Consider the following 72089-nt stretch of genomic DNA (forward strand, 5'->3'; position numbering starts at 1 on the left):
ACTAAAATGATAAGTACAACACTTGTGAAAAATGTTTTAAAAACAAACTATAACAAAAATTTGTTACTAGCTAAATCATTTACTATAAACATATAACTTAGTTCATCAGTACCATTTTTTTTTACTTGACTAGTTTTCAAACTCTATTTAAACCTTTATCTGTTCAGTACCAAAGCTAGAAACTTTTAGTTAAAAAATTATAATAATACTTCACTTACAATATGCTCCTACACCAAACCAAGCAAGAACAAATAACAAGAACAAAACACAACAAAATTTATCAGTAGAATCTCTCATTCTAACTGGTCCTCTAAATCGAGCATCATACGGCCTTTCTCCACCTAATAATTGTAAAATAATTGTTTTTTAAAAATTTTCCATTTTGAAGTCTTTAATAGTATGTAGTTAAACTTCAGACTCATTTAGAATTTATTAATTAAAAGTAAGATTTTAAGTATTTAACAAAATGAAAGTAGTTTGTTACAAAAAGTAAAACTTAAATTCAAAAATGAACGAGTCAGTAGTAATTTTCATTAAAACTTTAAAGCTTAACTTCAACTAGATTTAAACTATCTGAACACAATATCTTTTATTATAGAAAATTAATATATTAAAATTTTCAAAACTTAGTCAAATATTTTTTTAGCTATAAGTTAAACATACAGTATAATAAGCTAAAAAAATAGAATCTGATTTCAAATATATTTCTACTAAAAACTTAACAGCATTACTGTATTTTTTACTGAGACAAAACAATTAATAACTTAAAAATTAATGAGTTTCTTATAAAACTTACCATAGTTATTGTTTTGCAACTTTTTTAACTTGCTTATGTCTTTATTTTTTGGTTTTATTTTAAGAATTGCCATTGTAATCTACAAAAAATGTTTTATGTTAAATTCATAACTATTAGTTACATTTTTAACACTAAAATAATTTAAAAAAAAATTTTTTTAATTTGCAAAATTTATTCTTCTACAAACTACTAATTTGAAATAGCAAAGAACCTAACAAAAAATTACTCAAAAAACTTTATACAGAGTGTAAATAATATTTAAAAAACCTTAACAATGCCAATAAAATGAAGTTTAAAACTTTATTTATTAAAAACAAATGAGCTGCAGTTTTACACAACTTTTACAATACAAATTATCAGATAAATACAATCAACATAGTCCTTTAGTAGCTTTGTGATACTTTTAAGTACAGGGTTGTTAGAACTTTCTAAAATAGAATTTAGTCTTTTTTTATGTATTAGTTTGTGCTTTTCATAAGAAACATATTGAATAAACTAACTTTGAGCAATAATTTTTTCTTTTACTTTTTGCTTTTATTAATTTTTTTAACTTTAAAAAGTCTAATAGCTAAGATAGAACTCTTGAAAATAAGTTTAACCTTTAAAAAACAAGGTGAACCCCATAATGACCTGTTTAATTATGTTTAAATAACTTGTGCTAACTTGATTATTATTTTGTAGAAACTTTAGGGTAAGAAGAGAAAAAAAGTCATTTTTAAATAGAATGTTTTTAATATACAGCCTTCTAGTTATACACTAAAGACTGAGAAATTTGATCCACCAATTAAAAAGCTGCCTGCCCACCTTTGCTCTAAAGCAAAACATTCATAAAGCATTACATTTTTAAGAGTTACAAAACAACTGTAGTTTGATTGATTAAAGAAAAATTGAGAATTTCCGTTATAACTCAGGTTTGCTACCCTTGGGTCAAAATAACTAACCTCAGTTTATTAAAAAACTCAAAAACTTTTTGCATCTTGGACATTAATCAACTTTAAACCAGTATGCATTACACACAGCAATGGGCACAGAAAATATTAGAAGTTAAAAGTTTATTTAGTTCAAGGTTTTCCAAAGGCACATTTCCCCTTTAGATGTGATTTTGGCTAAAAGGGAACACAGTTAGCGGGAAAAAACAAATACTTAATTAATTAGTGTAGGAGCAATATATAAAAAAGTGTGCAATTATTTCATAAATTTCTCCAAGGTAAAGATTATAAAATCTTTTTTAGTAAACATAATTTAAATGTATGCATTGTATTTTTTTATGTATTTATAGTACTCATTTCAACAATATTAAACATATTGTGCAATTATAAAGTCAATTGAACTTTGAAAATAAAATATAAGTTATCAGTTCAAATTCATTGATGTATCCTGCACAACAAATTAATTTGTTTCATTTTTTTTTCAATACACCTCTAAAAAAATTATTAGCCTGAATTATTTTAAAAACTTCAAACCTGAGTGTGTAATTGATCATAGTTGTTAGTTTTAAAATTTATATTTGCTTGATCAGGATAACATTTTCAAATCAATTTATAAATGCAGAAAATAAAAAATGTTTGCTAGAAAGCTATTTTTGTATATGTGTCAACCACTGGGTTTCAAAATTGCAAAATTAACCTAGAAGTTTTAAAAGGATACCCATATGCCATCAAGCCACACAACTTGTGTAAAACAAGCAAATCTAAGCATATTTACAATAAATAGGCTTAAAAATACTCTTGATTTCTTTGTGATTGAAAGTAGGGTTACCACTTTGAGTTATGTGACTTGAAGCAAGCTACATCAAATGTTATAACTGCTTTAAACCTTTACCCTAACATTTCAAGTTGAGTCATTGTGATTAAAATCAGCTCTAAATCGAAAATTAAAATTCAAATAGATTTACCACAATAACATACAGAATTGTTTGTAAATTTTGAGTATTTGTTGAAGATCAAATAATGTTTGTATAATGAGTAAAAATGTGGGAAAACATAAGGGACATTCCCTAAAATGGTACATTAAATTTAGAATCACATATAAATTAGTGGTGTTTAGTTAGTATTAAATAAAAATTGCTTAGTAATGAGTATATCAATTAATTTATTAAACACGATTAAAAAATCAACGCTCGAAAAAATTTAACTAAATGATCTGGTTTAAGTGTAAGGGTAATTATTTTAAATTATTTGTGGGGTACTAACTTTAGTCAGCAGGCGTAGTGATTTATCATAAGTAAATATAAAAAAATAAAATCACAAGACTTAAAATAAATTCACTTTTAATTTTAAATAATTGTGAATTCAGTTTTGAGCAGTTGGAATTTTGTAAGTGTTAATTTAGACTAAAAAGCCAAATATAACAAAATACACCTTATAAATTGTAAACAGTTAAAACTTTTTTTTTGTATGAAATGTTTTTTGAGAATAAAAAACTATTAAAATTTCCATTTATACAAGTCTTAATTACAGCAGCCGTTGCGGTATGCAAACTAGAAAATAAAAACCTTTTACTATATAAATCTGATATTTAATAAACTAATTAAGAAAAAAAAGTTAAAACGTCTTTTTTAATAATTAAAATTTAACTTGAATAAAGGGTTTATTTTTTAGACACGTTGTTTAAATTTAAAAGACTTTAAAAGATATAAGTATCAAAGTAACTTTATTTATAATAAAGTTATTAATATTGTTTGACAAGAGTATACTCTTTCAAAATATAAGGAACATTTTAAAAAGCTTAAAAATTACTTTTAATTTTGATTTAAAGCTTGAGCTGCTTAAAGATGTTATCAGCTAAGCCTTTTTTTAAGTTTACTGCTTTTGTTTGTTCGTAGAACACTTGCTATTTTAATTTAAATGCGAAAACACAGATTGAAAAATACAAGTTTTAGAAAGCAAGGCTACTCAGAAAAACAAATTTAACTTTGACACGTTTTATTAGTAAATTAAAATTTTTTATGAATACCAAAAAAATGCAACAAAAACCTCTCATAAAGCAATTTTGTTATGTAAAGTGTTCGTTACAAATGTTATATTAATTTTCTTGTACTTGTTTTACGCATTTATTTATTTTTCACCTTTACCTTGTTTAAGAAACTTAACAAAGTTATAATAGTAAGAAACATGTTTTAAATATTGTTTTTTTGACTATAATGTAGCTGAAATTTCCCATTTCTTTAAAAGAAAATTAACGGTGAGTTTGTTTATATAAAAATATATACTTATAAAATCTATTTTTGAAAATAGTATTGCTTTTATTTTATGAGTTAATGCAAAGCTTTAGATATTGATTAAATTAATTTCAATAAACATGTTTGAACATGTTTGTTTAAGCTTGTGTTTTAACATTACTGCAAAATATTTCCTGAAAAAATTTAAAGGTGTTGTGGTAATATATAGAATAATATAATTACCTAAATAGTTGGTTTAGTAAATATAATTTATTAGTTATTGGGACACAAATAACTTAACCAGAACGAACTTTATACAAACTATGCTAACTATTTTTAACACTAGTTTTTTTAACCATAGTTTGATAAGACTGGACACTTGACTAAGATTAAGATTCATTTTACGTTTAAATATTTACACTTTTACTCAATTTATGATAAATTAGTAAACAATTTAGGATTTCGTAATAGTATTACTTCTATTAGGAAACTTTAGCTCAAGGCAAGTACAAACATACGCCTTTTTAAAATTAAAAGTTCTAGAAACTTCCCTATTAAACTTAATGAGCCAAAGTCGTTCTAATTCAAAAAATAGATACTAGTAAAAATTTTTTTTCATACTTTAAAATAATTATAACCATAATTAAATTTTGAATTTATTGCTTATAAAATAAACAATTGTGCACAACATATAAAAGTTTGTTACTAAACTTTACAAACTATACAAAGGTAAAATCATGGTAAACAAATTTATAAAAAGCATTAACAAGTAAAAATTCATTTGTTAGCATCAGCAGATTCCTTACGACTCACAATCTCCGTGAGGAAGCACACAAGCTTTTCGTTCTGATACCTGCCGACGAAGTCATTGAAATTCTCTTCCAGCATGTCATCGGTAATTCTACTCATTCCGTTCGAAGACAACAGGAAGTAGTTGCACCTGTGCTCGCTGAAACAAACTTTTTCGTGCCAGAAGTTGTCCTTGCTCTCATTCAAAATCCCCAACACCGAATCTCTTTTGTGCACTTTGAACGCGCTTTCGCTCCACTGAGATATCTTTCTGCCGTCACTGTCGTAGAGCTTGTGGAAAATACTCCAGTTAGAATATTTCATACTGAAGACCTAAATGATGTATATAGCTAAAAATAAAAAAAAATTGTTATAAATTTTGTTTGTATTTGTTTAGCAGTAGAATGTGCAAACAAATTTCAATTTAAATAAAATTTTTATTATTTATATTCTAATCAGAAATCTAATAATAATTAAAAACCTTTATCCTAAAATATAAAGTTACTAAAACATGTACATTCTTAATAGATAACATATAACACTATATATACTTTGTACATACTTTTAATTACTGTTTCAATACTTAATTGATTTTAGTTAATGCATTATATCAGCGTTTTTTTAATAAACAGATCAGTAATTATAATTCAAAAGCCACTTTTGGAAAGATATTTTTATAATATTTATTCACGTACGGCAGTTTTTATACTAAATTAAGTTTATCTGATAACTAAACTCTTTAAAATACTTTCAATAGATTCTTTTTTGAAAATTTTAACTTAAACAATTACCATTTACTTACAATTTGTTTGACTATATTTATGAACTTTAACACTTTTAAGCTTAATATATTAAGAATAAAACTAATTTCACAAAACATAAATTTTAAATACAAAGTGATAAAATCAACAAAAGTGTGTCTTTACAAGAATACAGTTGTTTGTGAGCTCTACAAAAAACTGATATTATAAAAAAGAAAAACTTATTGACTGTTACATTTAACTAAATGTGGCTGGCATAAAAAAGTAAGTTCCGTTCTTAATTGTTTAAATAAAATGTACAAATAAAAAATGTACTTTTACCAAATTTCAACAGAGACTTTCTAAGATTTGAGATGTTATACAACAAAAAAAAAAATTATTCACTGAAACTAAGAAAAACAAGTTTATGTTTATAATTGCCGTTTACAACATTAAATGTTTGTTTTTTTATTTAAAATGTGTTTTATGTAAATCGTAAATGGAATTCTCGGAAAAAACAAGTTAAACTTTTAACTTAAGTTTTTGACAACATTCTACCAGTTAAACTTCTAGAAAAAAGGTTATTAACTCAACAAACAACAACAAACTATTCTAGACTTAACAAAAATGAAGTTTTCCAAATATTTATATACTACTTAAAACTTACTCACAAATAATAATCATTAATAAACATGTTACAAAGAGTTTTATCTAAATTCAGTTTTAAAAATAATTTAGAATTTAAGTCAGGGATCGGCAAACTTTGGCCTGCGGGCAAAATGCGGCTCTCAAAAAAAAAACATACGGTTCGTGATATACACATGAGTTTAAAACATACTTTTTTACAATTAGTGTCTTCATTTTATAGTTGTTTGTGCTTTGTTATTGCTAATTTAGTCTTATATTTATCTCAAAGTAGGGTTTTTATATAAACAAGTAAAATTATTTAGAATAACTGTAGCCCAAAAAAAAAACTGTTTATATAAATTGCGGCCTGCGAGCAACTTTTGCATGAAAAATGGCCCGCGACTTATAAAAGGCTGCAGCAGACCCATGACTTAAGTTTTTAAAAATTTGTACAGTAAAGTACAATAAAATATTGTATTCTTGTTACGTCACATTAAGATATAAAAAGATTAAAAATAGCGTTCTTACAACTAAACTTTATACTTAATATAATTAAAATAAAGCTGCTTTCCATTTCACAAAATTTTAGTACTTAATTTCGGCTTTACGCTGAACTAGAACTAAACTTAAGATGTTAAGTTCACTTAAAGTTGCTCTTAAAAATCAAGTTCTGGCAAGGTTTGTACATAGTTCAAATACTCTTAGATTTGTCAAGATATTTAGTACAGATCTTTTTAAATTCTCAAAGAGTACAAAATTGATACCTATAGAGTTGCATAAATTTGTTTTAATTTTAAAGAAATAGTTTTAAAAAGTTTTTAATTTATAACACGTTTTTACGCCTCGGTAGCTCTTATACCTTAATTATAAATATAAGGTTTTTCGTATACAAAGAATACAAATTCTATTTCAAAAATTTTAATTTTTGAACATTTCATTAAGATAGTTAGTAAAGCTAGTTTATTCTAAACATTTTAGTAAAAAAAAGTACAAATTGTCTTGATAAATTAAAATAGTATTAAAGTTAATCAAAGAAACAGTATAATAAATAAATTAAAATTTGTTTGTTATTATTTATTTAGTTCTAACGTTTAGTATCTATTAAACTGAAATCTAGGTCTATCAAAATTAGTTGTAAATACTGTTGCCATTCTACTTTATAAACTTAATATAACTGTTAAATAATCCTCTTACTAATTTTCTCATGTATATTATTAGTGTTTAGTTTGCTACTTTACTTAAGAAAATACAATGACAATTTAATAAAGCTTTTTTGAGTATTTTTTAACAACTAAAGATCTATTCTAATTTACTGTAAGAATAAAACATTGTTTTGTTTTCAATAATCTTCAAAACTTAAGTTTAAAGATAACTTAATGGCTAAAATTTTAGTAATAGTTTTAAATATAACAAATTTTGCATGTTTAAAAAATAGCAGTAATATTTGTTTTTGAAGTATTATAAACTGCTTATTCTTAATCTAAATTGTTTTTTAACTAAAACAATAACTACTTCACAAAATATCTTTCTACAACACAAAACACAAAAATCTTTAGACCTTAGTTATAAATTCAAAATGATTACACTTTCCGTATCTGTCACAACGAAACGTGAAAAAGGAAAGTGGTTTCAATGCTTCGACGTTATGGAAGGAGAATTACTTAGTGGATGCGGCTTGGTTCATAAAAACGGGGATCACATAACAAACCAGCTTGTCGAAGAATTTGAACTTATGTATCCCGAGTACACTTGTTACAGTCCACAAATCAAAAAAGTCCTTGACGAATCCCGCGAATATTTTTTTGGAGAGGACAGCCACAAATGCAGCACGGTCCACAACACGATTGTTGAAATAGTTGTCAGTGAGGACTCCCTTCGGAAACACAAATCTTGCTGGAACCTTCCAGGCGAAGTTGTGACCAGGAGAAGCGTAAAATGTTTGGGAATTCCCCAAAGTGACGTTCCACACCGTTTAAGAATGCTCGACTCAAAAACAAGCGACTTTTTCACGAAGAACACATGCTCGGTGTGTTTGTCGAACTACAAAGAAATACTTGAAAGCGACCGGCACATTGTCGTACCTCAATGTGGCCATCCTATTTGCTGTTGTTGCTGCGACAAAATGTTGAGACTTGGCCCGAAGTGTCCCCTGTGCAGGGAATATTTGGACATTAATGAAATTGAACCAATGCGGTTTGAGTTGAATCTTAAACTTCACTCGGAAAATTCGAAAATGTTTTTATAAATTGTTATGTTGTTTATTTTAATTAGTTGATGCGTTTTTAGTTTTGTTTATTGTATAATTTAATAAAACTTTGGCACTATTGTTTATTTTTTGTTTTCTCAACTAAGTTAGTAACTTTATAATTTGGTAGCTGCTTAAGTAGTAGCCCCCAAGTTTTAAATTTTGTGTAGTATATATTCAAATTTAGACTAGTTATTACTAATTTAACAACTTTAAAGTTATGGCGACTTATAAATATTTACAGCTAGTAATATTTAAGAACTTCAGGTTAAATTGAAAAAAAATCTAACTGAACTTAATAATTAATTACAATGAGAAATTGGTAAACATTTAGTCGGAAACTAATTTCACCGTTATTTGTTGCTTAAAAACTTATTTAATACTTAGACAAATTATAGATTTAATTAAAAAAATTTTAAATTTAATTTTGAAATATATTTTGAGTTCTTGAGATTAAAATTTAGTATTGAAAGTTTAGAAATTCAAACAAAATGTTTTGAAACGTTTTTCCGTAGATTTTAATCTAGCTAAAAACAAAAATTGTTACACCTATTTAAAATTTCAAACTCGTTGTTATATATTTATAATGTTCAATAATGTACTGGTCAGTTATTATTTTTAATTAAATTAAATCATTTATTAGTTTAGAATATCACATAAAAAAAAAAAATACTAGTAGTTTTAATTTGGTCATTTCCGATTCTAACCTTTGTTACAGAAAACGAATCAATTATCTTTCAATAACATTGTTATAAAATAAGTAGTAAAATCAAAATAAATGAACGTATTTTTTTAATAACATAGTTCTGCTACTAAAAGTATTTATTAGTATTCATATTGTTATAAGAAACTGTATAAATAGTTTCGCAAGTTACTCCTCATTTATAACATAAATTGTAAATTACTGTATTCCGTCAAGAATATTTGACTTTATTTGGAAAATAAAACTTACATCACACAGCCGGTTCATTGACTTTATTAAATAAAATATATGTTTTCAAACATATGCCATATTCCATAAACCTGATAGGAAATAAAAACCTTAATTAAAATATTTTTTTTTTACTTAACTTTGCATATTTTTGAGATAGTTTTAAGCATTTTTAATTATATCGTAAGTTTATATAAACTAGTGTATACTTCCATATTTGAAATAAAAGCATATATGATTTTACGTTTACACGGTAATAGTCGTATCTAAACATAGGTCTCATGGTTTAATGTTTAATTTTTCATGTCACCATAGCTCATGAAAAATAGCTGAAGTATTTGTGATATTAGCAAAGTACTTCTATATTTAAGGAAACTTATGAATATAAACAGGCTAAAAAAACTTAATGTCATGATGTAGGTCAAAAAATATAAAGCGCTTTTATAGAAACAAAAATTAGCTTACTAAAATTTATAATTTATTTGTTTAATTTTGAGTCTATTTAGTATTAAATGACGAGTATGTTTGAAAAACCATAAGCAAGTTTAATTTTAAAAAATTTCAATATTATCAAATATAAATTAACTTTTATGCTTCTTTTTCCCCTCATTTAATAAATATGTATCTTATTTTTTTTATTGGTAATTTTATTTAAGTAAATACTATTTAAGCTACATTTAAGCATACATTTGTTCAGACCCGCCAGAAAATTGAACTGATAGAATGCTTGTACAACATGAAACTACAAATATTTTTCACATTAGGATTATAATATAAAATTACATGTAGTGAACTTTATTCTAGAAAAAAAATATAACAATGCTCACATTAGTAAAAGTGTTAGAACTTCGCTCTAAATTGTTTATTAATAAAAAGAACGATGAGATTCATTTAAATCAAGATAATACATTAATACTTTAAATGTTTTAAGTAAAAACTTTAATCAAACTTTTAAAAAAAGATATACCAAAGAGCATAAATAATTGTTATCTGAATAATGCTATACAATTTAAAAAAAAAATAAACAAAAATTTAGTTTGAGATGTTATACAACTTTATGTTTATGTTAGTTTACTCATACTTTAGAAGAAACAACTTTTTTATTTGTAAACTTTAAATAAAACTGAAACTTAACAAATGTGGAAATCAATGTAATTTAAAGACAGCTGTGGATAGCTGCGGGCTCTTACTTGAGAATAAATTGCTCTTAAACTTCAAGTATCCATGTACAAACAACTTTATTAAAATCAAATAGTTATGTAGGTATATAAGAAATAACAACATAGTAAAAGCTATTTAAATTTATTTTCAATCTAAGCGGTAATAAACGAAAAATAGTGTTTTTTAATAAAGCTATGGTTTTTTTTAACATATACTTGATGTAAAACTTACATTATTTCAACTCATCACATTGACATATTGAAATGAGCTTTCTTCAAATTTCTTTACACCTGGTATACATCCTTCGCGGCAAAACACCGAGAGAAAGACGAATGAGAAACGGTGTGTTGAGAAATTATGATGTCATAACGAGAGACTTAAAGAAGTGCAGAAGAAAAAATTGAACAATTTCATAACTTCTCTCAGCTGTTCAGTTTGTTTACAACCATAAGTGTTTTGTTGTCTTGTTTTATGAGTAAAACAAAGGATTGTATTTTTAATATTTAAAAATTAAGTAAGTTTTGTACACATTTAAATCTTTTAACTGATTGTTACACAGTAATGCGTTGCTTTGTTATGTAAAGAAACTTTTTTCAACAACTAAGATAAAAACGAACAACAATGAGTTTTCATAATAAGCGTTTAATTTCCATGATTAAGATTAGTATATACGTTTTTTTAAGTTGTGACAAACTTACAATCTTATAGCGTTTAATTTTAGTAAATTTTACTTGAAAAATGATGTTAATTCTTATAGCTATAGTCAACTAATTTTTAAGAGTGACTTTTTTTAGTATAGACTTCTGTTTTAAGGAAAAAACTAACTGAATTAAAGCATTATGGTATTGCCATTTTAAATGTAACTTAAATACTTAAACAGCTTAAAGTTCAGTATCTTGTTAAAGAGTTCAAAAATGTGTACAGTTGGTTTACTTTCAATTAAAGTTGGCAAGAAGCAGTTTTTTTATTGAAACAAATCGTTTCCCTTGAGATAATTATTTAATTAGCTGAGACAAAAAGCAAATTCTTCTTTATATCTTGCATTGCAGTAAAACTGGTGTCTAGAAAACTCATTTTTAAAGCAAAAACTTTTGATCTTTTTTTTTATATTTGATATAGTGAAATGTTATCTAAGTATATTGTCTGAAAATACAGTTTAAGTCTAAAAGATACAAAACAAAATGAAATCTGTTTACTTTTTATTGTAATTGAAATTTAATCTTGTTAGTGACCGTGTAACTTGTAGATATTGTATGTGATTTTCTCCGCCTTTCTGTAAATACATCTAATTTTCTCCGCTTGTAATACAACCACAAGATTTTGCGGCTGATTATTTTTCACAAAAACAAAACATCAAAACCAGCGAAACATTTTATATTGATCTCGTATTTATCAGTTACTTCTATCAAAATTCTGTGTTTTTACACAAAGTCTTTGAAATAAATTTTGACAATTGCATTTTAACTTTATATACCACAATAAGTTTAAAACCGCAGTATTTAGTTTACATTGATAGTGCTTTACTCAATCTTTGAAAATGAACATTTATTATACACCAAACAATCGAACCTACATAAAGAAAATGTTGGTTGAAAGTTCTAGTACTTATAAAAATATATCATAATACCATATTTGAATTCGTTGTAGTTATTTTTTTACTGTGTTCTTTTAAAACAAATATTATTTTTTCTTTAAACTTTAGAGATTTAAGTTTTTATTATGAAGCGTTCATTTATTTTTAAAATACTATAAGACTTAGAAACGACCGCAAACAGGTTAAAAACTAAAATAACTCACTTTAACGAAAATTGATAATAGTTTTATTTTAATCACAGTTTATTAAATGAACTAAATGTCATGAAGCCGAATCGGATGCTAGTTTTTCTGGCAGCTACGTTTGTTGCACTTGCACAATCGCAACTGGTGTTGAGAAATAACATGTTGGAAGTGGCCAATGGGAGGCAGGTATTCGTGTCACGTGACAGTCTGTTGATTGATCACAGAAGGGGATTTGTTTGCAGGGTTCAGGTCGTTCGAAACGAGCCCATGCACCAGAAAGTTGGCACGTTTCACCCCGAAGTTAGTTTGATCGTTTAATCGGTTAACAGGTGGATATCAAAACAAACCAGTAAACTTATTCGTTGATTTTGCTGTTTTTCTATGCATGATTTAGAGTCACAACACTTTGAAAATTTAAAAGTGCAAAAAACATATTCAAATTGTACAGAAGTATTAGAATTTTTATTCTAAATTTAAAGTGTAAAATGTTTATATTAAACGTTACTAAAGTGTTTTAAATACAGACAATATTTTATTTGTCAATTTAATAATTAAATAAACTCGTTAAAAAAAATATTTACCATTAGCAAAATACGTTGTTTTAATCAACAAGGTTGTACAGGAATACTTGTCAGTTAAATTCTTAGCCGATTACACACTAAAATATGACAAAAAAAAATAATGTCTTATATTTTATTACAAAAATTGGAAATCAATATTTTTTTTTACAAGTTAGTTTGTCTAAATAAATTTTATTTATTTGAGTTGTATTTTGCTGAATTAGTTTTATACAACTAAAAAAATTTTTTTTTGATATAATTTTTATTTCTTTGAGCTGAACTCAACACGTAAAAACAAAATAGTTTAAATATTGGTAATATTTTAATCTAATTTAAGTTTTATCTATTCTTATTGCAACTAAAACTTTATGCAAAGATACTAAAAGATTTAAATACTTCATTCAAAGTTTTGGCAAATGTTCCTAAAATTAGTGCAAAAATATAAGGCTCACCAGAAAATTTCGTGAGAATCTCGTTTAGCTGATTAGATAAGTAGTGTTTACAGTATAATTATCTAAAAAAGAATACTTAAAGGTTTTTGATTGCAACTACTTTGAGAGGCAAGTGCGGTACGTGCATAACGGATCGCCCCTTCTCAGCGAGGACTCCGTTAAGCTGAGAATATTCCTGCTGACGAACAATAGAACTATTGAGGTACGTTTTATACTTGGTTAATTTTGTAAACTATATCTTTGGTGTAAATTTTGTTATCGTGTTGATTTATACTAAAGGAACTGATTATACATTACTTAAAAAGTTTAATTTAAAAAAGATGCAATAAAAACTGAAAAAAACAATAGCAACGATAAGTTCTGCTTTCAAGTATCAAAAATATTACAACAGGAAGATTTAGTAGTAAAAGTTCAAATAGTCGACTCTCGCTGTGACGTCATAAGAACTACTGGAACAGAAGTTGTTGTTCCAGAATTTGAAACTGTAAGTAAATTTAAAAGAGCATTTTTTGCAATAAACTTATAAAGTTACTTTAAAAATTTTGTTTCCTTAAATTAAAACCTTAAAACAATGATAAAAAAACAATATTAGGAAAAGTTTTACTTCTTTATTTTTTTTTTATTTGTATAAAAATTATTTTGATAAGATTAGTAAAGGAAAAAGTATATTCAGCTTGCTTAAAGTTTATACTATAAGTCTTTTCATAATTTTTGTATTTAATTTTATTTAAGTACAGTTAGAAACTAACTGACTTTTATTAAGTTTCGAAGTTATAAGAGTCCTTTCAAGTAAGGCAATTATTTTTACAGCTATCAAACGAAATAAACGCAAACATAGTGCATTTTTATTACGATAGAGTGAAGTTTAAATTAGGTTGCAGAGTAAAAATTTATAGAGATTTTGAACGAATGTTTCCTATATACGGACAAATTGTTAGGTTCAATTACGGAAGATTGTAAGTTTTTTTAAATAACTTATTTAGTTTAATAAACCAATTATCTATTTAAACAATATCAGTATTATATCTATTAAAGCTATTTTACTATCTACTCTCTTTCAAATCACATTCACTTTAGTTAAGTTAATTTAAACACTGTCATTTCAACATAAAAATACGTTTTTTCTTTAAGCCGTAGAGTAAAGAAATAAACACCCAACAGCATATTTTAAATACAAACTAGTATAAGCTTGTGAAATCATTAGCAATTACAAAAGGGAGAAACTAGACATCGACATTGACCCTGTTGAGTTTAGCTGCGATGAATTTTTGCTGGAAGATTTTAGATACGAGCTTCTTGCAAGTTATATTTGCCACGACATGCCTATGGACTACATTCCCGTCGTCGTTACTGTTTTTGAACGGTTCGTTTAAAGCTTTATATTTTTAAGCAAATAAAACAACAAGAAAACAAAGTTAACTATGTAACAAAGGTCACCAAATAAATGTAAATAATTTGTGTAACTTTTCACAACAAAACAGTTTCACTGACCTTTTGAGCAGTTTAACATTAAATTTCTGTATCAACTAAATGTTTTGTAAGCGAACAATTTTAAACACAATTATGACGTCATAACAACAGTCATTCGGGTTACCTGGTAACTGAGGAGCGACACTGGTTTCCTGTCAATATCGTCGGCAGATCTGGAGAAACATTCATAAAAGCCAGCAATCAGTTTCAATCGGCAACTTTCGAAGTAATTTGAATCAAAATTATTATTGCTTTTATTTTAAGTCTGTTTTACATCTTTGAGTTAATAATACTAGTAGCATAAGTCTATCTTATTGTGTTTACAAACTACTACTTTTAAATTTGGTTAAACAATAGTAACATAAATGACGTTTTCCTACTGTAAACGAAATTTTTAACCTCAATAAGCTTAACTAGTGCAGATCAAGTATACTTATTTATGATTAAACGTTTTTTTAATAAAGATTAACCACAAAACTCAAATAAAAAGAAAGTCCTGTAAAGTTCGTGTGAAAATCAACAAACATCGTTAATAATATAAATTTACCAATAAGGTAGTTCAACTACGTTTCTCTGTATAAGTTTGTTTTTATTTTCAAGCTTGTGTAAGATGAAATAAATAGTTGTTTTTGTTAATTAGCCAATATAATATTTTTATTGACATATTGGGTAGGAAAAAAAAGTCAAAATAAGTATATACAAGTAATAAAACAACAACTAAAATCTTTTCTCAAGACAAAGCTACAAAAATAAATGCTTTTTGTTACAACCCAAAAAAACATAAATTTTCAACAGAAATTTCCAAGTTGACATTTATTTAAAATTTTACCTCATTGCGGTTTTACAGCCAGCGAAGCGTGTGATTTGTCTTACACCAATTAGCATTGTTTTCATATTCGTAAAAGGCTTTTCAGTCGCATCGAACAAATTTAGTGTGACGTAATAATGGAATGTAGCGCTTCCAAAAACCGGGCTGATAATGGGGTTTCGCTGTCGTAAAAGTGGTCATGCGTAAAGTCCAAGTTTAAGGTGAAACTAATAAACATTTGATAGAAATACAAAGCTTAGTTTAACTGCCTTTTTAAAGCATAAACACTTAAAAGGTTAATTAGTTTTCACTCTAAACAAGATACAAAAGTTAGATAAGTAGATTTTAATTAACTTATTCACGTTCTAGAATGTTTTATCAACTTTATTTGTCTATTTAGTATCACGCGTAAGTATATTAATCTCAACATTGTTCTAAATAAAGCTTTGCGTTGATTATTATAATAAGTTTTATTAAATTATCCTTAAGATAAATTCATCAATGCACCTTAGAAAAATATTTAGGCGATCATGAAACTATTAAACAGCGAAAAAAAAAATCAAATAATAGGTTGACGAGTTCATGATAACGAATATTTTTCCTTCCACCTTCAAAATGGTCGGCGACCAGCCGCAAATGGACAGCAAAGAATACGAAAAAGACTATTTTGAAAGCAAACCGTCGAAGCCGGATAAAAACATGATTTACAACATAACGAAACATCCACTTGGTGGGTATATAACCAACTTTGACGATGAAAACTTGAAGAAAATTGACAGCTTCACGCAGAAGGTTTAATTGTATACTACAAATTTTGATTTTAAGTAAAAAGTGTACACAAAATTTGTACTTATTACATTATAAATCCATTTTGGTAAACACATAATAAAACTTAAAGTGGCAAATTGCTGTAATCAATACTTAATTTAAAAATTTACGTACTTCTAAATTGCTTTTTTAAATATCAATTAATTAATACTTACACATTTCAATATAAATAATTTATACTTTATAATAAGAATAAACAACTAACCTTGTGTTATCAAAAGGATATTGATACGATGAAAATAGTGTACAAGCCGCCTCCAGAACATTATGAAGAAGCTACAAGCTACGAATGGGAGTTAGCAGCACTTGATGAATTCTTTCAACCTAAAGCTGAGTTCAAGGTTTTATTTTTTTTACCGATTATTTTCCTGCTGCTTAAAAAATTCTAAAAAACAGCTATGAATTTGTATATTTTATAGTTTAAATAGGCTTAATCTTTATAAAAAGAAACTTAACTATTTGAGTTACAATAAAAACAAAACCAAAAAAATGTAAAAAACTTACAAAAATTTTTATAACGCAGAAAAAAAAAGTTTTATAAAGATATTACTTTTGAAATTTTTATAAGTCTGAAAACAAAACTTTTTCAACAAAACTTTTTAAGGTATCGATAAAAGTTCGGAGTCAGGACACAGATGTTCCAAGAGTCAAATTAAATTTTGGACTAACTCTTCTCGAGGGACAATGCAGGAAAATTGACCAAGAAGTACTGGATGTCGTCGCTGGTGACAACATTATATATGTAAGGCCTTTACTTATTTGTAAACAAAATTTGCCTTAATAAGTGGTGTGATGCTAGCTAGCTTGAGTAAAAAAAGGGTCGAAATTTATATTTTTAATTAAAGTGTGTAAAATTATTATTGTTAAGAGTTTTTTAAGAAGATTTAAACTTGTTTTTTCTTCTTTCACACTACTCGTAAAACTTTTTATGAAACTTTGATGTTAGATTTCACTTTTTTTTAATATTAAGGATCATGAAAATACCAGCTTTTAATAACTATGTTTCATGTCAGGCTACTTTAAATTCGTTAAAGTCAATCAAGATTTAGTATAGATATACTAATATCTAATTTTAACAGTTTACTTATACTGTTTCATTTTAAAAAATAGGCAGAACACTTTCAAGGTAGCTGGTTTATAAAAAGACCAAAGATGATAAACTTCAAAAAAATGTTATTAAAAAACAAAAAGTATATACACACTGTATTTAAACTGTTTATAAACTTACATAAGCTGGTTTCATAAACTTCCGAAACTAGTTCATAAGTATTTCTTAACATCTTAATTAACAAAACACTAACAGGTAAGAGCCACTTTGGTAGGAGGAACGAATCATGGACAACTTCTAGTAAATTTGATTCCATCATATTCTTTTACGTATCAAGAGCTCATTGGGGGAAATGTTCAATATTGTCATGACGACAGCGACACTACTAATGACCACATTTTATTTCGATTAAGTGAATTTCACCATAGGTTTAACTTTTGTTATCATTGATAAAGAATATTCAACAAAGTTTTACACTCGTTCATTATAAAATAATACAATGTAGTTTTTAAAGTGTATTTATCTTAAAGATAACTAGCTTACTTGTTAAGATTTACAAGTATTAGTTTTTCCAATAAGTATCATATTAACGCAAAAAACTAATATATATAATAAGAATTGATAGTTAGCTTCCTTTTATTTTTGGCAGCACGACATTCAAACTACCGATTGAAATAATTGCTAAAGATGACGCTCCTCCATATTTAGTCAGCAACTTAGTTGTCGACACCACTGAAGGAGAGGTACTAAATGTTGTTTGATTTTCGAAAATATAATACTAACTTAAATAGTTTTTCTTGATTTTTAAACATGTGCTACCTTTTAAAGAAATTAACGGTTAAACTTAAAATACTCTATGTTTGTTTATTTTAAACAAGTACATATCTAACAAAAATATGTTTTTTACAGGAAACTATGATTACTTTCGATTTGTTAGAGGCATCAGATTTGGATTGTGATCCGTCTTTTATCAAGTTTAGCATAACAAAACAGCCTGTAGCAGGACGGTTGATGATGAAAAGTTCTTGGGACGATGAAGGGTTTTCTCATCAAGTTGCGCTTTTTAAACAAGCTGACATTAACCAAGTAATACAACTATTTTGTCTTCTTTTGTTACTTAGTAAACTATGATTATATAACTTTTTTTAAAGTATTTAAAATCACTAAGTTGATGTTTGCAAACATATTAAAAGTTTCTCAATCAATTAAAAAAAATTACTGTTTTAATGTGATTAATTTTATAATTTCTTAAACACTTACATTTAATACTTGAGGTTTAAGAATATAAAGCTTACATTAAACAACTTTATATTTTTCTAAACTATTTTAAAGTTTTACAAAATTGTAATGAATGACTCGAAACTAGATAAAATGTGAAGTTTACAAACAGATAGCTAGTTTAGTTTTTTTTTGTTCTTATCAAAATAGCATTACTGTAAGTCACTTTGAATTTAAATGTGAAATAAAACAGGGATTGCTGTGGTACAAGCACGATGGGGATGAAATTTTTGAAGATTTTTTTGAGTTTCAACTGATTGATACAAACGATCCTCCAAACATATCATCGGTTAAGAGAGTAGTCTTGAAAATTCTTCCTCAAGATGATCTTCCTCCAATGCAGGGACAAAACAATAAATTGTTAGTTGTAGATTTTACAACAACAAATAACATTTAAAAATAAACTTAATCTATTTTATATAAGCTTATTTTTTATAAAATAATACTACAATTTTGATAGTGACGGTATTTATGTGCTTAACAGTGACTGTTTTTTATTTTTTTTTTACTCTTTTTACCTATTCATTAAAAAATAAAACTTTAAAAAGTTAAAATAATTTGTTAGTGTACTCAACAGTTTTAAAATTAAGCTCGTTTTGTAGAAGCTTGCAAGTGAACGAAACAAGTCTTTTTGTTTTTACTGCTAATGAACTGAGCTATTATGACGTAGAACATCCAAAATACAACGTTTTTTATGACGTCATAGGTGACGTGTTTTGTGAGAACGAAAATAAAGAACAAGATTGCGGAAGGATTATTTCCTTGGAAAATGTTTCTATGCCAATGAAAGACATATCACTACCAACCATCAAGTAAAATTCAGAATAAAAAAAAATCAACTGATATTGTTTTTATAAAAAATTATGTTATTTTAGTCTTACTCTAAAAAGTGTTTTTAATTTTTTTTCAAAATGTTTTAATTTTGTAGAAATCGAAAACTAATACTCTATAACATTGTAAATTACTTTAAACAAATATTTTAAAAATAATCTCAGCAAGTTTTCGCAAAGATTGGTAAACCACAGTAGAGTAGCTTACATGCCACCAATGAGAGAAATTGGTGCTGATAGTGAAAGCATGAGGTTCTTTTTCATTGTGAAAACTGTTTCCGGTGTTGAGCTGGAACCTGTATCCTTTAGCATAAAAGTTCTTCCGGTCAACAACAAGGTGATATTTTTATATACTTGATTTATAAATAACATTCTGAACTCTTTTATAATTAGTTGCTCTAAATTTGTTAAAGTTTGAATACCTAGGCTTAAAATATTAAACTACTTTTTAGTAAACTAGTATACTTAAAGTAACGTATGCTTCTTCATAATACCTAAGTAGGTATTGTATACTTTTATAGCTGTGCTTTACATATAACTTGCGTACTTTTTATTAATATAGTGAATTTTTTTTAATCTGTCTGAATCAGATGTTTAAAGTGACTAGAAATTTATTTCTTTTTTGAATTATTTTGCAACAGCCACCCTCGATAGAAACAGTACCCGTGACAGTTAGGGAAGGTGATGAAGTTGTGATCAGTGAGAAAGAGATCATAGTAACAGATGAAGACACTCTTATAAGTGATCTTGTCATTTTTGTGAAAGAACATCCCTCGCACGGAAAACTGTTATTAGGTGGTGAAAAAGTAGAAAAATTCCGCATAAAAGATATTCATAATAAAAGGTAAGAAATTAATGTCTAACTTGTGAGATGCAGATGATATTTCCCGTTTAAATTTGCTTTTTTTCAATAACAAAAAATTTAAAAAATTAAATATGATTATTTTCATAAGTTTTCTGTTGATATGTTTAGCATATTAGCTAATATAATATTTTCTGTGCTACTAGCTTCAGGTTTATATAAAAATTCTAATTTAAGTTAGAACTTACAAGTTTACTGATAATGAAAACAAGATTACTGTTTTACATTTCAAACTGATTTATGCACACTATTAAAAACTGTTTGCTTTTACTGTTTGGATTAAACCTTGTATAGATGATAAATTAAAATAAATGTTTTTACAAATACTTAATAACGCTTAAATTTTTTTTCGTAAATAAAAATTTTTAATTTTATTTATGTTTCATAACATATTTTAAACAAAAATACTTCGTGTTTACTAACTTATAATTTAATGGCTACTTGCAGTAAAATAAAAACAGCTGTTTAACTATATTTAATAAGTTTTGCTTATCATAAATCTACTGTCGCTAAAAAAAGTCATGATTTCGGTTTAAAAAAAATCTTTTGCATAAGACTTTAATTTATACTTTATACTTTTTCACAAACCTAACAAACTCAACAACAGATTGAGGTACGTGCACGATGGGAGCGAAACACAAAACGACCAGATTGTGTACCGTGTCAGCGACGGTGTGCACAAAATAACCGCGCACACGAACATATTCATCGAAAGCGTCGATGATCAGATGCCAGTTATTAATGGTTAATCTATTGTTAATTATAAAAAATAATCTTTAAGACAGTTTTGAGATGTTTAAATTTTATCTTAATGCAGACTTTTCTGTCTTTTAGTAGTGTAATTACTTAAGGCTTAAAAAAGAGTTTATACACAGTTTTTAATAGGTTAAATTAGGTATGAGCTTGACAGAGTCTAACTGTATCAAATTGTGTATTTAGTAATTATCCGGTATTTTTTTAATGGAAATATCGGAGTCAGTCAATGTTACGAACATAAGTTGTTTATATCGTATAACTTTGATTTTAAAGTTAAAGCACTTTTCATTATAGATTGTTGTGGACCTAGTGGTGCTTTACTAAAGCTATAATAAGTATTGTTTTTTGTTTATCTTTAATTTTAGATAGCAAGCTTTAAAGTAAAAAGGTTTTGTGTAGAATAACATTTAGCTCTAAAATATCAATAAATCTAGGTTTTAAACCAATTAATCCTTATTTTATTTTTAGCATTTTTCTTACTTAACAGTAAAAGTTTCAAAAGTTTTACAGTTTAAAGTTTTTTGTTTTATAAGTATTGTAGCTTAGTTACAGTTTTCTTTATTTGTTAAAACTTTAAAATCGAAAAACACTTTTTATAATGCTGGATGCAAAAAACAAATGTTTTAAAAATTAACAAAGAAACTAGTATACCAAATTGGTAAAAAACCTTATGCGATCAAAGATCGTTTTATTTACTTCTTTTGTTATGATGTATAAGCGTAAATTTTTATATAAATTTATCGAGTAAAAAGATCAAAACGTTTACAAAGATACGCATCACGTTATTGTATATAAAACACAAAAGATGACAAAACAGGCTGGTTGTAGTTGAAACATTGTTTTAGCTAGGGTTTTGTTTTTTCTAAACAGATTAAATCACTGTTTTATATTCTAAAAACATAACAAGCTATTTTTACATTTACATTTATTTAGGCTGTTTAATTTACAAAATTTATCGATAGAAATTTGAGTGTGTCCGATACAATGTAGTTTTGATCTCTATACCTAACTATAAAATTAATTTCTTGATCAGTTTCAGAAAATAAAAGCTGTCAAGATAATAATTTATTTAAATAAAGTAAGTACAAATGTCAGAAACGTTATTATTTAAAAAAAGTATCAAAAACCTTCGACTGTATAAAATATAAATAACATGTTACAAAGGCTAAAAATATGTAAAGCTGTAATTTTTATAATTACTTTGCGAAAATTCGAACTTGTATTAAGTAGAGGTATTAGCATCAAAATATACGTATAAAAAATATATCAATTTTTAATACAGCTGTCTTTATATACTTTAATTAAATTTAAAGCAATCTAGTCCGATTTACCTGCTATAAAAACCTTTGCTCAACCAAAATCTTTTTACAAAACAATGACAACCTTTATAATAAATAGAAGGGCCATCTGAAATAGAAGTGAAAGAGAAAGATGTAGTTGTGATAACTAGCGATGTTTTGTCTGCAACAGATGCCGACACTTCAGACAGTTTCCTTGTATTCGACATAGTTGAATATCCTAAACAAGGAAATATATATGTAGAAGGAGATGTAAGTTTCTTATGTGTATTTGTCTTTTTGTACTTGAACTTTGTAAGCGACGAAAATAAAAACATAAGTAGATGATAAACTAAGTTCGATGTTCTGTACATTTGTGCTGTAGTGGAACAATCAAATCGTCATGATGGCAAAATTTTAACATGTATGGAATAACAATAATTTAAAAAATAAGGTTATTTCAAAATCACTAAGAAAGTGATGTAACTTTTTTGAAAATATTAAGACCATGTTGTGATTTTATTAGATTCTAATCAAGTTTAAAACAGAAAGTATTTGTTGATATTGTAACCTTAACCAAAAAAAGAAGGAAATGCTTAAAACTTAAACTTATTTTAGAACAAAAAACTTACTCAAATTTATAAAACTAATTTAGATAATTTAAACATTTGTAAACTAAGGTTATATGTTTTGTACAAATCCTATATTATACAACGAATAGTATTAGTTTAAACAATTTTATTAACAGAAAAATACTCATAAAAATGTTTTAGTTAAGTATATTAACGATTTGTAAAACATTTTTTACACGATTTCAAATTGTATTGAAGCATAAAGTATAAAATGATCTTGGTTACTTTATTAGTTTTTAGTTTTGCATATTGTATAAAACCTTAAAAATACTTTTTTTTTCATTGACAAATGATTTCATCAACTTTACTTTATAGCAACCGACACTGCGCTTTACCCAGAAAGATATTTTGTCCAATCAGGTGACGTATAAGCACAACGAAGAACTTTTAACCCAATCAGAAAGTAGAGATTCTTTTACAGTGCTTGTCAGTGACCGACGTTACCCAGATTTTTCCGGTTAGTTTTCTAGCAGCTAAGTTTATAATAAAAAAATTTAAAAAAATTAAAATTAAGATGAATGTTATGTATGTAGTTTGGTTTCTTCAAAAGAGTTAATGACAGCTTAGGATAATTTGAAAAATAAAAACTGGTTTAAAACTATAGAACAAGATTATTAACATTCTTAAAACAAATTTAAATTGTTACAAATATTCCTTGTTTTAAACAACAATATGTTATACATATAAGTATTTATGAATAGAATTCAAAATGTTATAAAAAGTTTAATACTTCTTTCTAAGTGGTTTAGTTTTAGCAATTAAGAATTTTTTTCTATGATTTCTTAGCCAAACTTTGTTTTTTAACATATTTAAAAGGTATAACTTTGGTAATATAGTATTATCTATCTATTTAAAAACTTAGAACTTTTTTTATGAAATTTTAAAATAGTTCGATTAAAAGTTGATATTAGTTTTTGTTCATTAATTTTTTTATTTTAAATAACGTTTATGTCAACTGTTTAATTTTATTAAAGTTTTTCTTGAAAAAATGAGTTTATTTGGACAACACTATTTTGCAATGAATTACAACAAACTTACTGTTTTATAGTTTAGGCGAAAGTTTACTTTTTTTTAACAACTGAAGCGTTTTGTTTTCTCAACAACTCAAAGGATTATTAAAAATCATAACTAAAAGAAAACAAACCAATGAGCTGTAAATTCTTTAAGTAAAACTTTTACCTGACTCGGTAAATTCTAGTTGACTCGTCAATAATGGAGGCAGCGATGAAGACAATAAAAATCCGGGTTCTTCCTGTTGATGATCAGCCACCCACCCTTATTGTCGGTCACATAAGCATCAGTTGCGATGAAGGGGGATTTACCCAAATCACAACTAAACATATCAGTGCAGAAGACGTTGACACAAAACTTGAAAAACTAAGTTGGTTTAAAAAATATTAAAACATATACTATCACAGAATTCGATTTAAACTCTAGTCTGCCATTCTTTTACTTTACAATGCAATAAAGTTTTTGCTTTAGATTATCAAGATCTTAAAGAATTCAAAATAATACCAAAAAGGTAGTCTGCTTGCAAATATATGATAGAATCATCATAATAAAAAGGTTTCTTATTATGTTTTCAAGTGAACTTGAGTTTTTTTTAAGAAGGTGGTCAACAGTTTATATAAGTAGCTATTAAAAAAGATATATCTGGCTCTATTTGATAAACGAACAAAACATACAAACATTACAGTCTTTTTCGTATCTGAGCAACCAAAGTTCGGCTACATCGAAGATTCGTCACCACTGGAAGGCCATGAAGCCGAGTATAGAAGGAAAGCGTCGAATTTCACATACGAGAAAATTGTGCAGCGTTACATCTCGTACCAGCAGTCAGTCCACCAAGGTATTGAGCCCACCAGCGACATGATGCAGTTGTTTGTCAGCGATGGAATTCACAACAGTCAACAGGTTTTCGATTTATCTTTAGAAGTTTTAAAAAGATTTTCAGTAGTGTTAAGTCTTAATATTCAACAAAAATTGTTAATCTTTGTTTATTAACTTATGAAATTTAAAAATGTCTTTTAAGAATATTTTCTTATCTTATATGAGTTTTAATAACATGTTCTTCGATGTAAAAATATTGCATTAGTTGCTTCTACTAATTAAAATTCTCGGTAATAAAAATGCTAATTAAGCTTGGAATAGTTTTTGTTGGTTTTCTTAAACTTTGAGCTTCTTAATACTTAAAAACTTAAGCAGAAAATTGTTAACTTTTTCATACTTTTAATCGAAAATTTTCATGACTTATACAAATTTTTATTTAACTTTATTTTTGTTAGGCTCTTTTACTTGTAACAATAGAGCCGACAAACGACGAACCGCCAATATTAATTTGTTCTAATGTGACGTCGTGCATGGAAGGTTCAATGACGTCACTTGCAATTGAAGTAGCAGATCTTGATGTACCACATGATGACGTCAGTTTATTTACGTTTATTTATTTAATTTTCAAATAGTTATTTAATATCTTGAAGTGTTCGATAATTGTAATGTTAACATAATTACTATTTATTTTCTTATTGAATGCCATGACCATTATAATTTATAAGGTGTACTTTGTCTGAATTTTTCTACTTTAAAAAGTAAAGTATATTTTTGTAAACTTAATCTTAAAAAAAAACTTTAGCCTGGTGTAAAATAAATAATAAGAAGAAATAAATTCTAATATTTTAACACTAGGTTATGGTAGTTGTCTCAAAGAAACCTAAACATGGAATGCTTATGAATGAAATGGATCATATAAAAAGAAAGAGAAGTTCAAGACATAATAACAACAGGTTATTCAAAATCTTACAACTAAACTTTTATTTTGAAAAAAAATATGCTTAGTAAATTTAATAAGATTTGAATCTAGGATTCAGTAAAGGTTGAACACTTCTCATATAGGTTTACCACAAAATTGTACAAAGAAATTATTTTGTAGCTAATAGGATACTAATAAAAAATAATCAAAACTTTTAACAACAGGCATCAACACCACAATGATGTAACAATGGGAGAGTTCAGCATGCGTGAAATCATCAACAACGACGTCATACCAGCATACATGCACGACGGAAGTGAAAATTTCATAGACGAAATAGAACTGAAAATTTCCGACGGAAAGTTCGAACAAAGAGAAAAAATGGCAAGTATTGTTTTTTTTATTTTATTGTAGTTGGTTTAATTTACAACCTCGCACTCATAAAATAAATAATTTTTTGTTAATAATTTTTTTTTGAGAACACTTAAAAACCAACATTTAAATTATGCTAAGCTCTGAAATAAAATAACCAATATTCCATAATTCTATTTGAATCATCATCAATAGAAAATAGTTTGCATGATACTACTTTAAAACGGAGTATTTTTAGATACCGCCCAATTTTGAGCAGAACTGATGCGTGATCAATTATTCGTACGTACCAGTTTATCCTGAGTTTAGCGGTATTATACAAAAATATGCCCTTGATTTAGGAATTAATGCCTTAAAATAATGATCTTTTGTCAAAAAACAAAAATTTAACAGATGATAAAAGTTGTTAAAGTAAACGATGAAAAGCCGGAGTTGATCACAAACGAAGCTCTAACAGTTGAGTTTGGAGAAGACAAAGTTATAAGTAATTTAAACTTACACGCAATCGACAGAGATTCGGAATTAGACAACCTTAAATACGTCTTAACTGTTGCTCCTAGAAGGGGCTCTGTATTGGTATTAAGGTAGGTTATAATTATTAAAAATTTTAAGTCGATATAAAATATTACGGTTGAATAAATAGAGTTATAAATTGTTTAATAGTTCTTAAAGTAAAGTATTTTACAATGAAATAATTTATTTTAAAAAGTATTTGAAAAATATATACAAACATTATGTTTTAAACAACTTAACAAGTGAATGTATTTACGTTATAAAAGATGCTTATTAAGAATAAATTTATAAAGAAAGAGATGACCAATGGAACAAATTGCAAGTTTCACATTATTTCACTGAAGAAGACCTAATTCTCAACAAAGTCAAATACTTTCATGAGGGTGTGCTTGGATCAAAAGATAAGGTTAGTAGATTTTACTTAAAAAAAAAAGCTTACAGTGTTTTGGTGTTTAAAAAAACTACTTGATAAGTGTTTATATTTTGTGCCTTACAAACAAAGAGTACTAAATTCTATGGTTTTGTTTTATCTGTTTAAAAACTACTTATATTACCAGGACTCTTTTTCATTTCGCATAAGTGATGGTAGTACGAATTCGAACAAGCAAATATTCTCAATTAATATTCAAAACGTGAAGAGAGGACAAGTCAGAGTGGAAAACAATGGTTTACGGATTCAACAAGGTGAAAAGGTTGTAAAAATCATATCAATAACTTTTGCAATTTGTTAGCATTTTTTGAATATTATATTGATGTATTAAAAAGAGTTTACTTTATTAGAGTAGTGTAAGAAATTATAAATGTAACATCAAAATTTATGTAAAAAGAGATTTTTTATTTATTTTACTTCAAATTACGTAATTTCTTTACTTTTTAAAATGAAATAAATAGTTGAATTTAAAAACACGATCAAGTATGGTGTTATTATTTTAAAAAGTTCAAGAAATTAAAAAAAGTTTAAATTTTTATATATTATGGTGCAAAATCTTCATAACAAAAATTATACTTTCACACAATTTTTTTTTAATAAAAAGTAAGTCAGCAAACAAGTATATACTTTTTAAATAGTTTTAGCAAATTTAAAAAAGTTCTTCTTTTTGTTAATATATTAAACTTTCTTAAGATTTTTATCTGTCAGGTATACATTTTTTCAAATCTAATTAGTCGTTTTAAATCAACACAATTTATTTTTGTGAATTTTTTGATCCTAAGTTAAAAATTAAAGAGTCTTTACATTTTTTTAAACATTTAAAATGTAAAATGTAGTACTAAAAAATGATTTTTTATTTTTTTATTTTAAGTTTTTGTATTGATCAAAATGTTTATCTTTTCTAAACTATTTATTAATAGCTGGGACATATTTAAAACTATTAATTTTCAAGAGGATTGCGTATTGTTGTGGTAAAAGTATTTTTGGTATAATTATTACAGTTTAAATTTTCGGTATACATAAAAACTACCGTTCAACAGAAATTAATAACAACAAACAATCTATCATCTTGGGACGGAACCAATCAGATTAATATCATGTACCACGTTACTACAATGCCCTTATATGGTCATGTCGAGTTAGTAAATAATCCTGATGTCACTGTCAGTAAATTTAGTCAAATTGATCTCCTTGCTGGAAAAGTAAATTTTTTTGTTCATTTAGTTATTGAACTAAAAAAGTATAAAATATAGTACAACTTCATATAAAAGCATAATGTCAGTAACTAAAAATAAAACTAAGAAATTCAAACCACTAGGTTGTGTACGTGAGTCACAATTCACCAAACTACGAACCGTATGATGACTTGATGGGATTACAAGTAACCAACAACCTGTACTCAGCCGACGTAGATTTCAATGTAAATGTTACTCCAGTTGACACTCACTTACCAACACTCTATTCAGACAACTACCGAGAAATTTCAGTTTTAAGCGGTGCTTCTGTTACGCTCGATAAAGAAAAAATTAACATTTCAGACGATGACACTCCCGATGGTAAAACTTTATTTTTTAATAATTTGTTTATAGTTTTTTTTTAAACATTTTGTTTCATAGTTATTAATCAATATGTTTTCTCTATCAACAAACATTACTAAATTTATTTATTCATACTAAGTTGAATTATATTGTTCGAAAATGTTTAGATGAGGAAAAATATAATCATACTAAAATTTGTTAATCAAAATAGCGTTGTTTTTTTTTTTTAATCAGTTTACATTAAAAATATAAAGTTGTATTCCTAATGTCTAACATATATCAAATTATGTTTAAATTACTTTATTTAAAAATACGTCTGCCAAAAAAAAAAGCTAAATTGAAACATTAAACGAGTTTTAAAAATTGATTAGCTGTGTAAACATTTAAACAAAAAAAAAAACAGAAAAGCTTCACATCGTCATCACTAAAGTACCTACACACGGAAAAATTATGCTTAAAAACAAGGAAGTTTATGTGGACGACAAAGTGAACATGGATGAAATAAGAAGTAAGCAGTTTGTGTACAAACACATGGGTGGTGGTGGGCTCATCGACACTTTCTCATTCACTGTTCACGATTCAACTAATCAGGGTTTCTTCCTTCAAGGTTGTTAGAATTACATTAGTCTAACGTAATAATCTCATCATAAAAATGTTTGCATTGTTTCAACTCACTTTAAATAATTTACCAAGTATGATAATATTTTTTAGTTAAAGTATCTCAATGTCTCGGCCAATCTATTAACAGTAATAAAACATAGAAATAAGAACTTGGTTTTTTTAAACGCTACTGACCTTTGTTGAAAACTAATTTTGATTTGAAATACTAAATAAATTGATTTAAAAGATTTTTTTCTAGTAATAAAAAACTTGTTTTATTTAGAGTCGGGAGACAAACCTACATTAGACCCGATTACTTACTACTTTAGTGTAAAAGAACTAGACGAAACACCTCCTTACAAAATAAACAACAAAATTGCGTACAATATTAAAGTATTAAGTAAGCTTTTTAATGGTCTAGTTTAACGAACAAGAAGTTTTTTGATGTTAAGTTCTTTATTTCTCAAAACTTTATGCACTTTAGCTTTAACAAACTTTGACACAAAAAAATTTATTTCTAAGTTGTTATAAATTTTAAGTTTATATTTTTTAATTAAACCTAAGTTAAAAAAAAATTAGTTTTGCAAAAATATCTTTAAAAAAATATTTCACGCCTTGAACTATTTTGTCTCATTTTATGCTTCTATGCATTTCTAATAATCTTAAAAAGTTGAACTTAAAATAATCAAAAACTGTTTGCTTAGATAAAAAGAAGAGACGCAACAATTTATATATTTTAATTGACAAGAACAACTTAATGTATGCCGACGATGATACAAACGATTTATCAAAAATAACTTATTACATCACCAAAAACCCTGCTTATGGACAAATTAAAAAGGTATTTAATAAAAAACATTAAATACATGCTATAATGTTATTTATTTTTTATAAACAAGTATAATTTTATTCATTTATACATTTTTTATTATTATTAGGAAAATGTTAAACTAAAAGCAGTGCAATTTTGTTTAGTTATTTTGTGAAAACTTTAACATTTTGCAGAGAAGTTCTTCAAGTAGCAAGTATAAAGCCACAACGACGTTCAATCAACGAGACTTAAACATGGGATTAGTTGCGTATGTTACGTCACAAAGACTTGATGTTGTTGAAGACAAGTTCGTATTCGACGTAGAAGACTACTGGGAGAACAAACTGTTCTATCAAACGTTTGTCTCAGTGTTTTTTCTAAACGTAAATCTCGAACTAAGCTTGTTGTATTAAAGTGCTTAGTTCTATAAAAAAGTTTAATTATCTTCTACTCTCTAACAAGTAGTATTTTAGTAGTAACTCTGTATTTTGCAAGTTTTTTACGCAAGTAATTTTGAACTATGTGGTAAGAAAAAAATTAAATATTGTCAAAATATATTTTTCCTAGCTTTTATTAAAAGCTTTAATAAGAGCTAGAAAGTATTTAATTAGAATTGCTACATAATTGTTTTAACAAATTTTGTATAATGTTATAAAAACTAGTAGTATTTTTTAAAGCTTTTGATAATTAAGCTGTACATAACTAAGTTTTCAGCATTAAACACTTAAAATCTTAAGCTAATTATTTTTGAAATCAAACGTTTAGTTGTAATCATAGTTATTTTCTATTTTTGTTATCTTTTCTTAAATAGTTTTGTAAACTTGGTTTAATTTTTCATTAGTTTACCATTTTATGTGTCTAAATTTTTTTTTAGGTTTAAGTTTCATTGGTCAAGAGTTCATTTTAACTTAACAAAGAATGCAAGAGTGTGTGAAGGAGAAGTTTTCAGCATTGAAGTTTCAAGAAAGGGCAATTTAGACCACTCTTTGTTTGCTGAAGTTGAAGTTACTAACAAGAACAACAAAATAATAAATTCTGCTTTTCACAACAACTTTACCCGGCATGTTCAACTTGATCCGGGTAATTATAAAACACGTTTTTTTTAACAGCTTGATGTTGATGAAAATAATAAAGCTTTAAAAAAGTATGCATTAAAAAGTAATGTTTTAAAACTCATTTTTGAATGTATAAATTTTAAAAGTTAGGTTGTCCATTGTATTTTTTATTAGTCTTTAACTGTAACTGTTTAAAAGAAAGACAAACTAAAAATAAGTTAAGGTGGCGCTTAAAAGTAAAATAAAATAATTCTTACTGACAAAGGATTAAGGAAAGATGTTTGGCAATTGTGGACAAAAGACGACCACCTCGAAGGTCTTAGTAAAAAATTGAAAATAAAGTTCACAAATTTCGTAAATTCCGTACCTCAACTGTTCAGGCTTATAAGAATTAAACCATTCACGCTTACTGTACTTGATTCAAGTAATAAAAGATGTGGAAAACGTTAGCAAATTTAATATTGAAATATTTTTATAATGACCTTAATAATACATAAATGCAAACTAAATGTACTATTTCTTAAAGGTGTAACAAAGCAGAATCACATAAAAGCAAAAGTTGTCCACAACATGGTAAACGATCGACCCACAGTAGGAAACGATAATAGTAAGTTTTACTTGTTACTACCGTTTATTTATACTGTTTATTGAACAACAAATAAAATGGCTGAAAATTTTTGGTCCTAAGACCTGGTGCATGAAAAAACCTTTTGGTTATCGAGTCGCACACCAATTGGATACCTTTTAATGTCTATATAAAAAAAAATGAAGTAATAAAAAAAATTTTTTATAAACAATATGCAAAAAACAAATACTATATTTATAAATAAATCATTAAAGTTGTAGTTTTACAACAAACTATATATTGCAGCTATGTTACAAAAACATGGAAAAGTTGGTGGCACAGAAATTTATACTGAACATTATTCTTCGTCTTTGACAAATGGGACACAAAAGTGGACTGTTAGTATGGTCTAAAAAAATAATTTTAAATTTACTCCTGTAAAGTATCTTAAATTATCTGTCTTAATGCTCAAAATTCTAATTTCAGATTCATGCATTATCATCGATTTCGATAAACGATGGTGAAACTGTAGATAGTTTCGAAGATAGGCCCTCACATACTGATCTCAACAACAATGATGTAATAAATAGTTACTTAGATAAAAAAGACAACAATACTCAATTAAATTCTAAAAGTAACGTAATAAAGAATTTCTGGAATAAAAAAATAATAGATAATGAAGAAAGCTTAAAAGAAGATTACGCTAAAAGCGGTAATTTTGAGAAACTTATACAGCAAGATGAAGCCAACCTTCAGAAAGGTAAACTAGTTTATAAAGTTTGTAAGATTACGAGATCAGTAGTCAAACTTTCGTTTATAGTCGGTAAAAGTTTGATTATTTGCTTTAAAAAATCAAGTTACAGAGTCAAAGTAGTGTGTTAATGCCTTAGTTCCGCTTTTAACTACTTGAAACAAGGTTATCATTATAACGATAAGTTGTTATTAGAACTAGCTATTTTCATGTTTTTTATCTATAATATTTGATTAATAAAAAGTAAAACAAGATGTACTTTACTTAAGCACGTTGTTTGATTTTAAAAACCTTGTACATTATTTCATTTTGAAAAGAGTTATGCGAAACAAAATAATTTTTAATCATATTACAGAAATATTAAACGTACCAAGAAAAAGAATGTACAAAAAAAGAAACGAGGAAATAAATAAATTAGTAAGAAATCTAGCTCAAGTAAGACTTGTTAATCTTAAAACAAAACGCTGCAATTTAAAACTACATTTTAATTTTAAAAAGTTTTACACCATCCAATAAACAATTGGTCGGCAGCCTTAAATAAATAAAGAGAGATTCTTTTCTTTAAAAATTACTCGCAGGCCGCATTGTATAAAAAATAGTCTCTCGCAGGCTGCAATTACTTAAAATTTTTCTAGTAATCATAATTATTACTATTTTAAATTATAATTGCGATAATATATGTAATAAAAAGCCAAAATCTAATTGTATTAATAAATGACATCGCGGGCAGCATTTGTTGATTGCTGCAATAAACATTACAAGTTTTTAAAATATAAGTTAATTAGACGACAAATAAAGCGCTCAAAAAGTTTGGTGAAGGACCTGGTGTACGAAAAATCCTTTCGGTTATCGAGACATGCATCACGGCTACAATTAAATGTATCATTAAACACCACATTTAAGCTACAATTTTACTTAATCACAAAAAAAAAGTCCTTCACTATAGAATTATCGACAATTTAAGCATTGTCTAGTAAATTGCAACAAAAATATTAGTTCTTGCTTTTAATCGTTTTCATCTAGTTGGTATATCAAAAACTGTAATTTAATAAAACGTAAACCGGTACAACTAGCCGTTACGGTATATCAAGTATGGCTTTATTTTATATTTCAATTGGTGCCATAAAAGTTTTATTTAATGATAGTCTTATTTATAATGTTTTTTAAGTCTATCTGAAAATTTATATTCAGTTACTCATTAACTTTAATAAACATAACTTTTTGTTTCAAGTAAAACACTAATTTAAACAGTATAAAAGTTAGTTTTATGTTTTTATTTACTCAAACAGATTTGTATCGTAAAAAATAAATTTAATAATAAAATCAAAAATTAGTTTGTAGTATATATTTACTTCTAGTTTTTTTTTGAATAAAGGCTAGTGTTTATGTACTTTGAGTATGAATTCAAAAACGTATTTTTTTTGTTGAAGCTACTGATCATCAAAAAAGTTGTCTTAGTATTGTTTATTATTCTCTTGTCAAAGTATCCGTTAGTAGGCGTAATAGATCAAAATATGGTTAACCACTAATCTTTGTTGAGATATCTATGTTATTAGCGTTTCTTAAGTGAATTGTTATACTAATACTTGATTTTAATTTTTTTCGACTAATAAGATTTAATCATTTGCGCCTAGATTTGTTTCTTAAAAAAAGACTAACTCCTGATTATCGCGTTTTTTAAATACTAATACATATTTATTTACTTCTTATTTAAATTCTATACTTTTATATAACATTTATTTTTATTTAAATTTTACTCTGCTACTTATATATTTTAAAGTATTTGTTATAGTTATTATACGCTTTTTTATCAAAAACTAGGTCACTTTGTTTCAGATCGTTAAGTTTTAATTAAAAAACTTTCAAACTGACAGCCTAACGCTCAAACAAAAAATCGTCCTACAATTTCTAAAAGTCGTTGTAATGAAAATAGCAGAGGTGAGATACAGACGGAATCCAGCAACATTTATGTGTGTAATGGAGCTAAGTGGATTAGATGGAAGCCTAAAACAAGTAAAAAGAAAAAGAAGTGTGATTATAACTGGAAGCAAATTGCAAACAGGTTAATTTATCTAATTCTATGTATTTTTTATAAGCTCTAGGTAAACTTCTGGATGACCGTCATGTGTTTTTGAGCATTAAAACAAAAATACAGTTTAGTACTTATTTTACTAAAGTATGAAGCAGCTTTTTAAACAGTTAACATTATGGTTTAACAGTTAACTCCCTTATTTACCTATCTAATAAGGTAGTTCTCGTTTTTAAGTAAAAATAAACATGTTTTTACAACTCAAAACCTTTAAAGTCTTTTGTTGACGTTTAAACCATGTTATAGTTGAAAATAACGTGATAGGTGTGTATACGTCACAAAAACAAAACGTGAGCTTTTTTCCACTTGGAATGAGGCGTCCATGTACTGCAGGGAACACTACTCTGCGTCCCTGGTCACTATAGGCAGCCAAAAAGAAATGGACCAGCTGTGGCGATTTACCAAGTTTTCTCCGTTTTGGTTTGGTGAGTACCTGGAAACAAGCACGAATATATTCAAATGTTTTATTTTTATACAAAAGTCACCATATTTAGAAAAAAGTTTATTTAAAACATTATTTTAAAGGTCTCAATCGTAAACTGGATATGGACACTTGGGAGTGGTTGAACAGCAAAGGCATGTCCTACCTCAACTGGTCACCGGACCACCCGCACCGCAGTGACGAGTGCGCGTACGTGGGCAGGAAGAAGCTGTGGAAGAGTTTCTCGTGCGAGGGAATTCACCCGAGAGGAGAAATAAAACTTGTGTGCGAAAAATAACATCAGGGTTGAGGCGTTTCTCGCGTAAGGAATTTTCAAATCGTTTTTCTGTTTTGTATTTTTTAAAGTTATTACAGCTTTTTTTTTATTACAGTTCTTTAGTGAATGATTTGTTTTTAACTCTTGTTTAAAAAGTTTTTGTTAAAATAAATAAGTTACGAGTTAAATTAGAAAAGAAAACTAAAACCTTGGATTAAACTTTAACCAAAACAAAAAAAATAACATTTTTATTTTTAGCTAATAGGAACTTAGTGTAGAAACTCTTAAATAAAAAAGTATTTTAATAAAAGATACAAATATAATTTTTTTTTGTAGTTTTATAATTTTTTTTCTGTTATGTTTTACTTTTAGAGCACATGTACTGTAAAACTTTTTTATTTAAATATTTTTTTAGTTGTTTGAAAGTTTTTTTCACAACATAGAGCATAAACCAAACTTTAATTTAGTATTAAAAAAAACGAAGTTTGCTTTATTTATACTTTTTTTGAACATAAAAAACAAACTTTTTCTGAATGTGTTTTTTAACTTATAAACAAATATAATTTTTGTCGTACCTAAAATAGTTCAATCTTAACTTAGACTTGTTTTACTAGTTTGATTATTTATATACAAACTATAAAGGTATAAAAGTGTGTATTATAAAAAGTAAGAATGTTAAACCATGTAAAGTATTGGTTTGATTTTAGTATAAGTTTTGTTTTGAAAACAAAATAATTATATAGATTTTTTAGAATTTAATTTTAAAATGTATTTTAAGTAGTTTGTTAACTTAATTCAGAACGCTTTATACGTAAAATAATGATTTAAAAAACTTTTACTTTATTGTTTAGTAGATTAAAAAGTATTTATTATCTAAACTTTAGGCTAACCCGAGAATGCAAATTATAACCTACGTAGTATGTGGATTACTTAAAATAATAAACTTGTTTGGTTATTGCAGGGGTCGGCAAACTGCGGCCCGCGGGCCAATTGCACGTTATTTTTTTGAATGGAATGCGGCCCGCGCCAGAAAATTTTGTGGCCCGTGAGCATGTAAATGTGGCCCGCTGAGCAAAAATATGTTTCAAGTTAATTTTTTTTTCGGTAACTCGATTTAATTTGATTAGTTTGGTTTCAAGTCTCTGTATAACATTTAAAAATAATTAGAAGAAATTACTGCTTTAGTTTAAAAATGTGAAAAAGACAAATTAGCATTTTAACAGGATACTTTTCTGAGTTTCATAATAACTTCTTTTTTACAACAGCAAGTAATTATCTGAAAAAAGAGTGTAAAGAGTGCTTGAACTTAATAAGTTAGTTATATAATATCTATTTATTAAATAAACTAAATGCAAGTGTTTTCCATTTTGTACAAAAGTAATTCACAGTAATTAACTAAAGTGTCATTTCTTTATAGCTTAGATATTCTTTTTCACTGTTTTTTATACCTAAGTATAAAGAATTCTTTTATAGATTTTTCAATTTTTAAGTGTTATATTTTAGTGTAAAAATATTTAAAATAACATAGTAATAAGAAATAAGGGTTTTTTAATTTTTCTTTTGACACATTTTAATTTTTTAGAAGTTTTCTTTGAACTTAAATTAATTTATATGCACACCAACTTAAAAAGATGCTCATATTTTAAACCACTTTTTATTTAATACTTTAGTTAGTCTAAGTTTAGTTTATGCATAATTATCTAACATTGTTGTTTCTACATGTATCATCTAAATTTGTATAGACTCATTTAAAAGAGTACGTATGATATAAATTAATATAGTTTTTGTTAGGTAAATATTTTCATTTTTCAAACATTGTTTTTGTAAAACTAAGTTAACTTTTATGCCTTGCATATCAATACACACATTTGCTGATTTTTGGAGCTACCTAATTAATATAAACTAGACTTAGGGATGGTAAATTTATCAAGGTTGTACACTGTTAATCAAAATAGTTCAAATTCAAGCTAATAAACAACTAAACATTGACACACACTTAGACTATCGCTATTTGTAGACTTCAAATCTCAAGCCAACTAAGTCATTTTATAAGTTTTTGGCTAGAACTGTTTTTTGTATACAAAAATATCAGAAATGTTTTTGTTGACTTAGGCTGGCTTTTTGCTTGAAAGAGTGGCAAATTAAACTTATGATGTATGTTTTGCTCAATCCACAGTGTTAGTTTGAGTTATAATATATGTTAAATTTTAAGTCTTGCAGCTGATATAATTCAATATATTATTTATATTATTGTGTACATTTAAGTGTGAACAATCAGTGTTGCCAAAAAAACTTGAATCCCGGAAAAGCTTTGAACTTGAAAATTAATGCTTAAAAGTTCTGGAAAAAAACTTGAATTTGAAATTTTTTGAATAAACCTGGAATTTCAAACAATTTTTCAATGTAAAGTAATAAAATTTCGATTTGACACAAAAAATTTAGCAAATAAACATTTCTTTATTAAAAAATATACTAAAGTAGCATAACAGTGATTTTTAATATTGATATATTTTTTAAGACACATTATAAACTTTAATTAAACTTTATACTAAAATAAAAAGAAGGAGTTGTACTTCTAAAACCTTTGTATTGGTGCATTGCAGCTTTACTTGTAAAATTTCACCGATTGTTATGCTTCGTGTTGGAACTAAACCAAGAAATTCTACTAAAATGTCAAAGTTAGTAAAAACATCTCTAATAAAAATTCTCAGATGAGCAATATTTTTTCTATCAGTGTTCTCTTGTTAGCATATTGATTAAAGTATTAATTATTTAAGCGACTTTGTGACCTTAATGCATTTCCTAAATACGAACTTTTGTTGTCATTGAAGAAATAAACAAAAGTTTTTCATTACTACCAACATAAATTCTTTAAAAAAGTTTTCAATTATAAACGGTATCTCATTTTAAATAATAAATTTTGCTACTTTATAACTTTCCTTAACAATTTTTTTCTGATAATTCTGTAGTTACTAAAGATAATCTTGTGCTTTGTTGGAACTGATTTTGGTGACTTGTTTTTTTATCGTTTCTCGCAATAACTCCTAACTAACTTTTTTATTTATTTTTGTAGCTCGTCTTATATTTTGCAATTAATATTTTTAAATGCAATATTCTTATTGCAGAAAAAGAATTGCTATAATGCTTAATAAAAAACAAGTTTTTCTATTTCGCTAATGACTCAATAAAGTTTAATACTTTTGTTAAAATTGTTCGAGAGACTTAATTGTCCATTCCAGCTGACTTGTAAGTTTTTTTGGAATGTAATTTATTTACTGTTAATAACTTTCGTTATTTCTTTATGCTGTGAACTTAGTTTTAACTGGGTTGCTACACAAACAGGCTATTTTAATTGCTTAAAAACTTAGGTTTGTGTGAAACTTTTATTTCAAACACTTTAAAGAAATCTTTTAATTTCAAGAATTGTTTTTATGATTGTAGTGTAGTTTACTAATTGTAGTTTTTTCTTGTTTTCTTACACTTTGTGTACTTTTTGATGATGATGATATTTTTACTAGGTATTTAAGCTTAATTAACAACGATTTATTAGTTTTTTCAACTTTTAATAAACTTAGGCTGGTTTGATACAACTCAGACATTTTTGCTTTTTAAGTGGCAACTATGTAAAACACTAGTTACTAATAAGATATTTTATTTAAGTATTCGAGAATTAATTATGTTAAAGAATTTGTTTTAGCTTTCTGGAATACAAACAGGTATTAACTTTATTAAGTTTATTAATTACTAAATTTTTTAATTAATGTAAACTATTTAACACGCAAAAACATTTTTTTGAAGTAAATATTCTTAGAAATATAAAAAAAAGGGGTTAATAGTATAACAAATATATAAAAGTAACCCATAAATTGTCTTTCAAATTTGTTTTTTATAAAGAGCTAGGTTGTTAGTAAAGTTACAAAAGTATTAAGTTTAACTTATTAATGCTTATGAAAGTACATAGTTATTAACACTTAAATATATTAGTCAATGTAAATTTTATTCTAATAAATGTTTATTTAAATAAGCATTCTATGTATAGCTAAAAGTCATTTAAAATGATAAAGTGAATAAAAGTAAAACTTTTCTCTCGTGTGACTAAAACTAAAACCAAAAGATTATTCAAATGTCACTAAAACTAAAACTGCGGCCCGCGAGGACTTCGTAAACTTGAAATTTGGCCCGCGACCACCAACTGCCTGCCGACCCCTGGCGTTATTGTGTAGTGTACATTTACACTAAAAGCCATAATTAGATTTAAACTTATTTATAACTAAATAACACTTAAGGAGGCTACTATATACGCTACTTATAATAACTAGGCATGACAATAATTGGTTACTTTTTATTTTAGAAAACACTTTAAATGGAGCTAAATCTAAAAGAATGAGTTTACAAAATTTTAAAGCTTGAATAAGAATTAACTACTGATCTTTAAATTGTAAATCACTTTTCAGAAAATGTTATTGTTGAAAAAAAGAGTTTTACAATGAAAAATTTAAGTTATAATTAAGTTCAATTCTATAATTACATCTGTAGAGGTCTCTACTCGAATCTCACTGCAGTCAAACTGACACCTTCCCCACACACGCCTATATATAGTATATCTTTCTTCATAGTATTTTGTAACATCAGGCGTTTTTCCTAATAACTATTACTTTTTTTTTCCTTATTTAGACTCCATTTAAAGTACATCAGTAATTGCACACACCTCATTCTGGGATTTTCACTTGAACACAAAGTGCTTAAGAAATAAAATTCCGTTATACATGCTAAGTTTTTGTAACAAATTAGCAAAATAGAAAAACTAATTCTAAATAGGCAATGTGTTTCTACAAACAGAGTGTACGACTAAAAACTAAATTCTGTAAAAAAAAAAGTTGTTAAAGTTTTACACAACTTAAGAAATGATTTATATTATTGAAAGATATCTTTCAAAATTTTACTAGTTACGTCAAATTATTTAAAAAACTGTAAATTTAACATCAATATGTATTCTATACAGTTTTCTTTTAAACCATCATTTAAAGTATTAGAATAATAAGTAAGGACTTTTATATGACATTGTTTATATAGGTTTTTAGTAAAACAATAATTATTAGTAAACCAAAACTTCTAATAACTTGTAAGTTTGGTTAAGTTTGATTTTGTAGACATATTTATTACTATAAAGAAAACCAGAAAGACTTTGTTAAGATATAAGTAATCTAAAACAATCATATTTTGGTAAACTTTTTTCAAAATTTTTATTAGTTATTTAAAGTTGTTTAATGCAATAAACGGAATTTCATTACACTTTTAGCTTTATAACTCTTCCTGTTGATTGAAGTGCTCGACAATGTAACTTATTGTTGTCATTAAATGCTACGTAGCAAGTTCTTTATTTTATGTGTTGTAAAAATTGTTGGATAAATGAAATCATTAAATAAAGTTTAAATATTAGAAAAAAGTTCTATTTTATAAGCCAATACTATTTTGCAAGTACTATTCATACAGCTAAAAAGATAAAAAAGAAGAAAAATAACTGCTTAAAATTTAAGAGCTTAGTACAAGTTGTAAGCAAAAGTAAATTTTATAATTAGTCGTAAACTACTAGGAATGCTTGTGGATTTTTCAAAACCCCTCTATTTAAAACACACACTTTCATATTTGTCTTCATTGAAAGTACAAAGTGAAATATTTTTATATTTAATCTATATAACTTAATAAAATACTTAAACGTTCTAGAAACTTTTCTGTATATGTTTAATTTTAAAACATTCTCTTGCAAACAATATATTTTATACTTTTTTTGTTGCCTTTGTGATTCAGAACGGTAGTTTTTCAAAGACTATGCATTATAGTAGGTTTAATTTACAAGTATAACAGCTAAACGATTAACAATAGTTAATATCAAAAACGATTTGATAATTTCTATATACAATAATAACTTTCTATTTCTTACAAAAAATTACCAAACAATATTCATTTACTAATTATTATTTTTTAAATTAAATGAATTATTATAAAAAGAAATTTACATTACTGCTAGGCATGACAAAGTTATTGCTCAATAAGTTATCTGGTTTGTTGTTTTTTCTACGTATATAATAATAGTTCAAAGTATAAAAGTTAGAAAAGTAAACATCCATACTTTAGTTTTAACAAACAAATTAAACTAAAAAATAACATAATGGTCGATGTTAAATTAGTTTTAAATATGTTTCTGTAAATTAAAAAACTCATTAAAAAAGCGATTAATTTCCTTAATGTTTAGTTTTTTACGTTGTATATTAATTTGTTGTTTCAGTTAATGTCGTGGTTTTAATAAATTTTTTTACATGAAAAATACTTATAGTTTTGATACAAAAGATCTCTATAAAAAAGTTATACAAAAAAACAGACTAGTATCTAAAAAAATATTTAAAGCATTACTCTGAAGTCTAGATAGACACTACGAATAAAAGTATCAAATAACTTATGAAATTTTAACCATAAAAGTTTTCTGTTTATTTTGCTAAAACACTAGTAACTAACAATTTTTTACTTTAATTGTAGTCATTGAAAAAAAAGGTTATTAAGTTTGCAAAACAAAACTAAAATTGGAATATTGTTTTTAAATGTTGCAAAACTTTTGGTTTAAAATAATTTTCAAATTTTGTTTGTGTTTTTAGATGAAAATAATTTTATAGACGTTTGCACTAGTTTTCAAATACCTTTATACCTAAACAAAAGTAACATTGAAACTTAAAAGATTAATGTTTAATTTCGGTGAGTTTTTTAAATGTGGCAATTTAAGTGTAAACTTATTTTATAAGTAAGATAAAACTTCATCATTCATTGATAAACTTTAGAAAGTAAAATATCAAAAATTATTAAGTTTTTTGATATTAGATTTTTGAACACTTTACAAATTGATAAGGGCTTAAAATGTTGTTTTGCCTTAAACATTTTTAAGATTTGGAGAAAAAGCCTTTTTTTTAAATACTAGCATTTTATTCGACACTTTTAAGTATATGTATATATCTATCCAAAATTCTAAAGTTTTAGCACTATTAAACATTTATATTTACAAATTAAAGTTTCTAGCTAACAAAATTAAGCCTAATATTTTGCTTATTTTTACGATTACATTAAATTAGTCGTTTGAATGACTATTTAAAAAACATTTGACAAAACTTACTTTATTTTAAAGTTTTTTGGTAAACAAAAAAAAAACTTTTTTTTACAACTAAATAATCAAGTATTTAAATTAAATCAACTTCCACAAGATTGTTTTTATTTTTTTACAATATCAATAAGTTACAACAATAGAGTCTAATAAATATTTGTTTTTGTGGAAAAAATCTGTTAAAAAAAAACTTATTTGTTTGACGTAAACCTTTTAAAATCAGTTTTTGTTTATGATAAGAACAAACGAATAAAATTATTGTCTAATTGGAAAATATTTATACGAAATACTTCTAAGGTCATTAAGATGTAATTAGTCTAGTTTAGTCGTTTATGTATTATGAAAAATGAGCTAAAAATTAAAAATAGCTTAAGACTTTTATATGACTACCACAATGTCTCTGAATATAAGAATAAGTCTTAATACATACATTTTTATATGTTAAAATTAAAAAACGTGAACATTTTCACAAACCCTAAAACTTAAGTCTCATAATGAAAATGTTCGGTAAATCCTTTCCTGTTTATCCTACAGCGTTTAGAATATTAAAAAGAGATTATACAAAAGCTATTAATCAACATTAGATTTTGACTTTGATTAATTCTTAAAAAATATATGTTCCTTTGTTTGGAGCAACTAGATTTTCTGTAAAATGACACCTGAAATTTTACAAACATGTATGTAGATTCAGAAAAATTAATATAAAAAAATTGTTTTTAATATTTTTTCATTTCAATCTGTTCTGCTGAATATTTGTCGTATACAAAACTTTGACATAGCTATATAGTACGAATAAATAGTCTATTTGAGTTTTATAAAAACTCTAATATAATAAAATAAATGATTTATCTTAGCTTATTAGTTTACAGGTTATAAAATAAAAACTTAAACATAGATTTTGCAGTATATGAATTTTGATAAATTTTTAACTATTATTTAACATTTGACACTTTTTTACAAAATCTTCCTTTTATTTTTTTCAGTTATATCATCGATAAGACTAATCAAAAAGAAAAGAAATACTTATTTAGGTTTAGTAAAATAATGTAACTTAAACCTTACAGTTTATTATATAAGTTTTCGTAAATAAGCATATGTTGCTGTTTAATCTAAACTTATTTTATTCAATATTTATTCAATTGCAGTAAACTAAAAGTGTATGATAAATAACGAAATATCATAAGATAAGTTAAAATAAAAATATGTACAAAATATTGAGATAAAAGGTAGGTTTTACGTAATAAGTAAAGTCTTTGTATACTATAAACAGCATATGTAAACTATTTATCAAATGATTAAACTGTGAAGTGGCTCTACGATGTTTAGTTAGTAAATGCATAAATATCAACTAAAAAAAGCTATTAAATGTTTTACAGACATATAAAAACTTTTTCAGAAAATTAGACAATACAAACATTTTTCTTTCTGCGTAGTAAAAAAGATGCAATATTAAAGCTCAAAATAAATTTTCATAAAAAAAAGTATTTATGTATCCTAAAAAAGAGAAAGTTTAACAACTAAGCAAATATTTCTATACATATTAAACAAACCTTATAGAAATTTTTGTATAAAAAATGTAAAATTTATATATATATATGTATATAGTAGTTAAATGTACAGTATTAAAAAGTTAAGCATATAAGTTTTTCTGATTAAAATTTTGCTTATACAAAGATATGAAATATAAACTTACAAAGTTATTGAACTACAACAATATAAAACAAACTAACATTTTTAATATTTACAAATAAATAAACAATCGTTTATTACTTAAGCAGCTTTTATGTATGGTGTGTGTAAAAACTCAAATACAACATTATTTTCCTGCTAGTATTACAAATAAAGCATTTATAGATTTGTTGCCAATATATAATTGAGTACGTATTATATACACACTTATAGAATATCTGTAAAATTTTCTTACATTAGTTTTACGTTAAGTTTTAAATCATTTTTCTTACAGCTAATTCAAAATAATTGTTAAATACTAGTAGTAATATAGAGGGTTTTCTTTGTCATAATCAGAAAGAAATTTGAAAAAATCTTTGTTGTAATCTTTAAATTCTATATTTTCAGTGCTAGGGTTTGATTGAAATTTTCGATCTTTTATTGGCTTGATTGTTTTGTTTGGTATACTTACATCAAACTTATAATCGATTGAATCTTGTAAATAATCATTGTTGTTACCGATATAATCAGCTATTGCATCAGCTTTTTCTTTTTTGATCTGTTTTTGTAAATCTGAGGAATTACTTTTTGATTTGCGAATTTTTTCATGTAGTCTTTTTTGATTATGCTTTTTGACCAAATTTAAATTATGATAAGAAAGTCCATTTGTTTTTATGCCAACATCTATAGTATTAATTGTATCAAACAAATCTAAATCTGAACTAGCTTTAGATAGAATTTTTTCCACTGAAGAAAAATCATCTTCATCTGAAAGTACAAACTAGTTAAAAACTTTACATCAATTAGAAAACATAAAAGCAAAACAGTTAGGTATATGCTATAAAAGTTAAGTTTTATTTAGTATTTTACATGATTGTTTTAACAGTTTTAAAGTTTAGTAATAACTTAAGTTATCAATGGTTTACGACTAGAGTATAAAACAATAACACAACCACCTTAAATCGTAAATTTAATAGATAGAAAACCAGATTCTTTTTTTTAACGTAAAAACTGAAGCCAAACTAGTGTTAAATTAAGTTTTAAATTATGATAGAACTAGTTGATATTTTATTAACTTTTTTAGTTAAAAGCAGTGTTTTTTAAAGTATACATCTGTGCTTAGCAGAATTTGAAAAACACTGGCTTAAAGTATTTCTGCTACTAGACATTTTGTAGAAAGAAACGATCAAAACTTAAAAACACATTCTGTTTGATGGAAACAGCTTGCTATTTAAATCTTATTTTTATTTATTTTTTTTTAAAAGAAACAAATTTGTTTACGAAAAATAACACTTAGAATATTTTAACAGTTTTCTTAGACTTGTCAATTTAATGCAAACTTAATATATTTAACTTTTAACAGCATAAAATAATGACATATTATAAAAATTCATACCATCACAATAATCAGCAGAGCTAGATCCTTCTATAGATTCTTTAGTACTTTCTAAAAACAATGTTTAAATGTTTTTTTTTCTACTTGTTTACTTTAAGTAAAAATGACTTTTTTTTTACGTAAACTATAATCCTCGTAAAGTATTAAACAAGATTTACTTCAGAATTAATAAAAACACAAATTTATTTTAAATTTGTTATTCTCGAAGTGTATAGCATAAAATTATACTGTCTTTATTTTGTCATTTTAGGTATTACTAATTTGTCTTAATAAAAATAAAACATAACATTTTTTTACATTTATAGTAAAATGATGCTAACAATATAATTTATCAAAACTTGTACTTTGTCGCACTTTTTTAAATAAAATAAAAGTTATATAATAGAAGCTAACAATATATATGGTAATCACGTTTTTAGTTTTATACAAATTTGTTATTAAAATTATAATAAGTTCGAACAAGTCTAAACAACCTTACCTGTAACGGTGACTGGTATACTAGGTGTCAGTGTTGTTTTAGAAGCTTGGTACATTTCTGTAAATTTTTTTTTTATAAATAGCTAACTTTCCTACTAAATAAAAACTCAATTTTATCTTTTTAGCATATCTATTTGAACTTTGATTTAAAGGGTCGGCAAACCTTTTCTTACGGGACAGCTCTCCTTCGTGTTTCAAAGATTATAATCAACTTTTGAAAAATAAGTCATACTAAGTATTCTTATAAATAATGTTTACAAATGTGGTCGTAAATTACTTTTGAAAAAACTGTAGTACTCAAATAATGATAGTTTAAGTAAATTTAGACTTTAAAGTGTTTTAAAACATTTTAGTACTATACTTATGTCCACTTACTTTTATAAAAAGTTATATTTGTTCCAGTTTTCGTTATACTACGTATTTATAAGAGCTAGAATGAGTTACAGTCAAAATTGTTTGTGTTGGTATTTAGTATGTATCTTTTATTAGTGTAATTTTTACAATTAAGAAACATTACAAAGAAATTAAGAAAAATTTGAAGTTGCAGCCTATAACGCATAAAAAAAAATTGGGTAGAGATGTGTTTTTACTTGTATAAGTTTTCGGTTGATTGGTAGTCAACATTGCCTTTGTCGATGCTGTGTGAGTACCTGCTGCAAAAAAACTAATTACCTACTTATATTATAAAATAAATAAAAACAACCTAGTTTACTATTTTATCCAATATGTCAAATAAAATATCTAAAAAAAAGCTGTCTTACTAGTATGAGTACTTGTTCGACTTGAAGTTAATGCCGGCATAGAAGACGTATGGTAACTCTCTGTAAATCAACTAAAATTTATATAGTTATCGAAATTGAATCTAATTTTTATACTAAATTGCATTACAAAAGCTTTTGAATAAAGATATATTTCAAATTTTCAAAATTAAGCCTAAAAAAATATGATAAGCTTTAAAATTTAGTTTTAGTAAAATGAAATATATTAAAAGATAAAACTTAATAACTTTTAATAACAGATAGTTTGAAAAATAACAAAATCATAAGTTATGTAGAAACTATACTTGATATATTTTCACTTACTTTGTAAGCCTTTTATAGTTGTATGATTAACGAAACCTTGTTTGTAATAAAAGTTACGTATATAAAAAGTATTAATGCAAACTGGCTATTGATGTTTAGCTTAAAAAAATTAAAAAAACTATGTCTTGTCACTAGATTTTTAAATTAACTTATAAAACATTGATACAAACTGTTTCACATTGTCTGAGATGAAATACAAAAACACAGTGATAGCTTCTAATTATATAAACAAATCAACTTGTTCTACGACGGAAACAAGTTTGTTCATTGAAAATTGTTTTAAGTAAACAATTGCCTTAAATTACTTTTTTTGGAACTAATAATAGTTTAAAATGCAACTAAACTTTTGTTAAAAACTGGAAGAAACTATAAGACTAGACGTATGTTTCATACATATTTTTAACATTTTAAAAGGTACTCTTGCAAGTTGAAAATTTTCTAAATCTACTTTGTAACTTAAAACTAAATTTATAAAACTGTTAGTTTATCAGTTTGAATTTTTCTTCCGAAAAGTCATTATATTTCTCATATACATCAAAAAACTATTTTTTATAATAGAAAACCTGATAGCGCAAAGTAAAAAATGATAGCTTATCTATCTGTTTAGCAAAATATTTTTAAAACTAATTTGATTGGTCTAAGTTTTCTAAAATGCTTTCAACAGTTAAGTTCAGAAAACGTAAACCAATCAAATTTAATGTAAAAAAATAATTAAGCAAAATAGATAGATAAGTTATCATTTTATTACTTTGCGTTATGAGGTTTTATTATAAAAAATAGTTGTTGACAACCTTTTTTTTTTATTTGTGTTAACAATACAAAACATTAAGTAATTAAGTTTCAGGTGAAGGTGAAAAATATCATAAAGTTTCGTACTTACTTACTTTATTATCAATTAACATAGCTTATTATTTTATTGAAATCTTTTTTTAAGTAGTAACGTTTCCAGCTATTATCTGCAAAGCCAAGAACACCGGATCATCGTGGCTATATTTTTTTGGGGACACGTTCAAAATCCACCTGCGATCAAAAACCACCCGATCAAAATCCACCCAGACAAATTTGAGAACTGCTTACCGATCGAGATTAAGGGTTAGAGGTAACAGTGATAGTGAAAAATTAATAAAAAAAATAAAATATATATGAAATAAGTTAATATTTTAAAAAATATAAATAAAATCGGAAGGGTTTTGAACGCGGGTGGATTTTGATAGTATACCATTTATTTGATGGATCCTAACTATTTTGAAGTAAGCTGAGTGTTGGGTGCATCATCCATGGTGCTCATGTGATTCAGCTTATTTTATTTCTGTTACTACATATACTAAATCTAAAGTTTTGATTAAAGTTAATAAAATGTTTCTTATGTTTCAAATAATTGATTTTTTTAAATTGCTTATGTTAAAATACTTGGTAAAAATGCCAAGTATAAACAAACTAAAAGTTAAGTAGCTAACAAAGTTTTCTGAACTAAACTTGCATTCGTTGATATTTTTGATCCACTTATAAAATACTTCATACTTTCTCAAAAATTAAAAAAGCTACTTTCTAATATAAATTTAACTCAACCTACGCTTTTATAGTAAAGTAATTAAATAATACTTAAATTAAGACTTACGTGTTTTTTGTCAAAAATTTTTACTGATTTGAATAAAAAAGTGAAAGCAAGTGTTCAGTTTGTTAACTACAAAGATTACATGACAAATTTTGAAGAAAATAATTTATTGATAACTAAACATAAAGATACAATTCGATACTTTTTTATAATTAAAAGTTAACTAGTCAGGTTTAATTTACAAGTTGTTTTACAAAAAGAATGTTGTTTCAGCTTGTTCTTTAAATGAAGTTAAAAAAAGTATAGTATCTGAGCAAGAGCTATTAAGTTTTCTGAGTTATATCAATACAAACTTTAACGTCTAAAAAGATGTATGGCTGCAAGGAATCACGAAACTTAAACTTAAATTTTTTTACAAATTTATATATTAGCACTTTATATTGATCAAAAATATGTTTGTTTAATACTTTAAACATAACATTTGTTAAAATAACTTTTCTAAGAAAATTTTTTAGACCTAAAGTTAAGTTTCAATATTCAAAACAATAGTACAACTTTTTTCAATTTTTCTAAATTTCAATTAAAAAAAATAGTTTAATAACTTTTTTACTAGTATTTTTAGACTTCAAAATAATTCTAAATTCTATAAAACATCTTTTAAACTCATGAAATTTTAAAAGAAACTGAATAGCTTACAAACTTCAGAATACGAATGCTTTAAAACAATCAATAAGCAAGAAAACATCTTCTAAAAATCAATTGACAGTGATTATTGTAGTAGGTTGTATATGCGCTTGGGTGTTATGATTTCAGTTTCAAAAAAGTGAGTTGATTCTGAAAAGTTCAGTTTGTTTAATTCTAATCAACTATTCATGCAGAAATAAAATCAAGAAAAAAACATTTTTAAAAGTTAAACTAGAAAGTTCTACAAACTAAAAAAGTAAAAAAAAAACTTACTAACTTGAGAATATTTTACAAGTAACAATTTAAAAGTAATAATACTAGTAATCTTTTATTACAAAACTTTACTGTTTTAGTTTTTGAGTTTCATAATTTTAATCAGGTTGTTTCAAATATTGTATTGTTAAGTAGTTTTCTAAAAGAACAAATTTTACTAAAGATTTATTGATTTTTTACTAGTCCATATATTTTAAATTTTTTATTTAAAACATTGAAAGATTCAATTAAAAATCAGTGCTAAAATCTTGTATACATTCCATTATTGAATAAATCACATTCAATTTATAAAACAATGATAAATGGTAGGAAATGTGCATTTGTAACAAACATGAAGTGAAATTTTTGTAGAAAGAAGACTAAAAAATTACTAACTGTATGGCTAAGGTTAAAAAAGATAATTCGAGGTCAGACAAAATTTAGCATTTAATCACTTATGCTACGTGATAGGGAGTAAAAAAATTAAAAAACGTTTTAATTGAATACATTGCTGGAACTTTATCAATAGCATTTTAACTTTACATTAACAAAATTAAACTATCTAATATTATTAAAACACTAGAAATTCAATAGATAAATATTTAAGCCTGCGAAAACACAATTAAATATTAAAGTTTTTACTTTATATACTTTTACATGCTTCAAACATTTAAGGTATAAGATATTAAAAGTATAAGGTATTAAAAAAAAAAAACTCTTGTTTCTTAACCTTTTTTCGGCAGTGTAAGTTCTTCTGTGGAAGTGAATACATCTGAAATAAATTGCTTAGTTTCACTCTAGTTGAGTATTTATTAAAAATATAAAATATGTTTTGTTTCTGTTAGAAAATCAAAATACTGGAATATAAGTGACCAGTATTTATACAATAAGATATACAAGACACTTAATTTCAATAAAACTAGATATATTTCGAGCAATTTTGATCAGTAGAGTATAAAGCTAACAAAAAACAAGATTTAAAAAGTTATATAATAAGCAAGTAATCAAAAAGTAATCAAGAGATTAATGAAAGACAAAAGCAGTTAGTAAAAACAAAAATAATCTAAGTTTATTTACCTTATAATTAATCTATAGTAAAACTAAAAATCAATGTAATGAAAACAACACTTATAAAGTATTATAAAAATAAAGAAACAGTATAGTAAAATCTTTTTGCTTGGTTTCCTTAAATAAAATCAAATAGCTTCTAGTTTATTCAAATCGAAAAAATTATTACAAGTTTTAATAAATTTTTATCTATTTAGATTACAACTGTTTCGACATGTTTAATAATTAACCAAATGAATACTGATGAGAATTGCTTGAAATGTATTTGGTTTTATTAAAATCAAGGCACACAATTTCAATAAAACCAGATATATTTCGAGCAATTCTCATCAGTAGTCATTTGGTTAATAATTCAACATGCGGAAACAGTTATAATCTAAATGGGTTTAAATTTATTGAAACTTGTATTTATGTTTTCGATTTGACTAAAATAGAAGCTATTTGATTTTTTTTAAGGAAACCTGTTTTATGTAAATAAAAATATTTTGACTATACTGTTTCTTTATTTTCGTAATAACTTATAAGTTCTTATTAAAATCAAAATACAACAACATAATTATAGTTGTAACAAGTTATTTTGTTATTTAACTTAACATAAATTAAGTTAAGTATTGTAGACTTTTAAACTTCAAAGTTCTGTACACTAGTTATTTAGATCACATTTAGATATCTAATAAACATAGCCTAGTGTTTTACTATGTACCAACTCTAAAAAGTATATCTATAAAGCTTGCAAAAATTTTTTTATAAAAATTAAATTATTACAAAAAAAAGGCTTAACTGTTTTCACTTTCAACACAGCATAAGCTATGTGAACGAATCATAAGCAAACGTGAAGAAAAACAATTACTTTAATGATTTTAAACTTAAAAGCGATTTAGAGTGATCAATAAAACATGGCATAAAACTTTAATCGCTCAGAAAGTTGTATACCACCCAAAAAACAACCGCAAAGTTTATCCAAAGGTGTAAGTCGAGGAAAGATAAAAAATTAATCTGACACCTTAAACTTTAGAAATTTATTCAAAGTAACTTAAATTCTCACACATGATCAAAAATAAGATGGATCAGTTTAATTCCAGTTTTAAGAGAATACGTAATTGCAACTTTGTAAATTGCTTTCAAATGAACGTGTTCTGAACTTAAGAAAACTATTTTTATATTCTCAGTCACCATAAACTGCAAGTGATCAATGTAATAAAAAATGTACTTTATTCACGTTTAAAAAAGACTTTGCGAGCGGTAAAACATATGTAGCAAGCTTTAAACTTTCAGTTTAACAGGTTAAAGTTACGTCACTGGTTTAAAAGTCGTGCGATAGCCATCTGCGGCTCTCTTTGAATGACAGTAATATAATTGTTCTACCTTTAAACCTTTGCTGCTCATCATGTAATATTTCGTATTTAGCTACCATTATAATTGATTTCAATACCTGATACGCTTAATGTACTTTTATCCTACGCACATAAGGGGATTTGGTTTTTAATGTCTTTTTACTAAGTTGATGTTTGAAACAAAGTACACATTATTATTACTAGTCATTAAGAAACATAACTTGAAATCAAAATTACGCACTTAAAATAACAAATTTAATCAGGGCAGTTCGCATTTTTTAGATTATAAATTTGTATTATTAACAATTGAATTTCCTAATGCCATGTAAAAAATCCACTAAAATTATTCTCTTTTTGTCTGATAGTATAAAGTACTTTTACGGCGAAAAAAAGTATTTTAAAAGATTAATCTTTAAACACAGCTTTAATAGAAACATAAGTTTCTAAATTCTTTTTGTGAATTTTATTACAGCTTGAAGTCATAAAAATAGATTAAAGAATATAGATTTAATTTACCTTTATTTACTAAAAGTTAATGAAAGTGCATCTAAAAACTTTTTAGTAGTTCAAGTGAACAAAAAATACTTACTTTTGATACTTAAATAAGCCACTGGTGAGTAAATTCTTATTTATTTAAAGCAAATGTTTTAAATAAAAATGCAAACACACTTTTGGTGTACGAAGGTATTTATTTTATTATAGTTTTAGCAAAACTTGTATTTTAATTAGGAACAAACGAAAGTAATTGAAAACAACTACTATCACTTAGAGTTGTGTTTTTACAAAGTTCCTAAGAGTTTGAACTAATAAACGTTTATTATTACAGAAAGTTTTGTTGTATTAAGTTTTATTCACGAGAAATAAAATATTAGCACTGTATCTTTAAATACCATCTATAATAAAATATAAGTATAAATAAAAAAAGATTGTTTACAAATTTAGCATTAAAAATTCTAGAAACAAAGTATACAGTATCACAAAAGTCATCTGTACTAAATATAGGTTCTAAATTAATGGCAGTAACCTTATCATGATTAATAGCAACTACGAAAATCTTGTTTAATATTTCCGCTAAATGTAGAAGGAAAGTGTTAAAAGATTTGGATTTAGACAGGATGTAATAATGCGTCAAAAGAAGATAAAATGCACATTTCTAATAAAGATCACGTTTTGTCTTTTGATGTTTTTTCAATGGATTTTGTGTTTCGCAATAAATTTTTCAATTATAAAGAAAAAAAATATAAGTACCTCATTTCTCAAGAAAAACTGTGATGAATACTTTAATGATTCTTGTTACTATAAATATTTTTATATTTCGACTATTTTTAAAAATTTTCTGTGATATGGTATGACCTGCTTTTAAAAATGTGTACTAATTTGGAGAAAAAAAAGTTAAATCAAAATTTTATTTTAATTTTAATCAAAAGTCTTTAAATTGATCAGTTTATAAATTACGAAATGTAGGCAAAAGTAGTATTTGGCGTTTAATATTTGTTTCTTAAACTATAGGTGTTTTTCTGTTATGTTTTTTGTTTATAGCTGAAACATAACATAGTTTAAAACCGTTTACAAGAATGAATATTTTGCATATAAGTCAATCATAAAAGAATTTTAATTTTAATATGCATTTGTAACCGCGAATTAGTTTTCAATTTAAATTTCTACCCTATTTTTTATTATTATAGACCAAAACTTTAACTTACACCTGTAGCTAAAACCTTAAGATATTTAATACAAAATAAATTTACATAAGAAACCAAGTTTTAATCTCTTTAGTACCCGTAATTTTGTAATTTTTAAAAACCCTTAATTATGCTCTCCCACAAAAATAATACGTGATAGAAAAACCTTACATAAGATAGACATTATAGAGTTTTTTAGATTAAAATGATTAAACTGCATTTTAAGATATTAGTTAAGCAAAATTTCTAAACGTTTGTTCAAAACAGACTTCATGTTTATGAAAAATCTTAAAAACTCATTAAAATGAATTATTGGTTTAATAGTTCCATTAAAAATACTAATATTATAACTTATTTTAAATAGCTTTTAAACAGTTTGCAACAGCTTAAAAACAGTTAAACCTTTGGTTTAGTATGAAGCTATGAAGTATATGTATAGTTTATATAAAAAGTGATAAAAAATAGTTATATCTGTCATTTTTAGCTTCTTATAAGATTAGTTTTGATGTTTCTTATTTAAAAAACTTTAATCACATAAATGATCTTAATCTTATAACTAAAAGTGTTAATATATTTAGTACACTTGAATAAAAAAAATCAAGACTTTTCTACTAATGATTATTTAGTTCATAAAGTGTATATTACAAAAAGTGTATGACAATCATCAGAAGTATCTTACTCAATATTTTATAAAAAAAAATACATAAGCGATTAACTATTGTAAAGCAATTAGTTGCTGAAGTGTATTGTCTGTGATTTGTAGACAAAGTAAATCTTTTTTTTAAATTATTTAGGTTATTTGAAATTATGAATAAGGAAAAAATTCCAGGCTACTTTGTATAAAATGAAACATAGAAATAGTTTTAAATGCAAACCATTAATCTGCTTAAATGAGAAAATTAAGTTTTACAAGCAACAAGAGTTTACTTTCTAGATTTATAAAAAAGCTTTCGATAATTACTTAAGTGAAATAATTTAACAATTTTTTTCAGATTAATCTAAGGCAAACCAAAAATTTTCACCGACAAAACTATTGAAAATAATTATTCATTATTTTTAGAGCTTATTTTTTACCATAATGTTGTTGGCAACTAATCAGAAATTGCAAACGAACCTCCATCTCCAGACGACGTTGCGAATTCATCGTCATCGGTCGTTTCAACTGCTGGTGTCGCACTTTCGGTAGAATAAACATGTTTGTCAACATCAGGAGTTATTGTCATTTGCTGCTCATCAGTAAAAGTGACATCAGGAGTGTTTGTGGTTGGTTCTTCCGTGTCAGATACATCGGGAATTACATCCAGTTCATCTGAATCCGTAACTTCTTGTGCATTTTCTGGTGTTAACCCAACAGCAGGAACTTTGACTACAAGAATAAGAATTATAAAAGTATAGTGTTTTAACAAATTATATTAGATAATGTATAAAACGGTTGTGTTTACATTTATAAATACAAAATTTTATGACTAATATTAATTAGTATAATTAGTTTAGTAAACATTGCTTGATTAAATCTAATTAGTTTAATTTTTATTTATTGAGTTATTTATGTTTTAAATAATACTTTAGTTGTTTTAATTTACCTTTTTTATATAAGTCTTTTTGTAAAATCTGGCAACATATACAAGGATTAAATAGTAATGAGTATACGTCACAGACTAGAATATACAAAAGAAAAACAATACCGTGATTTAAAAACATTTATTTTCAAACAAAACTTAACCAACCTTGACCGTTCAAATCTTCAGTAAAATAAGCTTGTACTCTAAAATTAGGATTTTCGAAGTTCAATTTAACTTCAGCATATATTTTCTCATCTGTTTTATTTATTTAAGAATGCTTTTAATAATAATATAGAAGTATTTCAGTTGAACTATTACACGTCTTAATTTTTCAAAAGATAATTATTAAACTTTTCTCATAACTTTAAGGTAAAATTTTCGTTTTGTGTAAACGTAAGTATTAATTAGAGTAAACTAAATTTAACAAACTAATTTTAATTTAAAGCGAAGAAAAATACTTTTAAAATACTATTTCTCGCTAGTTTTTCAAGTTTTATGCATGAAATAAAGTTTTATTTGTAATAGTCAGAACACTAAAATTAAAAAAACACAATAAAATTAGAGTGTAGTTTACTTTTTAAACTATTACCTTTATCTAAATTTTTGTTAACAATGCTGTTGATACTATCAATGTTCTCCATAATCTCGTTTCTGTGTAGATTTAGTTTGTGCTCTATTTTTGGTGGCACATCGTTGTATTTTCTTTGCACGTTGTAGCGAACTAAAAGTGGATTTGAAAAGCGTTTTCGTAATCGACCTGCAATAAGTATAATTAAAACAATGAAGTTTACAACAGTAAAAAATATTCACTAAAAAATACTATTTATTTTTATATTTTATTATTAACGATATTTTAAGGTTTTGGCTCTTTTGCTACCGTTGTTGTTATTTACGTTTTGTTTTTTTTAGTTTATAAAGTCTTGTTATAACTTTATTATTTAAAAACGTATTTAAATGTATATATTTATTTTTAAGTATAAAATCTAAACAAATGAAAAATATTTATAAACTAAACGACCAAATATTTTGACTGTTAACACTAAATATTTAGAAAAAGATTTGAATATAATTGTGACCTGTTTTAATCTATATACCAACTTGCTTTAAAGTACTTTTAGTAACAATAAATCTTTTACTGGAATATATTTAAACAAAAAAAAGTACTGGTTACAATCTGTTTAATACTAACGGTGTTCTCTTTTCCTCAATGGTCTGGATTCGTTTGATACTGAAAAAAGTAGTTATAGTTTGAAAGTGTAATTGTGAATAACAGTAAATAAAAAACTTACTTATAATTAGAAACAGTGTGATAGCAGCTATGTAAAAGTGTTTAGTCTTCATGTTAAGCTTATATTAATTAAAAATAAAAAGTTTGTTAGTAGTTTTGTTACTCCTGCAAAAAAAAAAACTTGTTCATTTGTATGATCAAAACAAACTAAACTAGTTTCAATTATTCTAGCTTAAACTATAGATTCAAATACTCTAGCTTGATTTAACAAATAACAGATAAGTTTTAAGTTCATTTCTTTGTAGAACAATTTTCGCGTTTAAAACTGAAAGTTATCATGACTTGGTTTAATGTAACCAAACTACAAAGTCATTTGTATCAGAAATTGGTTTGGAACGAAATAAAACTAGCCTAATTTTCACTAAAAAAAGTTTAAAGGTTCAATACTTTATAGAAAAACTTTTTAGGTTTAAACAAAAAATGTTGAAGTTTAAGTATACAATTTTTTCCTTTTTTATCCTCTCTCGTATAAATTTACCATTGATTTTTCAGCATGCTTTCGTCACATGGTTTGCTAATTTTAAAAAGTTTAATTATTTATAATTTAACTTGTTAATAATAAAAAAAATTTAAAAGTTTTAAAAATATTTTTGTATATAAATATAAAGTTTAAAGACAATAAATGAGCGTTATAGTATTTTTACATGTTTCTGTATACTTTAAAACCTTTAATGTAAATAAAGTTTGTTCAATTTAAAATATAAAATATACCTTCTTAAACGATATACAAACGAACTTTCTGACATAGAAATATCAATATTTAATAGAATTCTAAAGTTATTTAAAGATGTTTTTTATTAGAAATCAATGAACTTAAAGTTTTCTCTGAATACAAAAAAAAACTTGAGATGAAGTTTTATTTGGTATAACAATCTAAAATAAACAAATTTAAGTTATAATCTATTAAAAACCATTTATACATTGTATAGTTTTTTATAAAAGTTAATTCTTGTTATAACCAATCCTTACTAGTTTAAGTAATAGTTTAAAAACAGTAAGATAATTCTAACCTGTTTAGATAACAAGGCGAATAATCAGATACGTAAACAATTTATTTTTCTTCAGGCAGTAAAAATTTCGTTTTTTAAGGAAAAATATTAAAATAAGACTCTTTAACTTTAAAGTTATAAATAAAATTTGTATTACTAGATTACGTCAGAGTAAAAATTATCTTTTGTTCAATTAAAAATGTATAACTTCAAGTTTAAAAACTTTAATTTAAAGTTTAAAATTTGACCAATTCCTAAACACATTAGGAAGATTTAATGAACCTAATCCCGTTTTAATTAAAACATTCAAAAGTCAAAGTGTTTCAACTTTAAAACGATGTCAAAAATGACGGAGCGATGGTATTTTTAGAAACTTTACCCCTTCTAACACGCGACTTGCTAGTTTAGAAAGAATACATTTGTCAAATAAATTATATTTAAAAAGTTTGTGCCAAAAAAGGTTACCACAAGTACTACTTAAGGGTTTCGTATTTGCTGCAAGTTTTCCATGCGGCTTTTTTACTATCTTTTTCAGTTTAAGAATAATTTTAAATTAATGATCTAAAAATTACAAAATTGTTTTAAGATAAGCTTTTATATTGGTTTTAAAGAGCCTTTAAAAATATGTTAATGTATTGAACATGTTTTTTTTAGTTTTTAAGAATTAGTATATGTACTTAGAAGTTCGATGGTGTTATAAATAGATTTTAAAAAGCAACAGTCTTACTTATTAACTTAATAAAAAAAAAAACCTTAAATTTTCAATGACAAATGAAGAATTTTTAAGATTAAGTAACTTTAAGCTTTTACGATTTGAAAAGTTGCTTACTAGGTTTAGAATTTTTACACTCTATAAAACTAACATTATTTCAAACTGATTAGTTATTAGTTTTTTATATAAAAAGTTAGTTGTAACTTTTTATACTTATTAGTTTGTTTATGTCTTATAAATAATTCTAAAATATAACTTGGGTTAAATTTGTGTATAATCTGTATTTAGAATGGTAAATTTTTTAAATTAAAAAAGCACTTTTTTGTTATAAAATTCTCTTTTAATTATTTTAAGTAAAAATTTTTATGCATATTTTCTAAAACACACTTTGGTTTAACTTTAAAGTCAATTAATATGTTTCGAAATTAAAAATAGTAACTCTTCCTTAAATTTTTTATAGTTTTTAAATACAACTTTTCGTTTCACCGATATAATCTAGTGTTCAAATTTTTCTATTGTTTATATTTTAATGTGTTAATTTTAAATATAAAGTTTCAAACATCTTAACAAATTATAGAATAATATACTATTCAAGCAATAAGATGGTTTCTTATGGTACGGAAATAGTTTTATTTATTCCGGTACCATCTAGAGAACTATTTTTAAAATATATTTATCCTTAGCATAAACAAAACAAGTTTCAAAGCTCTTGGAAATAAAAAGTTTTGATCTAAAAATATTTAAGCAAGATTTTAATCATGTGCACATTACTTTAAGTATTTCTCGTATTATAACAAAAATTTTAGAGCTTATTATGAGTTTTTAGGCGTGGGTCGGTATGTTTTGTTTACATGATTTCATAAAACGGTAGTCAATAATAACTGCTTCTGTTGTTTGACGTCGATAATTTAAATACTACTTTTTATATTTAAATATAGATTTTTTTTTGTTTAACTTAGAATAACTATATAAACTTTAACTAATTAAAGTTAACTTTAGACTAGTAAACAAAAATAAAAAGAAGTTTAAATGTATTTACGAACAAATTCACCTCAGCTGTACTATTTTCAACTTTTAATCATTAAGAATATTATTTAATGTTTAGTAATAAATGTAGAAGCATTATTTCTAAAAGTTAAAATTTTTACTAGTAAAAAGACATGTAGGAACAAAAAACATTAAAAACAAACTAAGTATAATTATAATTTTAAAGTACATTTTAAAACTAACTTAGAGAGGTTGATTTTGTACTAAACAGAATTAAATTGCAGCACCAAAAGATTAGTTTTTCAAACTAAAATAAAATAATGGTTGAATCAACCACAAGTTTGAAGAAAATTTGTATAAATATTTTACTTATTATATACATATATTAATCGCACCAAGTGATACTAAAATTTTAAAATTTTTATATACGGAAACTAAATAAGGCCTACTAAGATAAATTTGAAAAAGTGTTTTTAAATTATTTATTTAAACAATACATGATTTTAATACTTTGTATTTTACTGTGAACATCTAAAGACGTAAAGTTTTTATAAAATATTCCTATATGTGAAGTTATTATAAATAATTAATAAACCATCATAAAGTTTAAACAGTTTAAGTAACAAAATTGTGATAGATTTTATCTGCTCTTGTATAGGTTTTTAAAAACCATTTAGCTTTGTTTTTTAAACATATTTTTCTAAACAACATTACATAATGTTAGTCTAACAAATTCAACGTAATACACTTCAGCTTTTAAGTAAAGTTTTTAAATATTTTGAAGTATACTTAAAGTATAAGTATGTTTAAGAATAAAGCATATTTATAAATAAAAATATATCTTCAATGCTTGTCTAAAACATAAGTGTTTAAAACACTTTACTATTATGAAATTATTTTTTGTTTCAACTGTTGAAAATTTTCAAAAGTGATCAGTAAGAAAAAAAGTCTACTCTGTATCATTTTTAGCTTTTAAATAAAATTGTTTTGATACTTTCAAAGATTAGTTTGTTGTAGTTTCATTTAAAACTATAACATAATTTTGATAACATCAAATAAACAAACTAAGTTACACATTTAAATTTAGTGTTGACGTACTATTGTTTATAGATTTTGAATAATTTTGTCATAGAATATTAATAATCAAGTAAATAAGGCTGCTAATAATGTTTTGAAGTAACATATGTATTACTTGACAGCTTTTAAATGCATTCTGAAAATTTTCTTAGTATATTTTTTGTTTGTTTTAAAACGCTTTAAAACATTTTTATAGTAAAAATTGAAAAATCTAATCGTAACGTTTTAGTTAGTATCTAAGATAAACATTTATTTCTTTTTTAAAATTAGATGATTCGATCTATATTATCAAGCACCTTAGTTTTGTTTTTATGCTAAAATATAAAATCTAAAAATGTAGGTTTCATCAGGAAACAGCTATAAATTTCAGCTAGATTTTTTAAAATTAATTTTACTATTGTTTGTTTTTTATTTCATTTAGTTTTGAACTGAAATATGTAATCAACTTCTAACGAAATAATTTAAATCTTTTTGTGAATTTACGTCAAAAAGTAGTTTTTGTTAAAACGATAATTTAAATAACTTAACTAACTATCTTTTTTATACCTGATAGATATTAAACCTGATAAAATAAGTAGCAAGAACGTTTATAACTAGAGTTTTTGTCGTAAGTACAAGTTTTGTAAACATGAAGTAGCAGTGAATAATTTAAAATAAATACAGCAAAAAACTATATCTTCTACTTATATATGTTCAAGTATTAAAACTTTTGTAAAGCAAACGCAATTATACCTATAAGCAAGTTAATATAAGGACTTTATACATGTATCTGATTCATAGTGTGAATAAAAAGTATTATTTAAGTTTTCTAAGTTAAAAAACGGTTTAGTATAAGTTTACGTTTCAACTAACTGTTTCAACAAAAGAAATTTAAAAAAAAGTTTTGGTTAAAGAAAAAATTTAAGTTTTGTATCGCTTTTATTGTATCAATAAAACCTTATTCGATAGATATTAACATTTTATGAAACTTTAATAACTTCGTTACAATAGTAGTAACAAAACTTAATCTTGACGAATTCATCATAATATAAAAATAACAATTATTTGCGAAGTACTAGCTTTTATTGAGCAGTTCTTACTTTTATATAAATAATAAATCTTATTTATCAAATTAATAAAAAAACAGAACTGAAATCTTAGTTAGACGAATAAAATGCATAACGTATTTTTTCTATAAATAACTATACTTAAAAAAAAATTTTCCTACGAATTTAAACAAGTGAAATATTAGTTGAATTAAATTCAAAGAAAAACTAAAAAATACAATAGGTAATTATGTATATATGGTTATTATTCACGTTTGAAGTATGTTTTACATATTTTTTCAACAATCAAAACTTTCCTTCATAGTATGTTGAAAATATTCAATTTTCTTAATCGTTATTGACAAGCGAAACACTTTTAATCCATCACGTGTGCAAGAAAAACATACTCAAGTTTGAAAGTGAAAAACTTTTTTTATACTGTTTATAAAAACTTTAATTTTGTAATGATACTAAACTTTTAATAGTATAACACAAGTATCAGAGCATATCATTTGAGGAACTTTCCAAATAAAAAACAAAATTAAATACTTGAAAATGGTTGAATTAAAATCAAATTTTAATTTTTTGACATATTTTCACATATGTAATTTACATATATATATATATATATATATATATATATATATATAGTAGATAAGGTGATAATTTAAACTTAATCACTTTCTGCAGAGCCCACTTAAAAGGCTTTCAAATAGTTTTGTAGGAAAATGATATTTAAAAAATTTCAGAACATTTGTTTGATAGAGACAAAAAAAGTCTTTAATTTTATATAAATATATACTAATATACTAATACATACACAACATTTTACTACAAATGTTTCACTATTTTGATAAACAATTAGTTCATTAAAATAGTTAGTAGATAAATAAATATATACATACTTATATTGTTACACTATAATATACATTAATTAACATTAAATTAATAATTTTTAAATCTTCAAATTATTTTTATACTTTAAGTTCAGAAAAAGTTAAGAGTTTTAATAAAAGTTATTTTTTAGTACTTACTATGTCTTATGAAGTTTTAAGTTAGTTTAACTAGTTATTACTTTCCGATTACTAAAACGATATCACCCCTTTCGGAAACCCTGGTTTTGAGAGATGCATTTCAAAGAAAGGTGAAACATTGAAACATAAGTTCAAACATGACTTAGTATAGTTATACAATAACAAGCTTTATACGTTGAACTTTCTACTTTAACATTTTATCCATGCACTTAAACTTAAAATATTATATATTGTCCTTAAAACATCACATTTAACACACTACTTATATTTGTTGTAAGTTTTTTACAAAAATTTAATAGTAATAAAAAAATATACTATTTCTTATTTACGAGGGATATAATTCAACCTACTTCAACTTCAATTAAAACTTTTTGTAAAACTCAAAGTAATTTTTTAAACTATCTATCAGTATTTACTACGCTAATAATAAAATAGTCATTTCAGTTTGTAAACACTAAAATCTAAAACTCAACCGCAGTACAATCACAAAATGTTTAGTACTATAAATATACATAAAAGTGTAATAGATAAACTTAACAATTATTGTAGCTAAAAAAACGGCAAGTTTGTCTAAAACTAAAGTGTTTTATTTACACAATAATAAATATAAAGAACTTTTACCATAATTAAAACATATAAAATTGATTATGGTTAGATTTAATTGCTATATTTACCATTTAATATTGGTAGCTAAATGTTTTATAAGCTGATTTACAAAATAATGAATGTTTTATTTAAAGTGAATTGTTAATGTATGAAACATGAAGCAAGTTGTTTAAAATAAATTTGAAAAACTTAAAAGTACTGTTGAACCACTGTACATTTATTTGGTCTCAAACTAAGAGTTTAAGCACATTTAAATAAAAAGTTAATCCACTTTTTCTCATGGTTTAATTGTAATGATAAACTACAATTGTTAATGACAATTAAATTAAAATAGTTATCATTAGACTCAACATTTAAAACGTCATACTCAAACTTTGTATGTTTCATTAAATTAAGTTTTTATTTCAACTTACTAATTTTAAAATCTAATAAACTAAAAGCTTAATAAGTTTTAAGCCTTTTATAAAAGTTTAGAAATTTTTAACGATAATTCCTAAAACAAAAAAAAATTGTAAGTTTTTTAAGCTGGCATTTTTGAAAAATCATTATTTGTAAGATTTTACAACTCTAACCTTAATTGAAAAACATGTGTTTTCAAATAAAAATTAGTACAGCTTAAAAAAACCAGTAAAACTATAAAGTGCTTAAACTGTACTTAAAACTTGTAAAATAATTCTTCTAAAGCGTAAAAACCACTAAGAAGTGTTATTACAAAACAATGTATACACACAGTTCGTTATTGTTGTGCAATGTTTTATTTAATTTCTGACAAAATAAATCAACGTTTAAAAGCGTGATAAAAACTAACATGTTGTCTTCATTATTTCTATTAAGTAGTGTGTTAAATGTGATGTTTTAAGGACAATATATAATATTTTAAGTTTAAGTGCATGGATAAAATGTTAAAGTAGAAAGTTCAACGTATAAAGCTTGTTATTGTATAACTATACTAAGTCATGTTTGAACTTATGTTTCAATGTTTCACCTTTCTTTGAAATGCATCTCTCAAAACCAGGGTTTCCGAAAGGGGTGATATCGTTTTAGTAATCGGAAAGTAATAACTAGTTAAAGGGGCGTTTTTCAAACAAAAACTACAATCATAGAACTTTCACATTCTAGCTTGCTTTTCAATGTTTAATTCTGATGTAAGATTTGAACGACAATGCCCATTTTGCTCATACAAAATATAGAAAAAGATAAGTTTTTATGACAATCTTTACCGAAGACAGCGATATTGTCCCTTTGGAAACGATTTTGGCTGTCAAGGTGTGTTAATTAGTAAGGTGGCAAAAAAATGAATGGTTGAACAACTCATAAAAGGGGACACTTATTTTCTTTAGAGCATCTAGTAGGGGCCGTTTATATTTAAAATTCTACCAAGGGGTGTACTTATGACAAAGAGTTTAGAAAACTCTACTTTAAACTTACATAAAGCTTTTTATCCTTAAACTTTTTACTTTTTGTGTTAGCACTTGTATTTATAAAATTTAACTAAACTTAAACAAAAAGTTTAGTTTAAATGCTTAATTTCGTATAAGATCTTGGTTAAATTGTTTAGACCTAAGAGTTTATTGTCATCTGTTTAACCATAAATGAAAATTTTTTATATAACAAACAGAACTTTAACTTTATTTTCTTAAATACTTTTTTTACGAGTAAAAGTATTTTAAACTAAATAAAAATTTTTGTTAAGGTCTTTAGCTATACTTTGTTTTTTTGTATTAAACTGATATAAAATTAAAATAATAAATTATAGTTAAAAAAAATCCAATTAACTTAGTTTTTAACACTCAAAATAAGACTATTTTTAATTCACTAACTTTAAAGTGAAAATCAAAATTTTTCTTTGAAATAATAATACTTACTACAACAAAACTATTTTTTTTATAACGAGTAAAGTATACTACTACAACTTTCAAATTGGGAATTTTAGTTAGTTTAATCGTATTAAAAGTAATGTAGCAAATAAGTAAATAAGTATATAAAATTTGTACAATTAGATTTTTTAGGCAGTTTTATGGCTACTTTGTTTTTAAAAGAGCTTCTATTTACGTAAATAAGACTAATTAATCGAAATATAAAGTAAGTAAATTTAAATGAAAAATAAAACATCTTTATTTGTTTGTTTTAAAGTTTAACAAGTCTCTTTTATGAAAATATTGTTTGTAAACAATTTTAGCAATTTTTAGCAAAACAAGGCTAGAAAAATAAAGAAACAAATAAATTACGAAAGTAGGTGAAAAACAGTCTTGCATAACTTATCGTATTAAAATTGGAATGTTTTTATAGAAACAATAAATTTTTGTTTTGCTGTATGAACTATGTATTAAAATTTTTTTTTTTTAGAAAATATTTAAAAATCAAAATTGAATAAAAAAAGTTCTAAAACTATATATGTTATTTAACATAAGTTTCAAAAGGAAAATTTTTGCTGATAAATTAATTCTAAAAAATACAAAGAAGTAAGTTTTATTTATTAACTCGAAAATAACCGTCAATTCTTTCAGGAGTAATGATTTCAGTTTCGACAAAATGAGTTGACTCTGTTTTGGTTAAAAAAAGGTTTTAGTATCAAAAATTTGTTATAACTCATTTTTTACAACGACATACAAAAGCAAAGTGCTAAAAAAACCAAATAGTTCTATTTTTACCAAGTCTAAAAAAGCTAGTTCTAAAATTCTTCTCATATAAATATATCAAAATAATTTATTCAAAAAACAGTATATACCTAAACTATTACCTAAAGCTTTTAGATAGTTTAAAACTTTAATCATGTTAAACAGTTAGCCTATTTTTCATATAATAAAGTCTAATAGAATATTTTAAACAATTTTTTTATCTGTTTATACATTTTTACCTGTAATAGTTTAAAACTTATTAGTGTAATTTTATAATAAAAATTGAAGAACTTTACAAAAAAGTTAAATATACCTTTTTTTGGGAGGTATTCTTCTGTTGAATTGTAGATTTCTATTAAAAAAATGTTTAAATTAACAAACTCCATATTTCAAGCATATATCTATTTTAAGTTTTAAGTAATAAATTGTATCAAATTAAAGCTGTTTAAAAGCAAGCAAAATGTAAGTTTATTAATTTTAAAAAACACCTTTTATTTATTTAAATAAAATAAAAAAGATTGTAGTTTAGCTAACAAAAACTATATCTTGAGAAATAAAATTTTTCAAGCAATTAAGTATTCAAAAACAAAAAATGTCTAATTTTTCAAATTGTTAGTTTTTGCATACCATATATACCACCCAAAATTAAACCTCAAAGGTAATCCAAGTTTTTTGGTATACATACATATAAGTTAAAACCGTTACTTAACCGTTTATTCAAGTTTAAGCTGGCTTTATTTTTTGATATATAATAAGTATTTTTTTTTTTTTTCAATAAGATTGTTTTTATAGCAGACATAATTAAACATTTATGAATAGACTATGTGCATAAGCTATCTATTTGCTGAAAAATTTTGTGTGTTATATTTAAAAAAAGCTTAAAAAGTTTTATATATATGCTGTTTATTGACCGATAAAACAAAAATGCTCAAAAAGTTTGGTCTAAGGACCTGGTGTACTAAGGAACCTTTCGGTTATCGAATCGTACACCACATGCTTATAAAGTTTCTTACGAGCGATTACACTTTTTTTTTATCATTTGAATATTAATATCTTTAGTAATAAGATAATCCGTTTAACGAAATGAAAGAAAAGAAAACTAATCAAAAATTAGCTGAATTTTGTGTTTAAAAATGTACTTAAAACTTGTTTAGTAACATAAGAAATAAAAAAATGTATATTACTTTAAATTGATCTGAAAATATCATCAAAAATAACTTTAATCATAAATATTAAAAGTTTAATTTAATTTCTAAAAATAATACATTGTTGGTGAACTCAGAGGTACTAATACGCAAACTATCGAATAAAATATATTTGAAAGATATAGATTTTAGAATAATTAAACTTATTTATGTATATTTTGAGTCATCAAAAAAAAAAAATCTTTGAACTTTTTACGTAAAAGTTGTTTCTTCTAATTTTGCAAACTTTAACATAAAAGCTCTTTTGTATTCACTTTTGACTTTAAATTCGTGGCTTGTCTTAGACAGTTATCGATTTATGCTTATTTGCAATCAATTAAAAATCATTGCTGTTTCCGTTTAACTGACAATGAGGTGTTAATAAAAATGTACCAACAGAGGATGTTTTTACGTCATAGAACGATTAAGTTACCGGCCAGCTACCAAGTAAAAAAAAAATTCTTGGAATACTTATACTTTTTGCCAGCATTAGTTGCAGTTTTATAAATTACAAATATTTTATTTTTTACCTTCATCACCAGAAGAAGTTATCATGTCGTCGTCATCAGATATTTGTGGAAAATTCACTGTTGAGGTTGCTTTTATGAAATCAGAATCATCTTTAATCATATCGACCGTTCCTATGTTCTTATTTGTGGCTTTGGTATAAGGATCTTTAAGAAATATTTCATTTTAAAGTTATAAAAACTTTGCTAGAAATAAGGCTTTATATTAAAAATACTGAACAGATTACCATTTAAAAAATATGTAAATAGGTTTTCGAAACTAAACTACTAAAATAACTGATTTTGCGAATACGTAAAATTTAATAAATCCTATAAGTTACATATCTTTAAACACTAACTTTTATCAAAATAGTTGCTGTAAACTTCGTTAATTTTCCGAGTCTTAATTATATTATTTCGTAACCTAAAACTGCTGATCCTTTTCCCACTATGATTTCTTGAAAATAATTTGTAAGGTCTTCTATTTGGTAAATTACCTACGTAGCAAAACAAAAATAGTTAGTTAAAAATATTTTGTCGTTTTTATAATTCCGCAAAAGTAAATTAGTAAAAGTAACAGCAAAAAAATGTATTAGAATTTAAGCTATCAGTAATTTTAAAATTTCGAAATATGTTAACTACTATTGTTGTTGTTTTTTTTTGACTATTTTTTTTTTATCAAATAACCGAAATTCTAATAACAAGTAGGAAGTTAAAAAGTTTTAAGGTACGAAAATACAAACTAACTACGTTGTTTTTTTCTTATTGACCTACCATCCACTGAGCCTAAATTCAAAATTATTGTTAAAAATTTTTTTTTGACAAACTTTTTGTACATACAAAAACTATATAATCTTACCTATTATTATGATTAGTGTTAGATAAATAAAGCAGGTAAATTTAGTGATCATGTTTAGTTTTATAATTGATCTGAAAAATAACTTTGCTGTTTTGAAAAGTTTTTGTTATTGAAAGTTTTAGTAAAATAAAAAGTCACGCATTATAAGTGAATTATTTTTTCTTAATAGGTTAAAAACTAAAAAAAACGCTTTTACAATAACACTAAAATGTTTTGAGTTACTATTAAAATGAATAAATTAACTCATAATTACAACACTAACAAATTTAATCTATTATTGGCTGTTAAATGTTAATTTTAAGTATTAAACTAGGATTAAGTTTTTATGTTTATGATAACGCTTTTTAGTTATCAGATTCTATTTGTTTATCATTATGTTTCATATAAGTAAAATCAGTTTAACTTTCGTAAACACTCAAAAATGTGTAATATAATTTATTTAAAAAATGTTTCATTAAACTTTTACTATCCGTTTAAAATATATTATAACATAAAAATGCTTTGAAACTACTGAAAAATGTACGTTACAATTAATAATGTTAGCTTTACGTATAAACAAACAAAAAAAAATAGGTAGGACTTTTATTTATTTTTACATTCACTTATTACGAACAAGTATGTAAAAAACATAATAGTGTAAGTAGAACAATACTCATAGAAAAAAAAACTGTAAAATAATAATACAAATTTGATGTATTTCTACTTTAAGTATAAAACTAGTATTATTTCATCAACTGTCTCATATAGAGTTTTTCGTTGAATGATATATTTAGTAACATGCTTTAGACACATGGCGCTATGATGGCTAAAAGTTAAAATTAAAAACCCTTTCTAGCTTAAATCATTTACAATTTAATTGTGTATAATCCATTCTAAAACAACAAAACAGTCATAAAAATAGCAAAAAAGTATTGATTTATACTGTACATTGAAAACAATTTATAAATGTTAGAAGGTTTTTTAAGAAGCCTTGTAACCTTAATATTTTTTGAGATTTAGTAAAAGTCTAGTTGTACATATTTTATAACAAATATTCTGTTTGAAAAGTCTAAAACATTTTTTAAGATTCATTTTACAGTATAACAGGTAAACTAAAACTAAAAATATACACAGTATGAGTTAATAAAAAAAAATGTCAAACATAGTGGAAGGTACTGCTATATTTGTTATATGCTATATATATTTATATACTGCTTTGTTTTGTTTAGTTTGGTTTGTAGTGCTCTATAGTTTATAGAATAAGTAGTGCGACATACGTGTAAGGTATAAACAAAATAAAAGTTTACATATGTTCTGCCTGTACAATAAATCTACATGTATATATGAGTTTTAGAGTAAATTGTATTTTAATAATCACTACTGTTAAACTGGTAGAGTTTATGCATAATACTACTACAGAAATTTAAATATATATATATTATTACATGTTTATACAATTTTGATCGGACTAACATACATTTACTTCAGAATAAAACAACAATCTTAAGTGGTAGGTTTCGTGCATATAAAGAATTGAAATTTAGTAGATTTTGCCAATTCTTAATCTTTTCTAATTAATACTTTAAGTCGTAAAAAAGACTTTTAATAGTATCAAATACTCTGAAATTGAAAAACTCTGATATTACGAGATAAAACTATTTTTAGAAAGTCTGCCTAAACTCACGCAATTTAGTGTTTAAATTAGAATAACTTGCTAAAAAGTTTAGTTTTATTACATAGATTAAAGGTTTTTTGTTAAAAAATTTGTGTTTGACTCATTAGTTTTACATTAAACTTACCACATGCTACTTAGTGGTTTGATATTTATTGTACTTATGATATTTGTTTCCAAATTTTATAATTTTTATCAAAATATTTTAATAAAAGTAAAAATAGTTTTAGTTCTGCTTGTAAAACAAGTTTGTAGCTCATTATGGTTAATAACATAATTTTCTTCAAATTGTTGTAGACGATAAAAAAATTAGAAAAAAAAACTTCTCAGGCCGTTATTTAATCAGAAAGGCTAAAGAGCTTAGAAATAACTGTCAAATGAGATATAAACCAAAGTATTTATTCACAAAGCTTTCATAATTTATTTTACAATTATATTTATCAGACCGTTATATAACTTTTTTAAACTCAAACATTTTCGATAAGACTATGTTAGATAAATAAAGAATAACTAAAATGCAAATTTTTGTTAAAACTTAAAACAAAATTACGTAATATAAGTTCTTTCATAGATATCTATTTGTTTTTGTATTGTCAAACAGTAAAAAAAATCTCACCTTTGTTTATTTGTTAAATAAACAATAAAACCTTACTGAAGATGTTTTATATTTGAATATACTACAGGGTTGAATTCGTTCCTTCACAATTCAGCTACACATTGAAATTTTAATATGGATTTTTTAGTTTTCAGTTGTGTAAATTATTATTTTTATACGTTGTAGAAAAAAAAAATATTATCATAAGTACACGACAAGTTTAAAGCGCTACATAAAAGAAAGACAAGTTATGGTCGAAATTATTTTTTATATTCTATATTTTAGTCCGCTGTGTTTGTAAGTATAATATAACTACAATTCTTTAATATAAAATTACAAAATATCAATAACATAAGTTTTGCTGAAGTTCAAACCCTTAGAATTTTATTTGAAAAATTAAAAACTTAGGTCTTATTTTCTTATTACGAGTAAGATATAAATTGCGAATTTTATTTCTAAAAACGTTACTTGTAAAAATTTATATGGTCCAATAAAAATAAATTAAAACAGAAAATATAATCAGTTAGTAACAATTAGTAAATTGAATAATTAAATAAATTGCTTTAAACTATTTCAAACTATTATTTATAAATTTGTTATTAATATATTAAACCATACAAAGTAACAATAAAAGCTTTACTAAAATTTAATTTTCTTAAATGAATACAATTTCACAGAAAAACATTCTTATTCAGCGGTTTAATAGTTAACTAACAGGAAATAATATCGAATAAAACTGTAGCACTAAACACAGTCTTCAGAATTTATTTTTGAAACACAAATGCTTTTGTTTTATCTAATAGCTTACCTGTGACTATTTGAGCTACAGTATATCTTTTATTGAGTAATACATTTTAAACACTAAATCAAGCTTTTACACATAACTCAAAATAAATAACCCTAGGTTAAATTTTATACTTTACTTTGATATACTTATATACACTCTTTTAACGACAAATTACTTAAATCAAAAGTACGCAAAACGCTCACGTATAATTCCAATACCGTATAAATAATTTGTTAATTTTCCAACTTTTATTGAAAAATAGTACAAAGTAAACTTTGAACAAAAACTACGTAATAATATGTTGTTTAAATGTTTCTATTTGTGAGTTCTTTATACTTTCTTTTTCTATAAGGATTTAGTAAATCTTATTATATTTAAAAAAAGAATACATTTAATTATTTCTAAAAACTAGTGCATTATAAGTAAACCAATTTATATAAGAACAAATTGGCTGGTCTACCAAGTAATAAGAACTATATTGTATTTCAATATATTTAACTTTTTATATACGTATGACTAGAAAAAATAGTTTAAAAATTTTAGTAGTTTTTTATACTATACACAACTAATTTATTTTTTTATTTTAATAAATTAATACATTAATTAATTGTAATTTATATGATTGTTATTTTTTTCAATTGTTGTAAAACCTTTTTTTTTTCATTTTTTTAAATTAAATGTTATGTCTTTCAAGCTTGAATTAAAATACTTAAAGTATTACTTAAGCTATCTTAGGAAGAATTTAATCTAGTTTTATTTAAAGTTTTAAAGCTTACAATTTTTTTTGTATTGTACTACAAGATTTTTAACGTTTTACCCGCCAACTTTGACCCTGATTTAAACCACAAAATCACTTTACGTTTAACACTAAGCTGACACCAAAATGCTTGTATTAAGACCGCTAAAGTATTCTTAGAGTATAAAAATGTTATACAGAGTTAAGTTATAAGACTTACATAATTAAATCGAATTTTAAGCAGGAATAGTTGGTTTTTTATTTTATATATTACCTTTAGCGTAATAAAAGTTTAGGTTTTGCCTCATCTCATTTAAATAAAACTATA

At 24.9% G+C, this 72089-nt stretch overlaps 4 protein-coding genes across 4 annotated transcripts; 1 reads left to right on the plus strand and 3 right to left on the minus strand.

Moving 5' to 3' along the window:
• Window positions 1–12289: 12289 nt before the first annotated feature.
• LOC145837207 (FRAS1-related extracellular matrix protein 1-like) lies at window positions 12290–35669 on the plus strand. The gene is made up of 42 exons (XM_082944981.1): window positions 12290–12528; window positions 13323–13442; window positions 13632–13724; window positions 14051–14196; window positions 14457–14603; window positions 14822–14936; window positions 16089–16310; window positions 16568–16687; window positions 16951–17088; window positions 17650–17822; window positions 18044–18137; window positions 18304–18480; window positions 18866–19032; window positions 19275–19484; window positions 19668–19839; window positions 20144–20346; window positions 20972–21108; window positions 22519–22670; window positions 23345–23486; window positions 24228–24410; window positions 24726–24943; window positions 25315–25452; window positions 25715–25812; window positions 26003–26162; window positions 26544–26734; window positions 26961–27069; window positions 27221–27355; window positions 28134–28295; window positions 28412–28649; window positions 29035–29238; window positions 29515–29631; window positions 29936–30072; window positions 30237–30400; window positions 30917–31122; window positions 31363–31542; window positions 31624–31704; window positions 31969–32060; window positions 32149–32422; window positions 32769–32848; window positions 34288–34475; window positions 34767–34927; window positions 35028–35669. The coding sequence occupies exons 1-42, from the start codon at window positions 12307–12309 to the stop codon at window positions 35219–35221; spliced, it is 6660 nt and encodes a 2219-aa protein (XP_082801107.1). The 5' UTR covers window positions 12290–12306; the 3' UTR covers window positions 35222–35669.
• Window positions 35670–44164: 8495 nt separating this feature from the next.
• LOC145837055 (uncharacterized) lies at window positions 44165–46768 on the minus strand. Its single transcript, XM_082944821.1, has 5 exons — window positions 46650–46768; window positions 46479–46541; window positions 45890–45946; window positions 45412–45462; window positions 44165–44783 (listed from the first exon to the last, which is right to left on the minus strand). The coding sequence occupies exons 1-5, from the start codon at window positions 46687–46689 to the stop codon at window positions 44335–44337; spliced, it is 660 nt and encodes a 219-aa protein (XP_082800947.1). The 5' UTR covers window positions 46690–46768; the 3' UTR covers window positions 44165–44334.
• A 1989-nt stretch (window positions 46769–48757) lies between these two features.
• LOC145836168 (uncharacterized) lies at window positions 48758–56502 on the minus strand. The gene is made up of 7 exons (XM_082943981.1): window positions 56397–56502; window positions 56297–56335; window positions 55697–55864; window positions 55273–55362; window positions 54660–54911; window positions 50192–50233; window positions 48758–49359 (listed from the first exon to the last, which is right to left on the minus strand). The coding sequence occupies exons 1-7, from the start codon at window positions 56446–56448 to the stop codon at window positions 49295–49297; spliced, it is 708 nt and encodes a 235-aa protein (XP_082800107.1). The 5' UTR covers window positions 56449–56502; the 3' UTR covers window positions 48758–49294.
• Window positions 56503–65028: 8526 nt separating this feature from the next.
• LOC145837056 (uncharacterized) lies at window positions 65029–68075 on the minus strand. Its single transcript, XM_082944822.1, has 6 exons — window positions 67993–68075; window positions 67881–67919; window positions 67493–67630; window positions 67158–67301; window positions 65757–65795; window positions 65029–65368 (listed from the first exon to the last, which is right to left on the minus strand). The coding sequence occupies exons 1-6, from the start codon at window positions 68042–68044 to the stop codon at window positions 65295–65297; spliced, it is 486 nt and encodes a 161-aa protein (XP_082800948.1). The 5' UTR covers window positions 68045–68075; the 3' UTR covers window positions 65029–65294.
• Between the last annotated feature and the right edge of the window lie 4014 nt (window positions 68076–72089).

Source organism: Thalia democratica, chromosome 5 (genome assembly GCF_965202585.1).
Source record: "Thalia democratica chromosome 5, ktThaDemo2.hap1.1, whole genome shotgun sequence".
NCBI lineage: Eukaryota > Metazoa > Chordata > Thaliacea > Salpida > Salpidae > Thalia > Thalia democratica.

Coding starts and splice junctions, on each gene's coding strand:
- LOC145837207 (XM_082944981.1), top strand. CDS start 12,307: ATGAAGCCGAATCGGATGCTAGTTTTTCTGGCAGCTACGTTTGTTGCA. Junction 13,443..13,631: donor CGAACAATAGAACTATTGAG/GTACGTTTTATA, acceptor ATATTACAACAG/GAAGATTTAGTAGTAAAAGT. Junction 32,423..32,768: donor TGAAGCCAACCTTCAGAAAG/GTAAACTAGTTT, acceptor ATCATATTACAG/AAATATTAAACGTACCAAGA.
- LOC145837055 (XM_082944821.1), bottom strand. CDS start 46,689: ATGCCGGCATTAACTTCAAGTCGAACAAGTACTCATACTA. Junction 45,947..46,478: donor TCAACCGAAAACTTATACAA/GTAAAAACACAT, acceptor AAAAATTTACAG/AAATGTACCAAGCTTCTAAA. Junction 44,784..45,411: donor CTCTGCTGATTATTGTGATG/GTATGAATTTTT, acceptor TTGTACTTTCAG/ATGAAGATGATTTTTCTTCA.
- LOC145836168 (XM_082943981.1), bottom strand. CDS start 56,448: ATGAAGACTAAACACTTTTACATAGCTGCTATCACACTGTTTCTAATT. Junction 55,363..55,696: donor TAACAAAAATTTAGATAAAG/GTAATAGTTTAA, acceptor TAAATAAAACAG/ATGAGAAAATATATGCTGAA. Junction 50,234..54,659: donor AACGTCGTCTGGAGATGGAG/GTTCGTTTGCAA, acceptor AATTTATTTCAG/ATGTATTCACTTCCACAGAA.
- LOC145837056 (XM_082944822.1), bottom strand. CDS start 68,044: ATGATCACTAAATTTACCTGCTTTATTTATCTAACACTAATCATAATA. Junction 67,920..67,992: donor AACACTAATCATAATAATAG/GTAAGATTATAT, acceptor TTTTGAATTTAG/GCTCAGTGGATGGTAGGTCA. Junction 65,796..67,157: donor AACTTCTTCTGGTGATGAAG/GTAAAAAATAAA, acceptor TTTTTTTAATAG/AAATCTACAATTCAACAGAA.